This window comes from Nicotiana tabacum, chromosome 18 (assembly GCF_000715075.1).
Source record: "Nicotiana tabacum cultivar K326 chromosome 18, ASM71507v2, whole genome shotgun sequence".
NCBI lineage: Eukaryota > Viridiplantae > Streptophyta > Magnoliopsida > Solanales > Solanaceae > Nicotiana > Nicotiana tabacum.
The window spans coordinates 102100299-102172387 of NC_134097.1; the positions used below are offsets into that span (position 1 = coordinate 102100299).

General features: G+C 37.8%; 1 protein-coding gene across 1 annotated transcript; it reads right to left on the reverse strand.

The window, feature by feature from the left end:
- Positions 1-34372: 34372 nt before the first annotated feature.
- Positions 34373-38434, reverse strand: LOC107759914 (protein phosphatase inhibitor 2). Its single transcript, XM_016577918.2, has 5 exons — positions 38280-38434; positions 37567-37621; positions 36742-36857; positions 35297-35470; positions 34373-34858 (listed from the first exon to the last, which is right to left on the reverse strand). Coding segments are annotated over exons 2-5 (516 nt in total). The 5' UTR covers positions 37569-37621; positions 38280-38434; the 3' UTR covers positions 34373-34634.
- Between the last annotated feature and the right edge of the window lie 33655 nt (positions 38435-72089).

Genomic DNA, 72089 nt, shown 5'->3' on the forward strand with positions numbered 1-72089 from the left:
TATAGTTCGAGAGTGTCCGTAACAGCTGCTAAAGGTTAGATCTACCAAGAGAAACATGTGAAAAATGAGAGGAGAGAGTGTTTGATGGAGTCTGAAAAATAGGAAAACGGAGTTTATCAATTGGATTATGCATAACTACTATGTCAGCTGCCGTTCCTTGTATTATTTTGGATAGGAAATAATCTCAGCCGTGGAATGGAGGATTAAATGCTCGCCATGATTTACTTCAGCTAACTGTTTCAGTTAAATTTTACGTGTTTGTTACAAATGGCCGTGGATTAATTAAGAGGCTTATAGAGGCCATTTGTCCATTCCGTATCTAACTACCTAGCTAACTTTTTTCAAGCCACTACAGTTGGAGACGGCGGACCAGTTCACCGTGTAGATGGTAAGAAAACTATTACACCCTCTTACGTAGCACTATTACTATTAAGGGAGTCAGATTTTTCTTTGACCACAATTTTCATAAATATATTTTAAATATTTTGAATTATTAATTATTGTGCCTGTAATACTCTTCGTTTCAGTTTACGTGACACAACATTTCATTCTTAGTCAGCTTTCTAAATTTGAAGATAATATATGATGGTAGGATATAATTATGTATTTTAGCCGCTTACTGCGCTTTAATTTACTGCACTTTAATTGAGTTTGAGGTTTAATCACTAGTGTTTTGCACTAATTATATGTTTTATGCCTTGTAGGACTGATTCCGAGCTATGTCGATGTTACAGAATGAAATCGAGCTATTTGGAGCTTTGAAGTCTGAGTAAAAGCCCAAAGGATTAAGCCGGGATCGCGTTCGGGAGTCGAGAACCACGTCTGGACTTTAAAAACGAAGCAAAAAGGCAGACTTTGAGAATCCACCACAGTCGCGGCGCGTGGGGCACCACGACTACCCATTTTCTGCTGCTGTCAATTTTGCACGCTCTATGACAAACCCCACTACCACCCCGCGTGGCGCATCGCCTCATGCGGCGCGCCTGTGCAATTTTTACAAAGTCCCAATCCTATTTCGTATAGGAAAAGGTGTTTTCGTTTGGGCCCAACATGTAAAAATATTATTTTTGTGACTTTTGTTACACCTTAGAGACCTAAGGAGACTATTTTGGAAGGGAGAAGACGTTGGGAACATTCTTTGGAGGAGAAAATCATCGAGTTCTTCATTCCTTCATCTTTTCTTTGTAATTTGTTTATGCAAAATACTTGAAAAGTTGTTACTACGATCATGAGTGGCTAAAACCTATAGTTCTAAGGTTGTGATTTAGCCATGAATATTGTTGTTTAAAGTTGAGTTAACGTTGATTATAATTCACCAATATATGGTTGTTTCTTTAATTCTGTGATTAATTGCTTAATTATCTAGCCAGCAATTAGGTTCTATTTACTATCTATGCTACGCTTGGGAAAGCCATGTTTAGATTAGAGAAAAATTAAAGAGAGCACGATCGAAGGGGGGGGGGGGGGGCTTTGTGGTTATGATAGGAATATACCTAGTCACTGTAAGCACGTGATTTTTGCTTCACGGACAGTCACTCCAAAAGAAATAGTAACAAAGGACCTCGCTGTACAATTTTCAATTTTCCGTAACGTGTGCTGCTAGTCATGTGTGGGTCTGTCCATTTTGTCCATTTTTACATTATTAAACAAAATACAAAATGTGTATGTCCTGGTAATTAGACCATAATTCATTCAGTAAAAGAAAAATTCACAAAAATATTCTAGGGTGCGATTTAACCTATTTAAATATTTTGATAATTATGTTTGTTTGAATTTCATTTTATTTTTAGTTTTAAGATTAGAAAAAAAAGAAGAAAAGAAAAAGGAAAAAAGAAAGGGAGAAAAGAATGAAGAAAACGGTTTGGGCCAAGGAAATAAACCAAAAATAGGCCCAAACCAATTCGATCAGGTCCAGTCCAAAACTGGCTGCCCAGGCACCTCCTGAAACGACGTCGTTTCAGGCAAATCAATCTGAGCCGTCCGTCCCAGCCGATCCAACAGTTCAGGACCTCGTTCAGCGACCCATGTTCAAACCCGACCCAAATAACCAGCCTGACCCAACCCCTCACTTAAACCAAACAACCCCGTTTAACTACCAAACGACCCCGTCTCATGTCTCATCCTCAGATCCAAGCTGTTGAGATCATCTGATCTAACGGCTTAGATCCAATCAGACTCCCCATATAAACTCAACCCTTCACCCCACGCCCCCTATCCGAACTCCACCACTCACTCGTCTCCTTCCCCAAATCTGAAACCCCCCGAACCCTAACAGCCGCCCCAGTATCCCTCGCCATTAAATCCGGCGGCATGAACGCCGATGACCGCCTCCTGAACACCCTAGGACCACCTCACTGTCCTGAACACGAATCCACTAACCACGAGCCTCGAATCACTTTCGTTCGCCTCGAATCTTCATTTGAAGATTTGAGTCGAACCCGGATCTATGCCAAACCATCCCATCTTCATACCAGACACTCCCCTGACCTTCCTCGTGACCAAACCAAACTTGGTTTGGTCCGAATCTACCCACAACTCCCTAAAAATCAGATCTAGAAATCCAGACTTTAGAACACATGCACCTGGGGAATCCGGCCGGTTTGGACATGGGTTTGAGGTCTAATAGACCTTAATCAAGGTGTTCTCATGTGAGAACACCCTGATTAAAGTTTGTTCGGCCTCAAAAGTTCGAAGTTGAATCAGATTTGGGTCTGTTTGATTTAAACATTTTCGGTAAGTTTTCCTTTCTTTTGTGTTAGTTTTGATTAAGTGGTCAGCATGTTTCGTTGTGTTTGTTTGTTATTTTTTTTTTGTTATTTTTCATTCGGATTTCTTCATCTCTGTAAAGACCTTTTATTTGGTCGATTGGTTTCTGTGTATGATTTAAATGTATCCTATGATAAGCATGTCCGATTAGTATAGTCGTCGCATGAATAAACTTATATAGGTTCCTAGTGACTGACCAAGTTGTCCGAAGCCCTTTAGGTCCCTGTAGGTGTTGTTTATTTGAACGACTGATCATTACCTGTTATGATTAGTATAGTCGACTCGATAAATGTTGTCGATCAGTTTTTTTATAACTAATGAATCGAATGAGCTAATAATGTCGCATGACTAATTGAACCTTGCCATTGACTGAATGCCCCAGCATTGTTTGAAATGGTTTGTTTGCATTGTGAAACTGACTGAAAAGGTTCAGTCCAGGCAGTCTTGAATTTGAACTTTCATCAGTTCAAAAATGCCCTGATGCTGCAATAGGCAGGGCAGCAATAATCAAGGTCAAGCAGGGGTATTCTGGGGTTTGAAAAAGGCAGAAAAGGTTAGTTTAAATGAAGCTGGCAAGTAGGGTACTAATTAAGATTAAACTAATACTAATGGGGAGCAAGACATAAGAGTATGGGGCTTAAAATGAATAAATAAAATGAGCCCATAACTCTTGATTAAACAAAAGACCAGGCGTGGGGAACAAAGGGGCTGGCACCAAAGATGCTTAGGCATGGGCTTAAAGGGTATGGGCATTCTGCCAATTGGCAGGGCAGGAAGCTCAGCTGCACTAGTGCATTTGGCCTATAAAGAGGCCATTTGAGAACTTAAAGGAGGCTGGACTTTTAGTCTTAAGAAAAAAAAAAAAAAGAGAAAAGGCTGGAATTTTAGTCTTAAAGCTGAAACTTTTAGTCTAAAGAAAGGTTTACTGAGTTCAAAGAAAGCTGAAAAACATAAGTTAGTTTCCAAATAGATTGTAACCAAACACTGCCTGAAAGTTGTATAAGAGTGCATATTGGTCAAAGCTGTCTTGGCCAAGTTCTGTTGCTTGCATTGGCTGAGTTGTTTATGGTTGTTGAACTGGTAGTTTTACTGCATTCGAACCCTCAGTTACTGCTGTTATTTCCCTACTCTTTCCTGGGATTGTTGGCTTGGTACTCGACTATCTGCTAGTCCTTGTATTCTGGGAGACATTGTTGATTATTTGTGGCTGTGGAAAACACTCGGTTTAGTTGATTTGTTGCTGTGTTGTTGCTGTGTATCTGTTGTTGCTGTGTTTACTGCATACTGCCCAGCTGATCATTCTTTTCTTCTTTGTCTTCTATACCAGGTACACAACCAATGCACTGTCAAATGTAATTGGGAAATTTGAGCATGAATATAAATGAAAGTCCTGAAGAATGTCTTTATACATAGATGGTTACATTAAATATTCATGTAATATGTAATAGTTTGCATCCTTGTTTAGATACTGAAGGTAGCCTGTGTTCCCAATAGATGGCAATATGTGGTGATTGAATGCTAGTTTGTACATGTAGGTTGATAGATAAAAGGGTCTCAAATGCAGTAGGTTGTATCTTAGGTTTTTATGGTTAGCATGTCCTTAAAACATAGAACTATCCATGTTAGTTAATTTCATGTCCTTTTGATAAATTGTCTCCTTATAATTGACAAACCATTGCTTTAAAATAAACGGCGCAAGGCTGCACTTCTCAACCTCACGAAGGTCGAGCCCGAATCAAACGAACCCAGCAGCCTTTCATCAGAAAGGCATTGGCCCAGGTCCAGCCAATACCGTGTGGGCTGGGTTTGGGCCCACGGTGCTCGATTAGCTGCCCGTGGGCATGGTCATGTTTTCTTATTCTGCAAAGGCACTCGGGATTCCGTTATAATAACCTGCAAGCATGTAATTGAATAGGGTCATTTTTAACCTCAACTAGTAGAGACAAATGCGACAAGAAACGTAGTTGCTATAGGATATCCTGTTAAAATAAAGACGAGATGAGCTTCGACAAACAGAAACGCGCAAGATGTGGGGCCCTCGTTAAACGTATATTATCAAAGCATTTAGTTTCCAGGACGGGTTGTTTAGCAAATTTCACAACCCTCCTAAAATAACAACACGTTAGACTCTTTAGGACGCGCCTTAATAAATCTTACCTTCTTAAACCCGGGTGCACATTTATGTGACCCAAATCCAATTCTCAACGGAGTCGAAATGTGTTTCTAATCACGGGTACATTGATTGTGGCGTGGTTCGAGGTGCGTGTCCATGACGTTGCAAATTCATTTTAAAAAAATAATAATAAAATAATAAGAATGAGATGAGCCTCGCCAAATAAAATACAAATTGCGGGGCCCTCAGTAAATATTTGCTTTAAAAATTATTTGGACTTCGGGATGGACCGTTTAGTAAAATTCCACGGTCTTACCCAAAATAAATACGCTAGTCGCTTTAGGCGCGCCTTTAATAATTTAATTTCCTTAAACTCGGGTGCACATTGATGTGACCCAAATCCAAATCTCAACGGAGTCAAAGTGTGTCGACGACCACGGGTACATTGATTGTAACGCGGTTCGAGATACATTTTCACAACGTTGCAATTCTTGATAAAAACAGTAAATGATAAAAGCGGTTAAAAGTTAAATTTTGCACGTAAGTTCACACTTGTATAAAATCAGATAATCAAGCCGAATATAACAGTTGAGCGACCGTGCTAGAACCACGGAACTCGGGAATGCCTAACACCTTCTCCCGGGTTAACAGAATTCCTTATCCGGATTTTTGGTACGCAGACTGTAATATAGAGTCATTGTTTTCCTTGATTCGGGATTAAAATTGGTGACTTGGGACACCCTAAACCTCCCAAGTGGCGACTCTGAAATAAACAAATGAATCCCCTTTCGATTGCCCTTTAATTGGAAAAAACTCTCTTGTCCCCTCGCGGGTACGGAAAAAGGAGGTGTGACAGCTCTGGCGACTCTGCTGGGGAATTTGACCCATAACCACTGGTTCAGGGTTAGAAATTCGAGCTTAGATAAATTGTTATATTTGGTTATATCTGATGTTCACATGTTTGAGCCTAATGTGCTAAATGTTGCTTTTACCGCTTTGATATTATCTGAACTATATATAAACTGTGCCGAAACCCATCTCTTCTTTCCTCCGGGGAAAGGCTCGCTGGTCGAGACTCCCTATTCTGTTAGTGTCAATACCCGAAATAAGAAAGAGGACGGATAAGTTACGAAGCCGGACGGCCTTTTGGTTCCCGGTAAGTTGCCCCTCCTCGGCTCGAGTTGTCCGCTCGGGTACACTGTCTAGAACACTGACCCAGGTTTTGAACATAGAATAACGTGACTTCATGCCGGATCCCTAGTAGGAACGCTTATTTGCATCATATTGCATATGACTTAGGGGACTCAACACAGGGGTTGGGTCCGTCTAGGACTAGCAACCTGATATGAAAGGACCATCCTAATGCATCCCATTTGTTTTCCGTGCATTTATTTGTCTCGAGCCCGCATGCTGACCAGTGTTTGAATAATGTGAAATTGAAAAAAAAAGAAAAAAAGGAAGGAATAGCGGTTAAAGAGTTAATTGTTTATTTTTGAAAAAAAAAGGCCAATGCCAAAATACCGTCAAAACTCTGCCGAAATTTTGAGAAAATGAAAAGAAAATGTCTTATTAGTTTTGTTTTATTAATTGCAAAGGAAAAATAGAAAAGAAGAGAAAAAAAAAGGGTCGTCGTTCTGCTTTTATATACTTTTTATAAATATATATATATATATATATATATATATATATATATATATATATATATATATATATATATATATATATATAGTTTGTCCTGTCACAAAAATGAAGATGGAAAAGAGTCTTATTTTTGATATATATGTATCTCTACATATATATATATAAATATAAATATATGTCTTTATTTGTGGCAAAATTACTTGTTTTGCCAAAAGTCATGAAAGTTTTTAGACCCTTAATTTTCAAAAAAAAAGTAATAAATGTGCAGGGTTTTTCATAAAGTTTTATAAAAAGTATACGTCTAAATAAAGTTTTAATTTTTATTCACTTGGCATAATCACCCTAATAAATGTGCAGGATGAGCACGGTACAAAACGAACCTTTTTCAGTAATGACCAAGATCCCGTTTGAATTGCGGTTATGGTGGAACGACTTAGGCAAAGAAGGGCAAGACAAAGTAAGGAAATATCTGAAAGGTCTCCCGGACCTACTAAACGTTCAGCCTCGGGGTGATATCATCAGATCATTGGTCACTTGTTGGGATTCCGCACACAACGTGTTCCATTTTTCGGACTTCGAGCTCACCCCGACGTTGGAAGAAATAGCAGGGTATATCGGGATTGATGAAGCCCCTTTTAGGTTCAAATACTTGATTGCACCTAGAGCTGTCACGGTACACAGGTTTCTGGATTTCCTAAAAATACCTCGGACATTCCACCATCCAGATCTTGCCAAAGGATTCTGCAGTCTCCACCTCATATATGCTAGATACGGCCACGTGGGCGGGTTCAATAAGCCGGATTTCAAACTATGCAGTAGAGGCAACCGACAAAAGTGGGACGAACACAGGCTAGTGGCTTTTATGACAGCCTTTCTGGGTCTTATAGTGTTCCCTAGGAAAGATGGAAACATTGATCTAAAGATAACCGGGGTCGTCAATACTTTGCTTACCCAAGATAAAAGTACTCTGGCGCCTATGATTATGGCTGACATTTTCCGGGCTCTCACTGCTTGTCGAGCCAGGGGCGAATTTTTCGAAGGATGTAACCTACTGTTGCAAATGTGGATGACCGATCATTTATGCCATCGCTCCTCACTTTTGGGTTATGGTTCGCCAGAGAAAACTTGTATTGGAGAATTCTACACGAGAATCAAAGGGTTCAATTTACCTGAGGGAGTCACATCATGGACCGCATTTCTCCGAACTCTCACTGCCAGCCAAATCCAGTGGACACTCGGATGGTCACCTATCGAGGAAATCATATACATGCCGGCAACCCGGCCTCACTTTCTGTTGATGGGACTGAAAAGTATCCAACCCTATGCACCGTATCGGGTTTTGAGGCAACTTGGGAGGTACCAAGTGGTACCGAAAGATGAAGATTTGAGTACCCAAGTGATTGAAATCAGTCCGAACGGTCATTTCCCTGAAGAAGAAGTTCGCCAAATCTGGAGTGAATGCCAACATCTGACAGCAAACACTTGTGTGATTGATACGGCAAAAGGGGAAGTCGCCCCAGAATATCACGCTTGGTTTAGAGGTAGACTGTCCTACGAAAGACCGGCTAAGAGGCCGCATCTCAAAGATTTCGTAGAATCATCCCAAGGGCAATGGAACTGGTTAGCAAAAGAGAAGGGTTATCGGGCAGAGATTGGCGATTTGAAGCTACAAATGGACAGTCTGAAATTCGATAACAGCGTACAAATTGCGGCGGATCGAAGCGAAAAGAATAGATTGATCCAAGAGAATGAAGAGCTTAAGGCCCAAGTCCAAAAATTGAGATTGTCTCTCGATGAGCAGCCCAGAAGTCGATCAGACCAGCGGTTGATAAAGGGTTTGAAAAGAGAGATCACGGAATGGCGAGACAGGTTAGAAGAATCCGAAAAGGTCATGACAGAGTTCAAGGCACGGTGGGGAACAAGAGTAGATAAGCATCGCCGATGTTTGAACCAATTGAAACGTGACCACGAGAAGACTGTGGCCAAAATAAAGAGGGAGATGGCTACACTTGAGTTTAAAGCAGTGAAGCAAGACGGGGATTTCCAATCGGAGAGTAGATACTGTTACGACTTGTTGGCCCAGATGAAGGAAGAAGTGCGGCAGCTGAGGGATCAGCATATACAGGACTCACAGGTATTCAAGACGTGTAGTGATCAGATAAGACACCTACTCATAGAGAAGAAAAAACCAGAGACAAGATCAGGGCCATTGCCCATGCCATCATCAGAAGGTGTCGACGGTGTGAAAACATGACCTGCGTTACCGTTCTCCCAGTAGTGATGGGTTATGTCAAACAGACCATGCACGAGTTGGAGCAGCTCGAAAGGGATCTCGCACCTAGAACCGCGAAAAGGCCGAACGATGCCTCGCGGGTCCCTAAGTTGGAAAATTAACCTCTGGTCGAGTCTTGTTTTAGTTGAGCTTTGATGTTTTCCCATATGTTGTTTTCCATTTTTCCTTCAATCAAATAGGGTCAAAGAACCGTGGAGTCTGTACTGTTGCTATTTTGTTTGAAGCAATGTGTAATAGCAAATTTTGACAATGAAATTAAGTGACTCCGGAAGAATTTCTATGTGTCTTTACTTTGGGGCAGAACTACGCCTGGTTTGATTCACGCGGGGACGTGATACGTAGGCAATCCCCATAAGATTCGACCGCTTTTAATAAATAAAGAAAAGAAAATGTAAAAAAATAAAACGCAGAGTTTCGCAAAATACTTTAAAAGAGACGAATGAACAAGCCGGGATGACGCATGTGGTTTGAAGCAAAGCATGTAGAAACGGTTAACTGCCTATGTGCATTGCATCCCCTATGTGTTATGATCAAATCTGTTAAGCTCTAACACTAACAAAGTTTGTTGTTGTCTGATACCAGACAGTTAGTTGTTAAAGAATTCTGGCAACACATTCATACCAAACCAGATCCAAAGGACCGGTAGCAACAAGCATGACTACTTCTGAGAATAGTAATGAGGAAGAAAGGCCGATGAGCCAGTTTCTAAAAGAGGCAATGGAAAAGATTGAAAGGATGGGACTAGAGATGCATGCAATGCAGCTAGCCCTGGCCAAAACGCAAAAGAGCCCTGAGACACTGGGACACATGCCGGAGTACCCTCACTCTGGCCCTTCCACAAGCCGCCCAAATCCCCTCTATCATCAAGAAAGAAGCCCTCATGATTCCCAAGCTCCACCACCCCATCAACCTCTCCCAACACCCAATATTCCCATTTTTGTGGGACCTGCATCAGCCCCTTTGCAGCGAACGACCAGTGAGCCATTGTTTCAGGCTCACGATACACAATACTATCCCCCTGAGCCTACATTCCATGCACCCGAACCACAGGCTTACAATCCCCATCTGGAAGTACCAGCAGAGGTTGAGAAACCGGTTAAGGCCCCTAAACAGGATGAAGTGTTAAGGAAGTTCAAAAGCCTGGAGCAATCCTTCAGGAACTTGCACGGGCTGGGCAATCAAGTCAGCGTGGCATACAAAGATCTGTGCCCTTTCCCAGATGTCCAACTCCCGGCAGGGTTCAAGATGCCCAAGTTTGATTTATATGAAGGGCACGGTGATCCCATGGCACATTTGCGGGGATTCTGTAGCAAAATGAGAGGGGCAGGAGGCAAGGATGAGCTTTTGATAGCTTATTTCGGCCAAAGTCTGAGCGGATCTGCACTGGAATGGTATACCAGGCAGGATTTCAGCAGGTGGTACACGTGGGATGATCTGGCACAGGCTTTTGCAGGTCATTTCCAGTACAATCTAGAGATAGTCCCTGACCGTCTCACGTTATTGAGAACTGGGAAGAAACCCGGGGAAAGTTTTCGCGAGTTCGGATTCCGCTGGAGAGAACAAGCAGCTAGAGTCGATCCTCCCATGAGAGAGGGAGAAATGGTAGACTACTTTTTGCAGACGTTGGATCCAACCTACTTCGGTCACTTGGTGACAACGGTTGGAAAATCTTTCAACGAGGTGGTCAAAATAGGGGTCATGATAGAAGAAGGTTTGAGGTCAGACAAGATCTTGAACTATTCGGCACTTAAGGCCACAACCCAAGCTATTCAAAGCGGCACGGGAGGTGCGCTGAGAAGAAAGAAAGAAGAGGTTGCCACGATCGAGGCAGGCAGTTGGTCCAGGGCTGGCAGGCCGCACTACAACCAACCCAGGCCTCACAGGTCAAATTACCCATACAACCCACCACAAAATTTCTATCCACCTCGAGAACCACATTGTTCCGTACACCAAGCCCAGGTATACACTCAGCCTCCGGTTCGCCCACAATGGCGCGCACCGGCTCCCCAGAACATATATGCACCACCACAAAACACTTACCCTCCACCAAGGACATATAGAAATCCTTCAGGGGCAGGTTTCCGGGGAAATCCAGATGCCAGAAATGACAGGTTGCGGAAGCAAAGAACCTTCACCGAACTGGGAGAAACCTACACCGATGTGTTCCACAAGCTGCGGCAATTGGGTTTGGTTAGTCCTGTCCATACTCGGGAACCAAATCCCCCGCCTCAGAATTTGGATCGTTCAATCAGTTGTGAATACTGTTCAGGGATGCTCGGGCACGATACCGAGAAGTGCTGGAAGTTAAGGCATGCCATACAGGATCTTATTGACACCAATAAGATCGAGGTCCAGACACCGGAGGCTCCTAACATCAACCAAAACCCACTGCCAGCGCACCACGAAACTCACATGATTGAGTTGGTGTGTGAGGGAGGAGAATTAAGAAAACCCTCACAAACAGTGATGATGATCCAAGCTGCCCCAAAAGAAGTCTTAACCAGTGGAGGAACAAATGTACAGTCGCAGGGAGAAGGCGTCAAGCCGGTAGTAATATGGGGGAAGAGCCCGTCCGTCATAGCAAGCAAACCCGAGCCAAGCAAGTTGGTAATACCAGGGATCCTGCCCACACCGGCAGTCATGTTGAAAGGGGTATGTGGAGAACGGGTGACCATAAAGCCGGTGGTCCAACTGCCAATGCTTGACAGCAGGGCTATGCCCTGGAAATATGAAAAAGCAGTGGTGACGTACCAAGGAAAACAGGTGGAAGAAGTCAGTTGTGAAGCGCAAGGGCTGACTCGATCAGGTCGATGTTTTGCTCCGGTGGAGTTAAGAAAAACCAACCCAGTGGCAACCAAGAAGCCAGTGTCAGAAGAAGAGGCTGAAGACTTCCTGAGGAAGATGAAAGTACAAGACTATTCTGTGGTTGAGCAGCTGAGAAAAACACCTGCCCAGATCTCACTATTGTCATTACTCCTCCATTCCGAGGAACATCGTCGGGCCCTGTTAAAGATATTGAATGAGGCCCATGTACCCAGTGAGATTTCTGTAAACCACCTGGAAACCATCGCCAGCAAGATTTTCGAGGTGAACAGGGTAACATTCTCAGATGATGACCTGCCGGTGGAAGGTACGGAGCATAACAAAGCTCTATACCTAGCTGTCAAATGTGAAGACTCGGTGGTAACTCGAGTATTGGTGGATAACGGCTCAAGCGCCAATATTTGTCCGTTATCCACCCTGGACCAGTTAAAGATTGACCGTGGAAGAATCCGGGAGAATAGTATCTGTGTCCGGGGGTTTGACGGAAACGAAACCGCCACTGTGGGGGATGTTGTACTTGAATTAACCATTGGTCCGGTCCTATTTACCATGGAATTCCAGGTGTTGGACGCCACGGTATCTTACAACTTGCTGTTAGGACGACCTTGGATTCATGCAACTAAAGCGGTGCCTTCCACCCTACATCAGACAGTGAAGTTCGAGTGGGAAAGACAAGAGGTCGTGTTGCACGGCGAGGATACAACATGCACCATGGGTGGAACCATTGTGCCTTTCATAGAGACCACTGATGACAAGGGTCCCTGGGTCTACCAGATTCTCGATACAGGGTCGGCCGACAAAATTTCTGAAGGAGAAATCATCCCGCACCCTAGGGTGGCTGCCGCAACAGTCATGATGGTATCAGAAATGCTGGGTAATGGGTTTGTGCCGGGAAAAGGCCTGGGAGTTGAACTTCAAGGGATAGTCCAACATGTCTCCCTTCCTAAGAATCTGGAAACTTTCGGGTTGGGGTTCAAACCAACCGCAGCAGACAGGAAGCAAGCGCAAAAAATGAAGAAGAGGGTCTGGTCTCTGCCTAAACCAGTGCCACGCCTCTCAAGGTCTTTTGTTAAAGCTAGTGCCAAGGGGTCAGCGATCCCAAAGATTCGAGGACCTTTGATCGGCCTAAGTGAAGACCTAAATCAGAGTTTTGAGAGACTATTCGCGGATGTCAGTATGGTGGAAGCTGGAGAGGGTTCCAGCAGAGCAGAGATACAATTCGTGGGGCCTGAGGCCAAGACCAACAATTGGACGGTTACTCCTCTTCCTGTCCGAGGGGAGTCTTGGTAGTAGGCTTTGATTAATATTTTGTTTGTTTGTTTGTTTGATCGGATTATTCAAGGGTGTAATCCCAATTTTACTTTCGTTTTGTAAAAGTGTGAACCCTTTTTATCCTGCAAATTTAATAAAGCTCTTTTCTTTTGTCCCATTTTAATTTCTTGTTTTGATCTTTGTCTTTCTGAACAGTTCTCTTTTTACTGGTCCTAATGACATGGCATGCACAGTGGATCTTCGACCTGGTCTAATAAATCAATCTGAATCTGACTCAATGATGCAAGAGGTCGTTTGTGATAATGAATCCGAATGTGACGAAGGGGAAGCCTTCGAAGAAATAAACCGAGAACTGTGCCAATTTGAAGAGAAACCCAAGCCTAACCTAAATGACACTGAGGCTGTGAACCTAGGAGATGCTGATAACATCCAAGAGACCAATATTAGCATCCACATTGAGCCGAATGTCAAAGCAGAATTGATCGAAACTCTCAGGGAATTCAAAGATGTTTTTGCATGGTCATATGATGATATGCCTGGATTGAGCACCAATTTAGTGGTTCACAAACTACCCACTGACCCGGCATACCCTCCGGTCAAGCAAAAACTAAGGAAATTTAAAACAGAAATGAGTGTGAAAATCAAAGAAGAAGTGATCAAGCAGTTGCAATCGAAGGTCATTCGGGTCACTCGATATCCCGAGTGGCTGGCCAATGTGGTACCAGTCCCAAAGAAGGATGGAAAAATCAGGGTGTGCGTCGACTACCGCAACCTCAACAAAGCAAGTCCCAAGGACAATTTCCCGTTACCCAACATTCATATCCTGATCGATAATTGCGCTGGGCGCGAGATCGGATCCTTTGTGGATTGCTATGCGGGTTATCATCAAATCCTAATGGACGAAGAGGATGCTGAGAAGACAGCGTTTATTACGCCATGGGGAACCTACTGCTATCGGGTAATGTCGTTCGGGTTAAAGAACACCGGGGCAACGTACATGCGAGCAATGACTGCTGTGTTTCATGACATGATACACAAAGAGATTGAGGTGTACGTCGACGACGTGATCATCAAATCTTGGCGTCATGAGGACCATGTAGCAGACCTAAGGAGATTTTTCCAAAGACTCCGGAGGTATGATATCAAGCTTAACCCGGCCAAATGCGCATTCGGGGTCCCATCAGGAAAGTTGCTGGGATTCATCGTCAGTCGACGGGGGATTGAGTTAGACCCATCCAAAATTGAATCCATCCGAGATTTGCCACCGCCAAGGAACAAAACAGAGGTAATGAGTTTGCTGGGTAGACTCAATTACATCAGCAGGTTCATCGCTCAACTCACAGCAACTTGTGAACCCATATTTCGACTGCTGAAAAAGGATGCTGCGGTAGGTTGGACGGCAGAGTGTCAGGAGGCTTTCGACCAAATCAAAGGGTATCTGTCTAATCCACCCGTATTGGTCCCGCCTAAGCCCGGGAAACCTCTAATCCTTTACCTGACGGTTTTAGAAAATTCATTTGGTTGTGTACTGGGGCAGCATGATGACACAGGAAGGAAGGAGCAGGCCATCTACTATCTTAGCAAGAAATTCACAGTACATGAGGTCAAGTACACTCAACTCGAGAAAACATGCTGCGCCCTAACTTGGGTAGCTCAGAAGTTGAAGCACTACCTGTCTTCATATACTACTTATCTCATATCCCGTTTGGACCCATTAAAGTATATCTTTCAGAAACCTATGCCCACGGGAAGGTTGGCAAAATGGCAAATTCTGCTCACAGAATTTGATATCGTCTACGTAACAAGGACGGCCATGAAAGCCCAGGCACTGACAGACCATTTGGCAGAGAATCCCGTTGATGAAAAATACGAGCCCTTAAGAACGTATTTTCCTGACGAAGAGGTGATGCATACGAATGAGTTGGAATTACCTGAGGAACCGGGTTGGAAGCTTTTCTTCGATGGAGCTGCGAACGCAAAAGAGGTTGGAATAGGAGCAGTACTCATTTCTGAAACAGGACGGCATTATCCTGTTACGGCTCAACTACGCTTCTATTGCACCAACAATATGGCCGAATATGAGGCTTGCATTCTGGGTCTGCGCCTGGCCGCTGACATGGATGTCCGGGACGTCTTGGTCTTGGGAGACTTGGACCTCTTGGTACATCAAATTCAGGGTGAATGGGAAACACGAGATCTAAAGCTCATACCATACCGACAATGCTTGCATGATCTGAGCAAGCAATTTCGATCGGTAAAGTTCAAACACATCCCGAGAGTTCACAATGAGGTTGCGGATGCCTTGGCCACCTTGGCATCAATGCTGCACCACCCTGACAAAATGTATGTTGATCCTCTACACATCCAGGTCCGTGATCAGCACGCCTACTGCAATGCCATAGAAGAAGAAGCAGATGGCGAACCCTGGTTTCATGATATCAAGGAATACCTCAGGATGGGGATATATCCAGAACATACCTCTGGAGACCAAAAAAGAGCCCTCCGGCGTTTGTCGAATGGTTTCTTCCTCAGTGGGGGAATATTGTACAAAAGAACCCCGGATCTGGGATTGTTGAGATGCATAGATGCCAGGCAGGCAACAACGGTTATGGCAGAAGTACATGCTGGAGTTTGTGGGCCACACATGAGTGGATATGTATTGGCAAGAAAAATCCTTCGAACAGGGTGTTATTGGCTCACCATGGAACACGACTGTATCACTTTCGTGAGGAAATGCCATCAGTGCCAGATACATGGAGACTTGATTCACTCTCCGCCAACAGAGTTACATACGATGTCAGCACCCTGGCCGTTTGTAGCATGGGGCATGGATGTCATTGGGCCCATCGAGCCAGCAGCGTCCAACGGTCATAGGTTCATTCTAGTGACCATTGATTACTTCACCAAATGGGTTGAGGCTAAAACCTTCAAATCAGTAACTAAGAAGGCAGTGGTGGACTTTGTTCACTCCCATATCATCTGTAGATTTGGGATCCCAAATGTGATCATCACGGATAACGGTGCGAATCTTAATAGCAGCTTGATGAGAGAGGTATGCCAACAATTCAAGATTACACACCGCAATTCCACCCCATATCGTCCTAAGGCAAATGGAGCAGTCGAAGCAGCCAATAAGAATATCAAGAAGATACTGCGAAAAATGGTGGAAGGGTCCAGACAATGGCACGAGAAATTGCCCTTTGCTTTGTTGGGTTACCGCACTACCGTCCGGACTTCCATAGGCACAACTCCTTATTTGTTGGTGTATGGAACTGAGGCCGTGATACCAGCGGAGGTCGAAATTCCGTCTCTCCGAATTGTCGCTGAAGCCGGAATTGATGATGATGAATGGATCAAAGCTCGCTTGGAACAGTTGAGCCTGATAGATGAGAAAAGATTGGCAGCAGTGTGCCATGGTCAGCTGTACCAGAAGAGAATGGCAAGAGCGTATAATAAGAAGGTGCGCTCTAGGAAATTTGAAGTAGGGCAGCAGGTATTAAAGAAGATCCTCCCACATCAGGTCGAGGCAAAAGGCAAATTCGCCCCAAATTGGCAAGGGCCTTATATCGTGACCAGAATATTGTCCAACGGCGCTTTGTGTTTGACAGATGTCGAAGGTAGATGCGTCGACATGGCTATCAATTCAGATGCAGTCAAGAGATATTATGCGTAATTTCTTTAAATTATGGCAATTTTGGTTTATTTGTTTGTATTTGGCATTTATTGAATAATGAGATGACGGAGGCAATTCTTTCTTCTATCCAAACACTTTTAACCCTCGCTTCCCCCTTTGGCCTTAAGCAAATTCTTTCAATACCCCTCTTTTGGAATCATTAATGGGAAATATACGGAAAAAAAAAAGAAGAAAATAAAAGAAAAGAAAAGAAAAAGAAAGAAAAGGAAAAGAAAATGAAAAGAAAGAAAAGAAAAATCAAGGAATATAAAACCGTGGGAACTACGTTTGACCTGATTCCTCAAAGAGGATACGTAGGCGCCTCACGGCTCGGTCATAGTATGCATCATAGCAAATATAGGATGCATAATGTACATAGTATGCATCATAGCAAATATAGGATGCATAATGTACATAGTATGCATCATAGCAAATATAGGATGCATAATGTACATAGTATGCATCATAGCAAATATAGGATGCATAATGTACATAGTATGCATCATAGCAAATATAGGATGCATAATGTACATAGTGTGCACAATATAGCACAATGTGCGTAACGCACGTAACTCAACATAAGCGTAAAAAATAAATTCCCCAAGCAAGAAAACTGGGGTAGAGGTTATGTTTTAAGTTCCAACAAAGGTTTGATTCCAAAAGTTGTAGCACATCACCCTTCAAGTTGTTTTCATTTTTATAGCCTTTCTTCAATCCCACACCAAAACCAACATCGACATCCAAAAGACCTCCCGATCAATGTTCGAGAGATGCCAAATCCGGCAAATAAGGCCTAGAATAATACACTGATCCCCAGCAAAGAAGAGGATCGTAAGACTGGGAATGAGTTGATAGTCAAAAGAATCCCCGGAAGAGAGGGTCGTATCTACAACACCCCGGATTCTCGAAAGAAATAAAATGAGAGAGTCTTATCGGTGAAAACCTTCACAGGAACCGAAAGGCGATGTAAGATGAGGGATATGAAATGAGAGAGTTTTATCGGTGAAAACCTTCACAGGCACCATAAGGCGCCGGGAGATGAGAGAAAAGAGAGAGTCTCATTAGTGAAAACCCCTCGAAGGGCACTATGAGGCGACAAGACAGATCAGCAAAGCTACCACATTCGAAACGAAATGAACACTCCTTTATCATCCCCAGCAAGTCAAACCATCGAGCAGATCAATTGATACAAATAGACTGGGTCGGAATCTATGGTGCACGCCATGATCACGGGGACCAGTTGTATCCTCCAGATAAGTTCTTTGGATTGTCTCCTCCCACAAAATATTGGTTCAGAAAGTTTTTCTCTTTTCCATATCTTTATTTCTTTTCCTAAAATGTGTCTTGAAAGGATTTTTCAAAGCTTACTACCAGAAACCGAAGGGGAATTCATCCCAATGCAGGATAATACAAACAGTCTTAGGGGCCGGTCCCAGGCAATGCAGTGATTGTGCCCGGAAATTTTGGAAGAAGTAAGCTCCAAAAGGGAGTGGTTCCGGGAGTTAGAAGCAGACTCCCACATCATGTGTTTAAAGAAAAAGCAGAAAAGGGGATAAATTGAAAACCAAGCCCCAGCAGGCTAGAGACCCCCAACAGGCAACTTTGCCCGCCAACCAATTATGGGGACAAAGATCAAGAAAGGGGGAAGAGAGAAAGACGGCTCGCCAGAAGGGCACCCTCTACCACCACGATTAAAACTGATTAAATCCTTTTGTCTGCTGCAGGAAAACAAAGGATTGATGATGGCAGCAAGATGCACCGCCATGGAAGTCACCAAAAACCGGGGCAGAAAATTTTCTGCCGATTGTCGAAAATTTTCTCGGAAGAACGGGGAAACAATTTCAATACATTTAAGTTCTAGGTCGCCCACCAGTATAATGCGGGAATACTTTTAAGTTCTAGGTCGCCCACCAGTATAATGCGGGAATACATTTAAGTTCTAGGTCGCCCACCAGTATAATGCGGGAATACTTTTAAGTTCTAGGTCGCCCACCAGTATAATGCGGGAATACATTTAAGTTCTAGGTCGCCCACCAGTATAATGCGGGAATACTTTTAAGTTCTAGGTCGCCCACCAGTATAATGCGGGAATACTTTTAAGTTCTAGGTCGCCCACCAGTATAATGCGGGAATACTTTTAAGTTCTAGGTCGCCCACCAGTATAATGCGGGAATACTTTTAAGTTCTAGGTCGCCCACCAGTATAATGCGGGAATACATTTTAAGTTCTAGGTCGCCCACCAGTATAATGCGGGAATACATTTAAGTTCTAGGTCGCCCACCAGTATAATGCGGGAATACATTTAAGTTCTAGGTCGCCCACCAGTATAATGCGGGAATACTTTTAAGTCCTAGGTCGCCCACAAGTATAATGCGGGAATACATTTAAGTTCTAGGTCGCCCACCAGTATAATGCGGGAATACTTTTAAGTTCTAGGTCGCCCGCCAGTATAATGCGGGAATACTTTTAAGTTCTAGGTCGCCCACCAGTATAATGCGGGAATACATTTAAGTTCTAGGTCGCCCACCAGTATAATGCGGGAATACTTTTAAGTTCTAGGTCGCCCACCAGTATAATGCGGGAATACTTTTAAGTTCTAGGTCGCCCACCAGTATAATGCGGGAATACTTTTAAGTTCTAGGTCGCCCACCAGTATAATGCAGGAATACATTTTAAGTTCTAGGTCGCCCACCAGTATAATGCGGGAATACATTTAAGTTCTAGGTCGCCCACCAGTATAATGCGGGAATACTTTTAAGTTCTAGGTCGCCCACCAGTATAATGCGGGAATACATTTTAAGTTCTAGGTCGCCCACCAGTATAATGCGGGAATACATTTAAGTTCTAGGTCGCCCACCAGTATAATGCGGGAATACATTTAAGTTCTAGGTCGCCCACCAGTATAATGCGGGAATACTTTTAAGTTCTAGGTCGCCCACCAGTATAATGCGGGAATACTTTTAAGTTCTAGGTCGCCCACCAGTATAATGCGGGAATACATTCAGCTCTAGATTGTGGAATCAGTCACCCCACCTGAAGACGGAAGGGTACAACAGAGATCCCCAAACGGGAAACAATGAAATCCCAGCACCAAGAAGCAGACAACTGCAGAGGCAAGCGCACAATTCAAAAGGAAAAAGGAACGCGTCTCAAAAGAAGCAGTTTGGGAACGTTGTAGCATGCCCAGTATAACGATGCTGATGAAGAAACATACCACTGAAGAAACCATTGGAAGATTTAAAGAAGAAAGCCGTATCCCCAGCGGATCAAGCAAAGTGATGAAAACTGGCATTCAAACGTCAGCAAAGGACCAACATCATCTCCCAAAGTCACAAGATAAAGGCATCGGAGGAAAGCGTTAGCCGACAAGAAAGCAAGGCAACAAGAACAAGTTTGGATGAGATTTCAGGATCCTCAGTTTAGCTTAGCTTCTTATTTTCCTTTTAGAGCAATGTAACAGGGAGATCGGTTGAGCAGTAGCATACTACAGTAGCATACAACAGCGCACAACAACAGCAAGCAATACAGTCACACGGTAGTCCCAGCTACCAAAATTTCCCGAACTACATTGACCTGATTCCTGTTCAGCCCAGGATATGTAGGAAACCTCTGAAGCAAAGGTTCGGTCAAATCTCTTTCAAAAAATGCTTCACACGGAGTATTCGGACGGGCAAAAATCGCTCGTTTTATCTTTGCGCGAAAACCCTTCGTGTCTTCGTGCAAATAGGGGCAGCTGTAAGCACGTGATTTTTGCTTCACGGACAGTCACTCCAAAAGAAATAGTAACAAAGGACCTCGCTGTACAATTTTCAATTTTCCGTAACGTGTGCTGCTAGTCATGTGTGGGTCTGTCCATTTTGTCCATTTTTACATTATTAAACAAAATACAAAATGTGTATGTCCTGGTAATTAGACCATAATTCATTCAGTAAAAGAAAAATTCACAAAAATATTCTAGGGTGCGATTTAACCTATTTAAATATTTTGATAATTATGTTTGTTTGAATTTCATTTTATTTTTAGTTTTAAGATTAGAAAAAAAAAGAAGAAAAGAAAAAGGAAAAAAGAAAGGGAGAAAAGAATGAAGAAAACGGTTTGGGCCAAGGAAATAAACCAAAAATAGGCCCAAACCAATTCGATCAGGTCCAGTCCAAAACCGGCTGCCCAGGCACCTCCTGAAACGACGTCGTTTCAGGCAAATCAATCTGAGCCGTCCGTCCCAGACGATCCAACGGTTCAGGACCTCGTTCAGCGACCCATGTTCAAACCCGACCCAAATAACCAGCCTGACCCAACCCCTCACTTAAACCAAACGACCCCGTTTAACTACCAAACGACCCCGTCTCATGTCTCATCCTCAGATCCAAGCCGTTGAGATCATCTGATCTAACGGCTCAGATCCAATCAGACTCCCCATATATAAACTCAACCCTTCACCCCACGCCCCCTATCCGAACCCCACCCCTCACTCGTCTCCTTCCCCAAGCTGAAACCCCAAACCCTAGCAAGCCGCCCTAGCTTCCCCTCCACCAAAACCCGGCGGCATGAACGCCGATGACCGCCTCCTGAACACCCTAGGACCACCTCACTGTCCTGAACACGAATCCACTAACCACGAGCCTCGAATCACTTTCGTTCGCCTCGAATCTTCATTTGAAGATTTGAGTCGAACCCGGATCTATGCCAAACCATCCCATCTTCATACCAGACACTCCCCTGACCTTCCTCGTGACCAAACCAAACTTGGTTTGGTCCGAATCTACCCACAACTCCCTAAAAATCAGATCTGGAAATCCAGACTTTAGAACACATGCACCTGGGGAATCCGGCCGGTTTGGACATGGGTTTGAGGTCTAATAGACCTTAATCAAGGTGTTCTCATGTGAGAACACCCTGATTAAAGTTTGTTCGGCCTCAAAAGTTCGAAGTTGAATCAGATTTGGGTCTGTTTGATTTAAACATTTTCGGTAAGTTTTCCTTTCTTTTGTGTTAGTTTTGATTAAGTGGTCAGCATGTTTCGTTGTGTTTGTTTGTTATTATTTTTTTTTTTTGTTATTTTTCATTCGGATTTCTTCATCTCTGTAAAGACCTTTTATTTGGTCGATTGGTTTCTGTGTATGATTTAAATGTATCCTATGATAAGCATGTCCGATTAGTATAGTCGTCGCATGAATAAACTTATATAGGTTCCTAGTGACTGACCAAGTTGTCCGAAGCCCTTTAGGTCCCTGTAGGTGTTGTTTATTTGAACGACTGATCATTACCTGTTATGATTAGTATAGTCGACTCGATAAATGTTGTCGATCAGTTTTTTTATAACTAATGAATCGAATGAGCTAATAATGTCGCATGACTAATTGAACCTTGCCATTGACTGAATGCCCCAGCATTGTTTGAAATGGTTTGTTTGCATTGTGAAACTGACTGAAAAGGTTCAGTCCAGGCAGTCTTGAATTTGAACTTTCATCAGTTCAAAAATGCCCTGATGCTGCAATAGGCAGGGCAGTAATAATCAAGGTCAAGCAGGGGTATTCTGGGGTTTGAAAAAGGCAGAAAAGGTTAGTTTAAATGAAGCTGGCAAGTAGGGTACTAATTAAGATTAAACTAATACTAATGGGGAGCAAGACATAAGAGTATAGGGCTTAAAATGAATAAATAAAATGAGCCCATAACTCTTGATTAAACAAAAGACCAGGCGTGGGGAACAAAGGGGCTGGCACCAAAGATGCTTAGGCATGGGCTTAAAGGGTCTGGGCATTCTGCCAATTGGGAGGGCAGGCAGCTCAGCTGCACTAGTGCATTTGGCCTATAAAGAGGCCATTTGAGAACTTAAAGGAGGCTGGACTTTTAGTCTTCAGAAAAAAAAAAAGAGAAAAGGCTGGAATTTTAGTCTTAAAGCTGAAACTTTTAGTCTAAAGAAAGGTTTACTGAGTTCAAAGAAAGCTGAAAAACATAAGTTAGTTTCCAAATAGATTGTAACCAAACACTGCCTGAAAGTTGTATAAGAGTGCATATTGGTCAAAGCTGTCTTGGCCAAGTTCTGTTGCTTGCATTGGCTGAGTTGTTTATGGTTGTTGAACTGGTAGTTTTACTGCATTCGAACCCTCAGTTACTGCTGTTATTTCCCTACTCTTTCCAGGGATTGTTGGCTTGGTACTCGACTATCTGCTAGTCCTTGTATTCTGGGAGACATTGTTGATTATTTGTGGCTATGGAAAACACTCGGTTTAGTTGATTTGTTGCTGTGTTGTTGCTGTGTATCTGCTGTTGCTGTGTTTACTGCATACTGCCCAGCTGATCATTCCTTTCTTCTTTGTCTTCTATACCAGGTACACAACCAATGCACTGTCAAATGTAATTGGGAAATTTGAGCATGAATATAAATGAAAGTCCTGAAGAATGTCTTTATACATAGATGGTTACATTAAATATTCATGTAATATGTAATAGTTTGCATCCTTGTTTAGATACTGAAGGTAGCCTGTGTGCCCAATAGATGGCAATATGTGGTGATTGAATGCTAGTTTGTACATGTAGGTTGATAGATAAAAGGGTCTCAAATGCAGTAGGTTGTATCTTAGGTTTTTATGGTTAGCATGTCCTTAAAACATAGAACTATCCATGTTAGTTAATTTCATGTCCTTTTGATAAATTGTCTTCTTATAATTGACAAACCATTGCTTTAAAATAAACGGCGCAAGGCTGCACTTCTCAACCTCACGAAGGTCGAGCCCGAATCAAACGAACCCAGCAGCCTTTCATCAGAAAGGCATTGGCCCAGGTCCAGCCAATACCGTGTGGGCTGGGTTTGGGCCCACGGTGCTCGATTAGCTGCCCGTGGGCATGGTCATGTTTTCTTATTCTGCAAAGGCACTCGGGATTCCGTTATAATAACCTGCAAGCATGTAATTGAATAGGGTCATTTTTAACCTCAACTAGTAGAGACAAATGCGACAAGAAACGTAGTTGCTATAGGATATCCTGTTAAAATAAAGACGAGATGAGCTTCGACAAACAGAAACGCACAAGATGCGGGGCCCTCGTTAAACGTATATTATCAAAGCATTTAGTTTCCAGGACGGGTTGTTTAGCAAATTTCACAACCCTCCTAAAATAACAACACGTTAGACTCTTTAGGACGCGCCTTAATAAATCTTACCTTCTTAAACCCGGGTGCACATTTATGTGACCCAAATCCAATTCTCAACGGAGTCGAAATGTGTTTCTAATCACGGGTACATTGATTGTGGCGTGGTTCGAGGTGCGTGTCCATGTCGTTGCAAATTCATTTTAAAAAAAAAATAATAAAATAATAAGAATGAGATGAGCCTCGCCAAATAAAATACAAATTGCGGGGCCCTCAGTAAATATTTGCTTTAAAAATTATTTGGACTTCGGGATGGACCGTTTAGTAAAATTCCACAGTCTTACCCAAAATAAATACGCTAGTCGCTTTAGGCGCGCCTTTAATAATTTAATTTCCTTAAACTCGGGTGCACATTGATGTGACCCAAATCCAAATCTCAACGGAGTCAAAGTGTGTCGACGACCACGGGTACATTGATTGTAACGCGGTTCGAGATACATTTTCACAACGTTGCAATTCTTGATAAAAACAGTAAATGATAAAAGCGGTTAAAAGTTAAATTTTGCACGTAAGTTCACACTTGTATAAAATCAGATAATCAAGCCGAATATAACAGTTGAGCGACCGTGCTAGAACCACAGAACTCGGGAATGCCTAACACCTTCTCCCGGGTTAACAGAATTCCTTATCCGGATTTTTGGTACGCAGACTGTAATATAGAGTCATTGTTTTCCTCGATTTGGGATTAAAATTGGTGACTTGGGACACCCTAAACCTCCCAAGTGGCGACTCTGAAATAAACAAATGAATCCCCTTTCGATTGCCCTTTAATTGGAAAAAACTCCCTTGTCCCCTCGCGGGTACGGAAAAAGGAGGTGTGACAGTCACCATGCTTAATTAAATATCGTAATTTTAATGCGTTCTTAATAGATTGATTTCAAAGGAATATAGGCATTAATCTATTTTGAATAGGCGAGTAGTACTTCGGGAGAAAGCTATGAGAGCAATTGTTCGATTAATTAGCAACCATGAGTGAAGTGTATGAAAGGGAGAGTTAAATAGGACACAATAGGATTGGTGAATCGATCACAACCCTGAAATATTTATCTCTACTAAATACACAACAACCGTTGTGCTGCTTGATAATTTAGTTACTACTTAGAATTATAGTTTAGTATAATTAAACTCTTGAACTCGAATTGGCTCGAATGAATAACAATCTTGGTGAATTTAGTGGGTAGTTGATACAAGTCTCTGTGGGTTCGACACTCGACATATCATTTTATTACTTGTACGACCACGTATACTTGCGTGTGCGTTAGGGAGCAACAAGTTTTTGGCGTCGTTGCCGGGGACTTGAATATTGACTACTTTCTAGTTTTTGCTTTCATTGTTTATTTCATCAAGTCTAACGTTACTTGATTGTTGCTCTGATCTCAAGAACCTTGATTGAATGCGCAGGGTCAGAAGCCAAGACAGACTTCAAAGCTTTGGCGTCAAACCTGAGAGAACATTTCATAGGAGGTTGAGGGAAGCAAGGGACACAAATAATCTTCAGGCACTTGTTCAATTTCCTGCGAACATGGTAGAGGAGGAACATGCCACTGTTCCGGAAGTGTCCATGCCCAGCATTGCTAATATCACCTTCATTGGGCACTTTGAGCTAAAATAGAGCATGATCCAGCTATTACATGCGAATGGGCAGTTTATGGGTCTTCCACATGAGGATCCACAACAGCATATCCTAAACTTCTTGGAGATTAGTGATACTTATATCACTAACGGAGTCACTCTAAACTATGTGAGGCTCCCACTTTTCGCGTTCTCTCTGTTGGTTGAAGCAAAGCGATGGCTGAAGGCAGAACCAGCTAATTCTATTACATTATGGAATGATCTGGCAAGGAAATTTTTGGCATGGTTCTTCCCTTCAGGCAAAACTGCAAAGATCATAAGTGAAATAGTCTCCTTCAAACAGAAAGCGGGGAAGTCTTTATACTCAGCTTGGGAGAGGTTCAAAGGGTTGCTCAGAGATTGTCCTCATCACAATCAGATAAACGAAGTGTTAGCTCGCACCATAGAAGGGCTATATCCTGAGACAAAGATTGTGGTAGATGTTGCAGTTGTAGGTCAAGTGTTGGAGAAAAGCTTTGATGAGATATATGCGTTATTGAACAAGTTCTCCAAAACCAATCCTGATCGGAAAGGAGAGATGGGCAGACACACAGTGCAAAAATTTGTAGGGGTTCTCGAGTTAGATGTCGTCTCGGCATTATTAGCTCAAATTTCCACATTGACATCAGATGACCTTGGTTATTAACAAGCAACAAGCCCAGCTAGTGCAACAGGTTCAATTGTTTTGTGAAGTATGTGGAGAGGGTCATACGAGCGACTTATGCCCAGTTAATCCAGAGTCTGTTTGTTTTGTGGGTAATGCAAATAGGGGCCAAACAAATTAGTATGGGAACACTTACAATCCTAACTGGAGGAACCACCCAAACTTCTCTTAGGGTGGAAACTAAGGTGCTCAGAATCAATACAGGACACAAGCACCTCAACAACAATATAGACCACCTCAGGCTGAACAACATGCAAACTCAACGAGTCACCTTTAGAAAATGATTAAGAAATTTATGGCTGACCAGCAAGCCCAAACAACAGAGATAATGAAGAAATTAATGGCTGGTCAGTAGGCCCAAGCCGCATCAATGAGAAATTTAGAGCGACAAATGGGATAACTTGCTAGTGCCCAAAACACTCGACCAGTTGGAGCTCTTCCCAGTGACACTGAGGCTAATCCTAAGGCATCTATTAATGTTGTGTCATTGTCGAATAAGAGATAGTTAGAATAAGTCCAATTAAAAAAGAGAATTCAAGTGACCTTTAATGAGAAGTTGGCCACTATAGAGTCAGAATCAGAAAGATCAAAGGAGTCAGAGAAGTCATCTGAAGAGGTGGTGGCTAAGCAACCCCCACCATTAGTTGCGAGGTCACTACCTCCGTTCCCTCAAAGATGTAGAAAGTGAAGGATAATGCCGCGTATAAAAGTTTTCTTAATATTTTGAAGCAGGTGCAAATCAATACTCCACTGGTAGACATCCTACAAGAAGTGCCCAAATATGCAAAACACATCAAAGACATAGTGGCAAATAAAAGGAGGTTGACCGAATTCGAGACTGTGGCACTCACTGAGGAATGTAGCTCTAGAATCCAAAGCAAGCTACCTTAGAAATTGAAGGATTCGGGTAGTTCACTATCCAAATCTCGATTGGTAAGCATGCAGCCAAGAGAGCTTTATGTGATCTTGGAGCGAGTATCAATTTGATGTTGCTATCTGTGTTCAAACAGTTGGGTTTGGATGAGCCGCACCCAACAACGGTAATCTTACAGTTGGTTGATTGCTTCCTTGCTCATCTTGAAGGAGTTATTAAAGATGTGTTAGTTCAAGTGGGTTCTTTCATATTCCTTGTTGATTTCATTATCTTGGACCACTAGCCTGATCAGGAAGTCTCATTTATTTTGGGGCGTCCATTCCTAGCCACGATCCAAGATATTATTGATGTATGCAAAGGAAATATGACGATAAGAGTCAGTGATCGAGTGGAGGTATTCAATGTGTATAAATCACTCAGATTGCTAGCCTATGAAGAGTTATCCATGATTTATATGGTGGAAAGTGATGCTACATCATTGGTGCCTTATATGAGCCCATAGATCCTTTTGAACGAGCTTTGATTGGGGATGAAGAAGACAGTGAAGATGAGATGATGGGAGAAATTGAGCAAGTACTAGACATGTCTTGTAGTTATGTCCATGGGTTTGGGAGATTTGAGGAGTTGGGCAGGCCTGTCACTCTGACCCCTCCTAAGCCATCCTTTGAAGAAGCTCCAAAGCTAGAACTAAAGCCCCTTCCATCGCATTTGCACTATTCTTATTTGGGGAACTCTGAGACATTGCCAGTGATTATCTTATCCATCTTAACTAATGTACAAGAAGAAAAATTGCTCAGAGTACTTCACGAGCATAAAAAGGCTATTGGGTGGACAATTGCTGATATCAAGGGAATCAATCCATCATTTTGCATGCATAAAATCTTTCTGAAAGATGAATACTGCCACAGTGTTAAGAAACAAAGGAGATTAAATCCCATTATGAAAGAGGTCGTTAAGAAGGAAGTAATTAAGTGGCTCGATGCAGGTATCATCTTTCTTATCTCTGACAGCAACAGGGTAAGCCCAGTGCAATATGTGCCCAAAAGAGGGGGATGGTTGTGGTAGAGAATGAGAAAAATGAGCTAATTCCTACTCGCACCATGAAGGGGTGGAGAGTTTGCATTGATTACAGAAGGCTCAACAAAGCAACCTAGACCACTTCCCACTTCCCACTTCCATTCATTGACCAAATGTTGGACATGTTGGAGGGGCATGAATATTATTTCTTCCTTGATGGCTATTCGGAGTACAACCAGATTATCGTATGCCTAGAGGATCAGGAGAAGACCACTTTTACTTGTCTTTATGGTACTTTTACCTTCAAGGGCATGCCATTTGGTCTTTGTAATGCACCAGCCATTTTCCAGAGATGCATGATGGCTATTTTCACCGATATGATGGAAGTCTTTATGGATAATTTTTCAATCTTTGGGTCTTCTTTTGATGATTGTTTGAAGAATTTGAGCAAAGTGTTAGCCCATTGTGAAGAAACAAATCTAGTGTTGAATTGGGAAAAATGTCATTTTATGGTGCAGGAAGGCATTGTGTTGGGTCACAGAGTATCTAGGAGTGGCATTGAAGTTGATAAGGTGAAGGTGGAAGCGGTTGAAAAATTAGCTCCACCTATTTCTGTGAAAGGTGTTCGGAGTTTCTTGGGACACGCGGGGTTTTATCGGCGCTTTATTAAGGATTTTTCAAAAATTGCTAATCTTTTGTGTATGTTGTTTGAAAAAGATGTAACTTTCAATTTTGATGATGCTTGCCTGAAGGCATTTGAAGAGCTCAAAAAGAAGTTGGTGGCTGCCCTCATTATTGCAGCACTATATTGGTCCTTACCATTTAAACTTATGTGTGATGCAAATGACCATGCTATTGGGGCAGTTCTAGGCCAGAGGAAGGATAAGCTATTTTATTCCATCTACTATGTGAGTAAGACTCTTGATGATGCATAGCTGAATTACACCACCACTGAAAAGGAGTTGTTAGCCGTTGTGTAAGCTTTTGAGAAATTTCGAGCATACTTGGTGGGAACAAAAGTCATAGTCCATACGGATCATGCAACAATCAAGTATCTATTTATAAAAAAGGAATCTAAGGCTAGATTGATTTATTGGGTTTTGTTATTGTAGAAATTTGATGTAGAAATACGAGATCGAAAGGGCACAGAGAACCAAGTAGCTGACCATCTACCAAGGCTGGAAAATAATGACCACGCGGAGGAGGTGGAAAAACTAAAGAGGCATTTCCTGATGAGCAACTTTTTGCTATCACCCAAGACCCTCCCCCATGGTACGCGGATTATGTGAACTATCTTGTGAGTGGGGTACTTACTCCTGAAATTGAATCTGAAGCTAGAAAATGGTTTCTACTTGATGTGAACTTCTACTATTAAGATGAGCCATACTTGTATAAGCAGTGTACTGATCAGTTGATGAGGAGATGCATTCCAGAAAAAGAGGTGGAATTAGTGTTGTATGATTGCCATGCATCACCTTATGGGGGCCATCATGGAGGCAATAGAACAGCTGCGAAGGTATTACAATCTGGGTTCTTTTGGCCAACATTATTCAAGGATGCCCATGTATTTGTTAAAAAGTGTGACCAGTGTCAAAGAACAGGAACAATCACAAAGAGGCATGAGATGCCCTTGAATAACATCATGGAGGTCAAGAATTTTTATATGTGGGGGATAGATTTTATGGGACCATTCCATTGTCCATAGGAAACAAATACATCTTGCTAGCAGTTGACTACGTGTCAAAATGGGTAGAGGCGATCGCATTGCCAACAAATGATGCCATAGTGGTAGCTGTGTTTGTAAAAAAGAACATATTCTCGAGGTTTGGGACTCCACGTGCCTTGATTAATGATGAAGGGACATATTTTTGCAATCGGTTGTGGGATAACCTTCTAGCTAAATATAGAGTCTGCCATAAAGTTGCTACAACATATCATCCGCAAACAAGTGGACAAGCTGAGGTGTCTAACAGAGAAATAAAGCAAATCTTAGAGAAAACGGTGAGTGTGAATAGGAAGGATTGGGCTGCAAAGTTAGATGATGCCTTGTGGGCATATAGAACTGTATATAAAACGTCAATTAGGGTGTCGTCGTATAAGCTTGTTTATGGGAAGGCATGTCACTTGCATGTTGAACTTGAACACAAAGCGTACTGGGCCATTAAAAAGTTGAATATGGACCTTGAAGCAGCAAGCAAGAAGAGACTCTTGTAGTTAAATGAGTTAGATGAGTTCAAGCTGCACCCTTATGAGAATGATAATCTATACAAAGAGAAAACGAAAAGATGGCATGACAAGCATATCAAGCCATGTCACTTTGATCCAGGACAATAAGTATTATTGTTCAATTTTAGGCTCAAGCTATTTCCTGGGAAGTTAAAATCGAGATGGTCATACCCGTTTGAGGTGGTGAGAGTCACTCCTTATGGTGCAATTGAGTTGTGTGCTTTAAATGGAGAAAGGAAATTTTTAGTAAATGGTCACATAGTCAAGCACTATTGGGGAGGAATAATTGATTGTGAGAAGACCAAAGTTTTGCTCGCTGATGATTAAGCAAGGTCATGCGTCGTGTCACGATGTTAAATCAGGCGCTTGTTGGGAGGTAACCCAGCTTTACTGCTTTCTTTTATTTTATTTTTATTTTTATTATATTATTTTTGTAGTGTTTATTTTTCTTTTGTAGGATTATAAGCATAAGAAGAAAAGTCATTGGAAGAGTACAAAAGCGAGCTAGATGGTGAGAACTAAGTGTGGGTTGCCCACACAAAGGATAACAATCGGGGGAAGTCTGAGTATCTCGTGAGCTGCTAATTCTTGGCTTACTAAGGAGTCTCTTTTACCCTCTTGTTATTAATAGTGTGCATTGAGGACATTGCATAATTTTAAGTGTGGGGTGAGGAGACCGTCTGGGTGATTTTCTGTACTATCTTAGCTTAGTTGTAGTATTCGTTCTTAGTGTAGTAGTTTTTGTTAAAAATAAAAAAATGAAAAAAGAAAAAAAAATCAGAAAATTGGGACTTTTCCTGATGATGGATCTCCTAGACAGTTTTCTTGAGGAATTTAAGTAGAAAGAAAAAGGACAAAAGATTTTCTTTGTAGGTAGTGTAGCAATTACCTCTTGGTTTTTTTTTTGTGTCGCGGTTCTTTTCCAAGGGTTTTGTTTGAACCGGGTGTAGTTAGTTTTATTTTTTAGGAGTAGGAGCCATTGTGCAATGAATTGAATTGAAGAAATATCTCTTAACTTGGTTATGCTTTAATAATAGTGAGTGCTTTAGTTGTGACGCTTAGGCTCAGTTTTTGACTCTTGTATAAGTACCTTAAATTGTATAATCTTAACTTAGCTTAACTGCTTTGACTAGAGTGTCTTGATGAGTCCAATCTGAGTGAGTATGTGCCATGTGTGTGTGAGGTTTGTGTGTTATTTTGTGCATTCCATTTGATGTCTAGAACTTTTCCCGTATGTTTGCAAAGCGAAATAGTAGTTTTGTTCAGTCTTGAAAGTGATATAGGCATTTTTTTGTTGAGCCAGATATATATATAGTTTACCCACCTAATTGTTATGTATCATAGTTAACCCTTTGAGCATGTAATCTTGTTTCTTTGTCAACCACATTACAAGTCTTACCCATTTGTTTGAATTAACCATCTATTTGAACTTTTTCACCTCTCATGAGCACTTGAATTGTTATGAACTTTGTAAAAGTTAAAGTGTGGGGTGGTTGGTTTGGATTTTGAGTAGAACTAATAAAATAAGAATAAAGGTGCACTGTTTTGAAAAAGTAAGAGTCACTAGAATTGAAAAAGAAAGAAAAAAAATACTTGTATTATTGTGGAAAATATTCCTTGATAGTGGTAACTCTTGATGTAATTGTGCTTAATGAAGTATGGAGTTAATGTATATTAATGTGAAGGTGGAGTTATGGTTTGACATAAGTATGGGGTTTTAAAAGGTAAAGTGTATGTATTAAAATGCTTAGGGAGGTATAGTCACTCTTATATCCAAATGTATCATACCCGTCCTATAACATACATACAACCAATTAAAGTCTTAATTGATTCTAGACTGAATGAGCACGATTAATAGAGTAGTATACTACGGGCAAGCCTATGGTGTATCTTTTGTGGCATATGAATGTTATTTCTGAGAATGAGTGAATTCTTTCTATCTTGAGTTCCTAATTGTTCTTAAATTTTATTGTGTATGGAACTACTCTCTTTTGTTGTGTAAGGGCACTTGATTCATGAAGGAAAGGTAATGTCATTGACCTCTATGTTAGAGTAAGTGAGTGAGTTGTGAATAATGTGTGGTACTTGTGAGTCAAATCTTGAGGTGAAGATGTTACACTCTTGTGCTTAGTCTATTTTAAATATTCTTGGTATGATGAGTTAAGAGAATTATTTAAATAGGTTGTGTCTATATAAAGTGTAGTTTGATTGTACGAGGACGAACAATGGTTTAAGTGTGGGGTGTTGATGGTAGGCTATAATTACATATTTTAGTCGTTTATCGCAGTTTGAGCTTTAATCGCTAGTGTTTTGCACTAATATGTATTTTATGCCTTGTAGGAGTGATTCCAAGCTATGTAGTTGTTACGGAATGAAATCGAGCTATTTGGAGCTATGAAGTCTGATTAAAAGCTCAAGGGATTAAGTCAGGATTGCATTCGGGGGTCGAGAACCACGTCTGGACTTCAAAAACGAAGCAAAAAGGCAGACTCTGAGAATCTACCACAGTTGCGGCATGTGGGGAACTGCGCTGCGCATTTTCTGTTGCTGTCAATTTTGCACGCTCTCTGTCAATTTTTACAGAGTCACAATTCTATTTCTCATAGGAAAAGGTGTTTTCGTCTGGGCCCGATCCTGCTTGGTATAAATACATGTAAAAATATTGTTTTTGAGACTTTTGATACACCTTAGACCTAAGGAGACTATTTTGGAAGGGAGAAGACGTTGGGAACATTCTTTAAAGGAGAAAATCATCGAGTTCTTTATTCCTTCATCTTTTCTTTGTAATTTGTTTATGCAAAATACTTGGAAAGTTGTTACTGCGATTATGAGTGGCTAAAACCTATAATTCTGGGGTTGTGATTTAGCCATGAATATTGTTATTTAAAGTTGACTTAACCTTGATTATAATTCACCAATATATGGTTGTTTCTTCAATTCTGTGATTAATTGCTTAATTGTCTGGCCAGCAGTTAGGTTCTATTTACTATTTATTCTATGATTAGGAAAGCCATGTTTAGATTAGAGAAGAATTGAAGAGAGCACGATCTTAACTCTGAAGGGGTGGAGCTGTGGTTAGGATAGGAATATACCTAGTCATCGTGCTTAATTAAATATCGTAATTTTAATGTGTTCTTAATAGATTGATTTATAGGAATATATGCGTTAATCTATATTGAATAGGCGAGTAGTACTTCGGGAGAAGGCTATAAGAACAATTGTTCGATTAATTAGCAAGCATGAGTGAATTATTCGAAAGGGAGAGCTAACTAGGACACAATAGGATTGGTAAATCGATCACAACCATGGAATATTTGTCTCTACTGAATACAAAACAACTGTTTTGCTGCTTGATAATTTAGTTACTACTAGAATTATAGTTTAGTATAATTAAACTCTTGAACTCGAATTGGCTCGACTGAATAACAATCTTGGTGAGTTTAGTGGGTAGTTGATACAAGTCTCTGTGAGTTCGACACTCGACATATTATTTTATTACTTGTATGACCACGTATACTTGCATGTGCGTTAGGGAGTAACAATATATTCTCTTCGTTCACTTTTACTTGTCCACTATTCTAAAAATAATTTTTTACTTTTACTTGTCCACTTTCGCATATCAAGAGAAAAATAACTTATTTTTCCTGTTTTGCTCTTAGCATTAATTACTCATTTCAAATCATTTTTCAAATCCATTAAGACTATACACCAATTAATATGGGTGTCATGGTAAATTATGCACTTTATTTATTATTTTTTAAGGGGTGTGCAAAGTCAATAGTGGACAAATAAAAGTAAACGGAGGGAATAACTTAAATTTCTCATTTAACCCTTAATTATTATGGCAAACTTTATGACAACCTTAAACTATATGAACTAAGCAATGAATCAACTTCCACAAAGCTAGCCAAATATTACATGTTATGTACCAATAATGTAACAACGAGGAGCAGTAATCTGCAAGCTAGGCAAGAATGAAAAATGGCTCCGATATGTTGTATTTCAACAATTATATAGTTTACAAAAGTATACAAACTTGTATACATTCAAGAACTCTGCTTGTGGCTTCGAAGTATTCTGTTTCAAAACAATTTTATGGTTTACAAAATTTTACTACCTTGTCAAATTTCAGGAAACTCAGCACAAGTAGAAAAGAAAAGGCCCAAAGCCGTCGCAAACTTAATACTCTCATGACTCATGATTCCCAGAAAACTGAGCAGATTCAGCAATCAAACATGTCAACAATGATAACTACGAAACAACAGTAACGAAGTCGATATTAGTAGTTTGTGATTTCACAATATTTTCCAGTGAAAAGTTATGGCAGTCACGGAATGGAAGATGTTCCTCCCATATGTGAAATGTACTGAAACCACCTATATACAACTTACAAGTAAAAGTGAACATATCAAAGACAAAACGATGGGTTGTAATAACGGCCTTCTTGGAAATAAGATCATATCAATAATGTACTTTTTCGGGACAATCCATGTTCAATTGGCAGGGACAGAGGACTATTTAGAAGTGTCTCCTTCCGCAATGTCAATGCCCTTAACAGCAGCTGTCAATGACGATGATGTATTACACCTCCCATCCCTTTCCTCAAGAACTCCAATCTCATCATCAGATGCTTCTTCAAGAGAGGAGCCTGTTCGACGCAGTTCTTTGATTTTCCTATATTCGTCATAGTGTGCTCGCCTGTGCTCCCTAAAGCACTTGCTCCTTTCTGAACCAGAATCTATTCGTAGCAACAACAAAAAAAATATAGACCAGAAAACAGTTGGTTGTGAGTAGAGTCTACAAACATGCTAGCATAATAGAAGTCATTGCTGCAACCCAACCCATCCCCTCTTTAGATCCAAATAAAATAAGAGAAAAAATACCAAAAGTCGCTGATCTAAAAGAACTGAAAAGTGCAAGCAGTTGATAACAAAAAATAACTAGGCAAGAAAGCAGCAGCACCGATTACAGAGCATTATAGCATAATGTCTTGCCGCCGAAACCCATAGGCAATGAGAAAACACACAAAAAGAGTGTCAAAAAGATGGCTTTTGACGATTTTATTTTTACATGAACATACTATAGTTGCAGAAGAGTATCTATTAGAAAGTTCTGTGTAATGAGAAAAGAAATCTGAACCACATTATTGAAACATAAAGGACAGATAAAACTAGACCTTCATCATCTTGGTCCATGATATCAGCCTCATCCTCAGAAGATGTCCAGCCAGACTGTCTGGAATTATTTCCACTGGAAGAAGCCATGTCACTCAATCCACTGGATACGACTTCTGAGTGTATTGTATCACCATTGGCCTCCTCAAAGCTATCCCACGGAGAAGAGAGAGATCCTACAGTATCATTGTAGTCAGAATAAAAGTGGAAAAGCAATAAAAGAAAAAGTTATAGTTCTAGTACTTGCATATTAACATGATTTTCACATTTAACATGTTCTTTCCACGCATTATAATATAACCCTATTTGACATTAAAATACCAACTTTCAAATCAACCCAATATCAAAGAATGCCAGGCTGATTTGAGAAAATAGTAAAAACTTACAATAATTTATTTGTACGTGAAATAAAATAGACTCCGGTAAAAACCTCATGCTCACATAGTTACCTTTATGATATCCTTTAAAAAGAAAATCCATACGAGTAGAGAGAAAAAAAAGCACATAATGTCCCATAAAATGCCGAATTCAGTTAATAACATGAGGAGAAAAGCAAGGCATAATGTGGATTGGGCTTATAAAGACCACGTCTAGAGGGATCATTTTAAAGCTTATGAAGAGGCGCACATCTCAACACTAACATGCGGTCAAGACCACAACATCCATATATATATATTTATGTGTTTATGTATAAGGTCACGTGCTTATCAAATTTTCCCTTCAATCAAGTGTCATTAATGTAATTTGAGAATTCAAAGGTAAAAAAACACTTCCTAGAAGATAACTGCTTAAGTCGAATACAGCTTGTTTCTAATTGTTCAAATACCCTTTTAGAAATTTTGAACATCTCAGTTTACATAATATAATTGGATGTCTTAGACCAATAACATAATATATCATCAAGCATTTAATGCTCATACTTTAAAGAAAATCCCAAAGGTTCCAAGTGCCTATAACATAAGTAGTGATAAGTTCCAACTACCACAATTTAAAAAAGTGTAGTAAGGTTGAGCATCAAATGAGAAGCTTCTAATGCTATAGAAATATTAAAAAAAAATAACAAATCAACTTCAGCATTTGGAGTTAAAGAAATACTTACAAACTAACTTTAATCAGACTATCTACAAAAATCAAATCCAAAACCAAGTCAAATTCCAGATCATCAATATGAATGAGACTCATTCAAAAGGGTTAAGCCACGAAGCACAGAAGCTCTTATGATGTCTGTAATAATACTTCAAGATCATCCCTCGGTAGAAGCTAATAATTGAGGGCAAGTAAGAAAGGTTAGTAACTACAAATTAACTACATCTCATCTATTTAATTGTCATGTAAAAAATCAGAATTTGCAACACATCACCATCAAATTTGTATGTTGATGCATAACAAGAAGGTTCTATTCTAAAGACTAGGCATGAGGAAACTAATAGAAATTGCATGAGCATACCATCATCATCATCGGTCATGCGGTGATATGGTGTCTTTGGTTCAGTTATTTTCTGCCTCACTGGTTTATTTGCCTCAATTTCTCCCAAATTTGCCTCATCCCATTGTACACGTGCCCTGCACACCAATGAAAAAAATGTCTGAAGCACTTAAATAACATCAGTAACAATACTAATTGCACGAGCAAAACTCAGATAGGTTCAGCTTCTTCTAAAAAGAGTAGGTCAAACAATTAGACCCCATTTTCCTTACCTTTTTACGAGGATTTCTTTAACTATTTTTATAGGGAGAATATAATTAAATTCTTCGAGCTAGAGAGAAGTTTATAGAAAAACCTACTTCAAGTTCCAGATATAAAGGTAGGTCAAGGCAATTAACTTTTTCTTTGGAAGTTTCTATTACTAAGGGAGCGGGGGAACGGGCCAGCGAAAAGGGAACAGTGAGAATTGAACCATCACCTATTGTGTTGGAAACTCCCATCGGAACCAGTAAGTTATAAAGCTTGTTGGTGGATAAATAAATTTGAACTTAGGGGGCCTAATAGTGCCTTCAGCAAAGAAATAATGATCCGCCTTGACTTAAGTCGTCCTTTTAAGGACCGCAGCATTTCCAGGTGAAACTTGCTAAGAAAATATATTCTACCCTCCTAATAAAACATACATTTTGGTATTTGAGTGCTGAAAAGCACATTAAGTCAACAGCAGGCTACTTATAAAAACATCATATTCCAACAGAATTTCCTTTCTTAATCTTAGTCCATGAAACAAACATTAGCAACTGAATTTGATCTAACTAAAATATAATTTACAGAGAATGAAGGCAGTACATTTGCCCTAGTATGATCAAATCTCGTTCAGTTGTTGTAGTCTAAACCGATTATCCTGAAAAAGAAACATACAGATAATATAAGCAAACCAAAACAGAAAAAAAGACTGATTAGATTTAATGAGTATATAAAGGATGTGTTAGGTATCCAGAGATTCTCAATGAAATCATTTTCATCGCGGAAATATTTTTACCCACCAAATGAGGAAGTCAATGGTTACTTACACCACTAGTTTTAACCAACACTTAGATATTATCTTCAACTATCAGAATATCAAAAAAAAAACAATATTCTTAAACTCTAGCATTCAACTTGTACAATTACTTTCAGACCTAAGTCCTAACCAAACCATAGAAAAATGATCCAGATTTCTCAATGAAAAACATTTTCCACCAAAAAAGAACACTTTTCTTCATATCAAACACACCTAAGCATATGAATATCCCATCTTTGCCCTTATTCAGAAAAATGATTAGTAATCTTAAAAGGCAGATTTATAGACCAGAACTTTCCAGTTATTACAAACTGAGAACAGTGGTGGATCTGGAACAATTCAGAAGGTTCAACTATGCCCATTAGTATCAGCTCAACACATGTATAATAATAATCTGTTACAATTATTTTGAACCAATTGACTTTAAACCCTGGATTCTCCTAGAATGCATATAAGCCACAAAATTAAATCAAGAAATCTTAGAGTAAAAGAGATGAACCGAGAACTAGGAATTGGGAGATCGCAATGTCGGGAGAAAGTTGACTGGTCTTCTGGTCGTCGTTCAATCCGCTTTTGACAAAATGAACTCCGCCGTCATATATTGAAAAATTGGCGGTGTTTGGGTCTGAATTTGGAAACCTTCAGCTTGTTGTCAACCGAACATGTAAAGGGACTGGACTAGAAAAGATTTGGGCTTGTTTGAAATCCATAGACCAAATGCCGAAAAATGACAAAATGGTCCCTTATTCTTAGAGTAGTTTTCAAATCAGTCCTTTAAATATATTCTTAAGCAATTTCAGTCCTTTAAGTTTATCAAAAGTAACACTTTTGATTTTCATCAAATAACAACATTTCCAGTATAATACCACAAGCGGGGTCTGAGGTAGGTGAATGTATGCCGACCTTATCCATACCTTGTGTAAGGTAGAGAGACTAATTCTGATAAACCCTCAGCTCAAGAAAAATATTTTTAAAATAGGTTTGAAAAATACAAGAGTAAATAAAGCTAAGACAAAAATACTGAAGAAAAAAAGTATTGATAAAAAATATAGTAAAGATAACAACAGTAGTAAAATTAAAGACTAAGATAATAATAATAATAATAATAATATTTAATAATAATAATAATAATAATAATAATAATAATAATAATATTGTTGCAGCGTAAGGGGAGCAGATTAGGTGTTCCCAACTAGAATCGCGTTCTCCCGCAGAAAAAAGAGAAATTGCTCGACTACCTACTAGCCTTATATCCTAATTTTTGGCTTCGCCCTCTTATATTGCATCATGTCCTCGGTGAGCTGAAGATATGTCATATCCTGTCTAATTATCTCTCCCCATTCTTCCTCGGTCTACCTCTACCTTTCTTTATACCTATCACTGTCAATCTTTCCCACTTTTTCAGTGTGGCATCTGTGCTCCTCATCTTCACATGCCCTCCACATCTTAGCCTCGCTTCCCGCATTTTGTCCACCATGGGGCCACTCCACCTTACCCAGTATATTTTCATTCCTAATCTTATCTTTCCTAGTATGACATGCATCTGTCTAAGCATCATCATTTCCACTACTTTCATCTTCTGAGCGTGTGAATTTTTGACAGCCAACACTCTGCCATATGCAACATATTAGTTTAACAACCATTCTATAGAACTTACCTTTAAGTCTTTAAGGCACATTCTTATCACATAAAACATTAGATGTGAGACTTCACTTTACTTACTCTGCTCCAATACGATGTGTGATATAATCATCGATCTCTCCATTTCCTTAGATTATTTTCATCAAAGTATGTTAAATATATATTAAATTGTTAAACTATTACTTATGTATTACGAAAAAATGGTGTTACTTATCTTATTCAATTACGGAAAAATGATGCACCGGTGAGAAGGTATGAGCGACTAGATGCGGTGGGCACGAGGAGAGGTAGAGGGAGACTTAAGAAGTGTTGAGGAGAGGTGATCAGGCAGGACATGCCGCATCTTAGGATTATTGAGGACATGGCCCTTGATAGGGAATTGTGGAGGTCGACCATTAAAGTTATAGGATAGGGGGAAGTTGTGGATATTTTTATAGCGCACTAGAGTGAGACTAGCCAGTTAGGAGTTAATCTTAGGATGCTTCTTGTCACACCTCCTTTTTCCGCCCCCGCGGGGGTGCGTAGGGAGTTTTCTCCAATTGAAGGACAGTCGAAACGGGATTTGTTTGTTTGTTTCAGAGTCGCCACTTGGGAATTTTAAGGCGTCCCAAGTCACCAATTTTAATCCCTGAATCGAGGAGAATCTGACTCTGTTTATTATTCTGCGAACTAGAAATCCTGAGTAAGGAATTCTGTTAATCCGGAAGAAGGTGTTAGGCATTTCCGAATTCCGTGGTTCTAGCACGGTCGCTTAACTGTTTTTATTCTTGGCTTAATTATCTCGATTTTACATTTTTATTGCATGATTTTGTTACCGCTTATGTTTAGATTGTTTAAAATTAAAGACCCTTCTTCGAATCGAATCACGCGTACGTGTATTCGTTTTATATATTATATATTTTTTAACGTGGGAAATCGTGTCACGCGTACGTATACACAATGATATTGATAATATAATTATTATTTTTTCGAAATTTTTTTTTATTATAAAAATAGACTTAAGTTCGAAATTGTGCTTAAATAAAATTAAGAACGTCTGTCGCTCTTGTATGATTAAATAGTGAACTGCACATCTCGGGTTATATGAAATTAATATGGATAATCTCCGAAAAACCCCTTTTTGTTAAATGTTCGCTCGAAGTTGCGCGAACGCATAATCCGAATTGCTTTTAGAAATATAATCAGGCCACGCGAACGTATCCCTAATTTCACAAAATATTCTTGATAAAATTCTCTACAAATTATTTATTGCATCCACTTATTTTTATATGAAAGCCATAGAGAAATATTGATTTAGCCGTCTCTATATTTCTTGAAAAGCATTCAAAAATTATTATGTGTTCACCGCAAATCTTATTTTACGCGTATGAATTATATTCCTCCAAGCCATTCAAATTTTAAAGAATTAATGATATGAAAAAGAAACAAACAACATGTAACTAAAAATACTATCATTTTTTATCGTGGATACAACATTAATATATCCAAAAATCGAATCGCATATAAAAATGGAAAAAGAATTAATTTGATAAACAAATTAATAGTTTCTGAAGAATTTTCATTGTTTCATTTAAGGCGAACTCTTTTTCTATATATCTTTTACATAAAATGCCACGATTCGTTTATAAATCCTATGTCCTTCTCATGTATTTGTTTTAGTCCAAAGTTGCAATGGTTTGGTTAATGTTTGCAATGGAAGATAAGAGTCAAGTTGATAAGAAAGAGAACTATTATACAAATTGATTCAATAAAATTACATCACATGCAATATAGTTATACGTTTGAACCATTCCTAATATTGTATCAACTCACCTTCCACATATGATTATATATATACTCATCATCATGCCATATATGAACATACAACTTATATCAATCTAAACAAAAATCAGATTTTTTACAAGATATACTAATAATGTAATTTATTGATACTTCCATTCTACTTTACATTTAGCTAACAATATTACGAGATGTAATTAATGGTCCATTTTATGCCATGTTCCCTACCTTGATATTTTAATCATGACTTCACTTAATGAAAATTCCGAAATAGATGATATTATTACAACACTTAAACGAATTTTAAGAGGTAACAATTATCTTATATTCATTACGCCAAACGTACTACTATATTAATCAACTGAAACAAAAACCAAATTTTTAACTATTGAACTTGAATGAATGGAAAACAGAATTATAATTCCCGAACTTCATTAATTTGTCATGTTGAAGCTTTTCGTGACATGAATTTACAGATATGTACCTGATATTGGAAGCAAAAGAAAATGATGATGAGAATCAGCAGCAATAATAACAGTACAATAGCAACAACTGCCCAGCAACAGTAACAACCCAGTAACAGACCGGTGGAGTAGTAATCCCAAAAACAAAAGCTTTAAGCTTTAAATGTAACAACAACCATTAATACTAATTTCAAACAAAGAAAGAAAGCAATATATTTTTTAGCTTTTATTTTTATTTTGAAAGCTTAAATATTTTTTCAGAATTTTTCTCTCTTCTATTCTCTGTCCGTTTTTTTTTTCTCTCTATCTGTATTCTTGTTGTTATGTCTTGTGTTCAAGACTTCACATATATATAATCTCATCCCATAAACCTTTTAATCAATTAAATCAATACTTTTTCTCTACCCAACCCATTATCTTTCCACTCATCCATATTACATTAAATAAACATATCACACCACCCCATTATATTTTGTCCCCCATGCTTTATTTAAAATAATGCAAGATTCCCCTTTAATTTAAATCTTGTCCCCCCTTTATATTAAATAATCATATCACAACCCACCCCATTTTATTTTGTCCCCCATGCTTCAAATAAATAATTTCAAAATGTACAATTCCTAAACTACCCCTTCCGACCTTACTGAAATTACCAAACTACCCCTGAACGTATTACAAATTTACCAAACTAACCATCAGCTATAACACATCAATTAATCAAACTTAACCAAAATATAGACAATATGATCAATTTCTAACAATGTTCAAACAACAATATGAACATGGATGAACATCATAACAACAATATCACATGAACATGATTTTAACAACATTTCAACAACAAATCACATGAACACGAATTGAACAACAAAGAACAACTAAAATTTGATTGAACAATATTTTAGCAACAAACAATCCTATTTTCGGATTCAACAACAACAACAAACAAAGTATGAAGATTTCTAAATTCAATCATATTGAACTTAAAATCAACTCTAACAACATTACAACAAACAATTCTTATATTAAACTTTAAACAAGATTATGAGAACAATTCAAGCAATAATCATAAATGGTAAACAAGAAATCAAACTATACAAAAATTCGGATTCAAGATCATCAAAACAAAGTATGAACATGAATGAATCTATTTTAAGACAACAAAACATGACGGATTAAACGATTAAAACAATATATTCCTTTAATACAACTAAATTCTTTAAACAAATAACAAGATCGACGAAGAAACAATTATGAACTTAAACTTGAACTTAACAATATTAACAATTTCTAACAATACATAAACACATGAAACAAATTGAAGAAATAGTTGATTAAATTTCAATTTGAATCTAACAAACATCAAACTAACAAATACTTACTTAAACAATAATACAAACATGAAATAAACATGAAAACAACTAATTAAACTTCTATTTTGAAATCTGAAAATTAATTTAACAAACAACATGAACATGAACAAAACCAAAAATCAAATATCTAACCATAGACATGAATAAAACAAACATTCGCCGATTTTTAGATTCGAAAAATATCAAAACAAAATACGGACAAAAATAAAAATTCAAAAACTACTAACCGGATTGAAACAACGAATGACTAACCAACGACGAACGACATCGACCAAAACTCATCCGTGTATGCGAGGCCGAAGTGAAGAGGACGAAGGTGAGGCGGCGTCGGGGCAGCTGAAGCCACTGCCGCGACAAAGCAGCAGCGGCGACGACCTAGCAGCGGCGTCCAGAAAATCAACTCGGAGACGACTTCCATGGCGACGCTCACCGAAGAAGACGAAGAAGAGCAGCAGCGGCTGAGGCTTGTTTTGGCCTCAAACTACTCGACAGAAGCAGCTGGCCTCAAGCTCATCCATGGAGGAATGAGCTGGACGACGAAGGCAGCGACGGGCTTGGCCATGACGAGCATCGGCGATGGGAACTTCGAACAACAGCTGACTCGTCGAGGGTTGTGTTCGTTTGGTTGTTTGGTTGAGATACAGAAGCAGCATGGTCAGCCATGAGCGTCGAGCTCAACCTTGAACTCGACGAGCTTCGTCAATGGCGGATAGGGCTAGGAATTTCGGACGAAGAAGAAGAAGATGAAGACGATGTAGCCATGGGTGGTCGGAGAGCAGCTTTGTTGCTGCGTCAACTGTTGGACGGTGGTCGACGGGCGGACATGGGAGGGTAACTTGGAACTTGAGGAAGAAGAAGAAGATAAGGGGAGGGGGGCGGATGGCTTTCCTTAGTTTTTAGGGTTTTTTCTTCCTTTTTTGTTTTGTTTTGTGTTGTAAAATGTAAGACAAGGGGTTTGGGTCTTTTGGGTTATGGACTGGGTTGACCCAGTTCGAAATGGACTGGGTCGTAGGGAAGATTGGGCCATTTTTTGAGCCTATGGCTTGAAATCGAAGACGAGGCTCAATTCCGACTTTCTTTATATTTTCGCTCTCTTTTATTCTTTTATTTTTTCTAAAACTAAATTATAAAAATACTTAAACTAAATTAAGTTATAAAAGCGCAAATTAACTCACAATAACAATTAACACACAATTAAGTATTAATTAAGCATAAAATTGTATATTTGGACATTAAATGCTAAAAATGCAAACGATGCCTATTTTTGTAATTTTTAATTTTTGTAAAACAAATTTAATTACTAACAATTGTAGAATTAAATCCTATATGCAAAATGCGACATATTTTTGTATTTTTTATTAATTTAGCAAATAAACATGCACAGATAAATACAAATAATTATTCAAAATATCACAAAACATCACAAAATTGTACACCAAGAAAAATTACTTTATTTTTTTGAATTTTTTGGGAGTAATTCTCATATAGGGCAAAAATCACGTGCTTACAGCTGCCCCTCTTTGCCCGAAGACATGAAGGGTTTTCGTGCAAAGATAAAGCGAGCGATTTTTTCCCATTCGAGTACTCCGTTGAAGCATTTTTTGAAAAAGATTTGACCGAACCTTTGCTTCAAAGGTTTCCTACATATCCTGGGCTAAACAGGAATCAGGTCAATGTAGTTCGGGAAACTTTGGTAGCTGGGACTACCGTTGGACTGCACTGTTACTGTTGTTGCATGCTATTACTACTGCTTACCGATCTCCTTGTTACAACGTGCTTAAAAGAAAACAAGAAGCTAGGCTAGAGTACAATTTGTTTTTGTTGCCTTGCTTCCTTGTCTGCTTGCATTTCTTCCGGTACTTTTCTTCTTTTGACACATGCACTTGAGTTTGTGTTGTGACCTCTTGTTGCAACCTTCTGCTTCCCGGTGCCGGGGAATTTTATTGTTTCCTGCTGGGGATTCCTATTGTAACCCTCTGTTTTATTGTCCTCTGACTTGATCTTGAAATGTATGCCTCTGTTCTATGGGCGGGCTCCCAACTTCAATACTTGAAATTAAAGACTGAATGTATGCCTCTGTTATCTGGGCGGGCTCCCAACTTCAATGCTTGAAATGTAAAGACTGAATGTATGCCTCTGTTATCTGGGCGGGCTCCCAACTTCAACGCTTGAAAATTAAAGACTGAATGTATTCCTCTGTTATTATGGGCGGGCTCCCAACTTCAACACTTGAAATATAAAGACTGAATGTATGCCTCTGTTATTATGGGCGGGCTCCCAACTTCAACACTTGAAAAGTAAAGACTGAATGTATTCCTCTGTTATTATGGGCGGGCTCCCAACTTCAACACTTGAAATGTAATCGCCATTCCTCTCTTCAGGCGGGCTCCTGACTTCAAACCATACATCGCCATTCCTTTCTTTAGGTTGGCAAGATTTCAACAACTTTTTTTAAAAAATGCCTTTCCTCTCTTCAGGCGGGCTCCTGACTTCAACAACAACCGATAAATCGCCATTCTATTCTTCAGGGGGGCTCCTGACTTCAACCATTTTTTTTTCAATTCGAACTTCTTCTTTTTTTTTCAAATTATCCTAGGAGAAAATTCATCAGACTAGGATTTGATATCTTATCTTAGGAGAAAGATTCATCGGACTAAGATTTGATATCTTATCTTGGGAGAAAAATTTCATCAGACCAAGATTTTGACTCTAGGAGATAAATCGTCAGACTAGGTCCATTTTGTTGTGATCTTAGGAGAAAGATTCATCCGACTAAGATTTTATCTTGGGAGAAAAATTTCATCAGACCAAGATTTAGACTCTAGGAGATAAATCGTCAGACTAGGTCCATTTTTTGTGATCTTAGGAGAAAGATTCATCCGACTAAGATTTTATCTTGGGAGAACAATTTCATCAGACCAAGATTTTGACTCTAGGAGATAAATCGTCAGACTAGGTCCATTTGTTGTGATCTTAGGAGAAAGATTCATCCGACTAAGATTTTATCTTGGGAGAACAATTTCATCAAACCAAGATTTTGACTCTAGGAGATAAATCGTCAGACTAGGTCCATTTGTTGTGATCTTAGGAGAAAGATTCATCCGACTAAGATTTTATCTTGGGAGAACAATTTCATCAGACCAAGATTTTGACTCTAGGAGATAAATCGTCAGACTAGGTCCATTTGTTGTGATCTTAGGAGAAAGATTCATCCGACTAAGATTTTATCTTGGGAGAACAATTTCATCAGACCAAGATTGTATCGGGAGGTAAATTCATCAGACTAGGACTTTTTATCCTAGGAGAAAAATGTAGTAAAGATCAATGATTTGAGAAACTTACCTTCGTAATTTCTTCTTTTCTTTTCTCCTTCCTTTGCGCTGCTTTGTTCTTGCTTGCTGGGGATAATACCACTGTGGGAGTCTCCTTTCTTCCCCTCCTTCAATTTTTTTTTTTTTATTCTCTCAACACAGCCGGGGATAAAAGTGTTATCTTTTGGGATAACGTTGTTGAGGATAATGCTGCTGGGGAATTTTATCCCTTTAAATCGATGCTTCATTCTTCTGGAAGCTGCTGGGGATGATAATGGCTTTTTGCTTTTCTGAGCACAAGCGTCATCCCTTTATTCTGTCTGCTGGGGATAACTTCCTCCATTAAAACTTATTTTGTTGGGGCAACACTGGTTCAAAGACCACTTCCTTGGTGTTATATTTATTCTTCCCCAGATGGGTACCTGATTTTCCAGAAAATTTTCTAACTGAAAAGAAAATTTTCTGCCCCAGTTTGACAATCTTTCTTGTGGCATGCATTTCCGACATCAATGCCATTTCCTTTACCTGTTTTAACTCAAACAAAATTTGTTAGTTTAAAGCGTGGTAGTTGGTTGTGATACTCCACTGGGATGACTTTTCCCTTTCTCCTTCCCTGCTCTGCGTTCCAAAACTTGTTGGGGATGATATTATTTGCTGGGTATAATCCTTTTCTGCTGGGGATATCCCTCTTCTTTCGTGACATGGCTCGGAAACTTGCATTTTCCCGACCTTTTAGTCTCGCATGAATTTCTCAAATCATGCTTATTGCTCTCCTTGTTTGTCCATGGGCCTTGGCCTTGAGGTTTAATAACCTTTGATTTCGGCAAGGATATCCCTCTTGACACTCGTCGATCCTTTTGTCAATTCCCTTTTGCTGGAGATATCTTTCTTGACATTGGCCTCGCGCTTGTTCCTTCCTGACTATATCACTTGGATGTATTAGTCAGATCTTATCTTGGAAAGCTGATGGCCTATTTTGAAGTCATTTCCCACTGGTTCTGGCCAAACAGACTCTACTGGGGAAATTTCTATGAAAGGAAAAGATAAAGGGAACAGAATAAAAGACAACAGAAAAAGATGACTCTTTAACAAAAGAAACTATAAATAAAAACCTATCAAATGCAAATACCGACTCTAATGGTCATGACATGCACATGTGGCCTATCCTCTGCCGTCAATCGTCTTTCAAGACCTTCAATTGGCAATTCCCCATCTGATTCCCAATCTTATTCGACCTGTAGTGCCCAAAAGGTTTTCACTATCAAGCCTCTCTCATTTTGGTTTTTCTCTCAGCTTGCGTCGCCTTATGGTGTCCGTAAAGATTTTCACCGATAAGACTCTCTCATTTGTATCACTTTCCCGCTGGGGATTTGGAGTGTTGCCGGTATGACTCTGGAGATTAGAGTCCTTTCTGCTGTGGAACGGAATGTTATGTTCGCCGGTAAGATTCTCATTTGTCTGACTTGGCATCTTTTGCAGACTGATCAGAAGGTCTTTCTTTGGACCGTAATGTGGGTTTTTTGGATAGACTTAGAAAGAAAAGGTATTAAAGGTTCAAAAACAAATCAATTTGGGGTTCAAAATTACAACCTTCGAAATCATATTTGTTTATAACAAGTGCAACCCTTGCCCCAGTTTCTTGCTTGGGGATTATTTATTTATTATATATATATTTTAAATTTTTTGTTACACTATGCACACCATGCACACTATGCACACTATGCACCCTATGACCGAGCCGTGAGGCGCCTACGTATCCTCTTTGAGGAATCAGGTCAAACGTAGTTCCCAATTCCTCTTTTTTCATTTGACTTTCTTTTGTTTTTTTTTTCATTTTTCTTTTTCTTTTTCGTTTTTTTTTTGATTTTTTTCTTTACCTTCCAGGCTCGTATTTCCTAGTCGTTGCTATTGATTCCGAACGAGGGGTATGAAAGAAAATAAATAAGGCTCAAAAGGGGTAACGAAGGATAAAGTGTTTAGGTAGCAGAATAAAATGCCTTCGTCATTCCAGTCTTCAAAACATGCCAAGTGCAAATAACACAATTGAACATAGATTTATAGTCTCTTCCGATGGTGCTGGACTTGACAATTATGTTAAACACTTACTTTTTCATTTGTCATTTCTAAAGCACTGTTGGGCGACACTCTCACTCTCATGCACGACCCTCATGCCAATTTGGCGAATCTTGCATTTAACGGTTTTCTTTATGTTTTACTTGCCCCAGTTCCACATGACTCGGGCTTCAAATAATCTCAAACCGTTCTTTTTTCCTTTAAATGCTTTGATCACCTTCCCAGGGTTTTATGATTAACTTTATAGACTAGGACCAAACTGTGTGCGCATGTCATGTCACTAGAATCGGCGCTTGAATAAAAATGATAAAAGGACTAATCAAAAGAAAACTGGAAATAATAAAAGACCGGCTTTTGTATTAGACTACTGGCGAAATGGTTTGAATAATAAAACAAACAAAACAAGCAGAATAAAATCCTAACACAGCCTTGACAAAACTTAAACAAACTGATATGACAAAATGGAAAGATAAGAAGGTTTGACACAAGACAATATTCGGATTACAACCCTAAGAATAATCCGGACAACAGAAATGACAACAAAATAAGCCACCACAAGCTTCTCTCTTGCTAACCAAGGAACGGAGCGTCCTCCCATTTTATCAAAGTTGGCATCTTTAGCCACTGAGCTTTGCAGTATTGTCCAGACCATTTCCAACTTCGATATCATTATCATCAGTTAGTGGCTTTCCGGGATGACTCTAAAATCCCATGTTACCAGGCATCCTCCCCATAAAGTGTGCATCATGATGTGCAGGTAAAGGATTCTGCGCGATATTCTGGGTGTCATTACCTTGGATCACAATCAGATTTTCCTGGATCAGCCTTTCTATTTCTTTTTTCAAATCCCGACAACTTTCAACATTGTGCCCCTGGGCATCGGAATGGTATTCACACCTTTTAGAAGGGTCAAAGCTTCTTGCACGTGTATCCAGATGATTTGGAGGAATAGATGCAATCATGTCGTGATGCTTTAACCTCTCAAATAAGCTTTCATAGGACTCTCCTATTGGTGTAAAATTATCTTTCAACCTTCGTTCCCCTTTATACTTCTGGCTTGGATGTGGGTTATAGGGCACCTGAAAGTTATGTGGAGGCTTCTGGAGATTTTGTGACGCTCGTGCTCGCCTTCTGGGGCGTTTTGGTGGTCGGGCAACATACTGAGGTGGAACAATAGAGTGGTGTGGGTTCTGAGGGGGATAATATTGCTCAGGGGATTCATAGATAACTTTAGGAGGTTGCTCATACCTTCGAGATGTTCTCCTAGGACCTCTTCTTGACCCTGATGTCATCATGATTTCTTCAATCTTCTCATTTGTGTCGCAAAAATTATCAGACTCAACCCGGACAGCGTGAGTTGCAGCTTTAAAAACTGCTTGACTCATAATTTTTCCTGTCTTAAGACCATTCTCTATTATTTCTCCCATTTTGATTGCTTCCGAGAAGGATTTGCCAAATGCGGACATCATGTTCTGAAAGAAATCTGGCTCTTGCGCTTGAAGGAAGACATTTATTAGCTCGTGGTCATCCATGGGTGGCTTAACTCGAGCCGCTTGCTCTCTCCATTTAATGGCATATTCCCTGAAACTTTCACTTGGTTTCTTTTTCAGGTTTGAAAGGGAAATGCGGTCTGGGGCCATGTCGACGCTGTATTGGAACTGTTTGACAAATGATTGTGCCATGTCGTCCCAGACATACCAGCGAGACGTGTATTGATCCATAAACCATTCGGAAGCTACTCCCGTAAGGCTTTCCACAAAATAAGCCATCAACAAGTCTTCATTTCTTCCCGCACCTCTCAGTTGATTGCAATACCTTTTCAGGTGGGCAATGAGATCTCCATGTCCATCGTACTTTTCAAATTTGGGAGTTTTGAAACCAGGCGGCAAGTGGACATCGGGGAACATACATAGATCTTTGAAGGCAACACTCTTTTGGCCAGACAACCCTTGCCTGTTTTTCAACCATTGTTCTAAGTTTTTCACCCTTTGGGTCATTTCTTCTTGTACCATCTTTCGGGCAGGCTCTTCAATCTTTGCAGGAAGATCAAACGAGTACGGGTGGTACTTAGGAGAGTGGTACTGCTCTTGTTGTGTCGCAAATTGTGACTCATGACGAGGCTGTCCTTTCCCACTGGCCCATGCTTGACACACTCCAGTCATTTGCTGTTTCAGTAGTCTATTTTTCCGGCACAGTAGACTCTTGTTGAACCCTCTGAGCAAACCGACCAACTCAACTTTCTTCACAATTCAAAACAAAACATGTTAGAATGGACTCAGTCGGTTCTTATTACTAGCAACATCTTTTTCCCTTTTTTTCATTTTCTTTTTCATTTTTTGTTGTGGTCGAATCTTATGGAGATTGCCTACGTATCATGACCCCGCATGAATCAGACCTTGCGTAGTTCGGACCAATAAAAGATGAACAATACTAATCATTTTTTTTTCAATTTTCATATTAAAATAAACTGGGTTTCAATGGTTTGAAGATGACCTACAAACTCGAAAATCAAACAACCCACATATTTTAATCAAAAGATTTACAAACTCAAAAACAAACGGCCAGCTTCCTTTCCCCGTTTGACAAATGCAACCAAACGGCTATTTTTGCAAATGTGGCCCCTTCCAAATTTTGAGGCCGGAGAGGATTATTTTATGACACTTTAAAAACTTGTCCATTCTTTTACGAAATTTTACCTTTAATAAAAGAAACGCTTTCTAAAAAAAATATTTTTTTGAATTTTGAATTTTCTTTTCAATTTTTAAAGAAGAAGGAAAATATTTTCGAATTTGTTTTATTTTATTATATATATATATATATATATATATATATATATATAATAATTAAAAAGACTTTCTAAAGAAGTCAATAACGGAAATTTTTTTTTTTGGATTTTTTTTTAAAAGATGTCAGAAGTGGGATTTGAACCCGTGTTGCCCCAACAAAATAAGTTTCAATGGAGGAAGTTATCCCCAGCAGACAGAATAAAGGGATGACGCTTGTGCTCAGAAAAGCAAAAAGCCATTATCATCCCCAGCAGCTTCCAGAAGAATGAAGCATCGATTTAAAGGGATAAAATTCCCCAGCAACATTTTTTTTCAATTTTCATATTAAAATAAACTGGGTTTCAATGGTTTGAAGATGACCTACAAACTCGAAAATCAAACAACCCACATATTTTAATCAAAAGATTTACAAACTCAAAAACAAACGGCCAGCTTCCTTTCTCCGTTTGACAAATGCAATCAAACGGCTATTTTTGCAAATGTGGCCCCTTCCAAATTTTGAGGCCGGAGAGGATTATTTTATGACACTTTAAAAACTTGTCCGTTCTTTTACGAAAATAGCCTTTCGACAACTGAAAGATACTCTAAGGCTATTTCGGCAAGAACGGTTTAAGACACTGTCGAAGCTAGCTCGGCTTATTTTTTACTAAAAAAAAATTCACCTGACCGTTGACTCTTTGTTTTTTTTTTCAAATTACAATAAAAACCAGGTGGTGCAACACGGCCCTTCAGCGCCTCGGGGACGAAGATTTTTTAAGGCTGTGTGGGTCAACTGAACCAAATTTTAAAAAATGACCCAAAGGTGGCTGTTTATGCAAAGTCAGCCTTCCAGCGTCCCTTTCGGGAACATTCGGCTATGTCTTGAAAAAACAGCGTCACCCGACTTCTTTATGACAAAGCTAAAATTTGACATATTTTTTTTTGGCTATTTTCTTTTAGCAAAAAGTGGAGGCTGGACACTGCCCGACTTATTTATGAAAAAAAATTAAAATTTTGACATGTTTTTTATTTATTTATTGGTTTTTGGCTATTTTAGCAAAAATGGGGGTTGGACCCGATGAGGGTTGCCTACGTATCTCACATCCGGTGAGAATCAAACCCGCGTAGTTCGGGCCTTGTGAATAAGTAAATGAACTAATATTTTTTTTTATTGGAACTGTGAAAGAACTGCTCAAAGGAAGTATATATATTTTTTTGATTGATTTCTTTTTGAAAGAAAAACTCGTAAAAATTCCTTTTCTTTTGATTTGAACTTTGAGAATTTCAAAAGTAAAAGGAAGTTTTTTTTTTTTCGAATTTCCATTTGTCTCTTTTTTTTATTCTAAAGAAAAAAATATTTTTGGAATTTTACTTTTGATAAAAGAAATGCTTCTAAAAAATATTTTTTGAATTTTGAATTTTCTTTTCAATTTTGAAAGAAGAATCAAAATATTTTCGGATTTTTTTTTCTTAAAAGAAAACATTTTTATTATTTTTGTTTTATCAACAATGGAAAAAAAAAAGATATTTATATTATTTTTTGCAAGACATATTTTTTGGAATTTTATTTTGAATTTTCTTGGCAAGAAAAATACTCTTTGCAACAAATAAAGATATATATATATCTTTTGGAAATAAAAAAACTTTTTGGATTTATATATATATATATATATATATATATATATATATATATATATATATATATATATATATATATATATATATATTGCGACAAATAATGAAAGACCTTTTTTTTTTATTTTTTTTTTGCATTTTCATAAGCAAATAAAATAAAAAAAAACATTTTAAAAATAAGACTCTTTTTTTTATTTTCATTTTCTATTTTTCCTTTGCTTTTAATAAAACGAACTAATAAAACATTTTTTTTTTCATTTTCTCAAAATTTCGGCAGAGTTTTAACAGTTATTTGGGCATTGGTTTTTTTTTCAAAAATAAACAGTCAATTCCCTAACCGCTATTTTTTTTTCAATTTTAAAATATTATTCATGATATTCAAAAGTTAGTCAACACACAAATCCGGATCAAATAAATGCGCAAGTAGCAGCAAGTAAGATGCATCAGGATGGTCATTTTTTTTGGTACACCTGTCCTAGACAGACCCAACCCCTGTGTTGAGTCTCCAAAGTCAAATGCACGTGATGCAAACAATCGCTCCTACTAGGGATCCGGCATGAAGCTGAGTTATTCTAAGTGAAAAAACCTGAGGCATATTGATCTAGCCCTGGCTTACCCAAACGGACAGTTTGAGCCGAAGCGGGGGCAACGTACCGGGAGCACGAAAGTCTACCCAGCCTAGTTACTTGTCCCAACTTCGTCTTATTTGGTATGACTTTAACAGAAAGGTGGGCCACGCGCACGTGTGCACCATAAATTTAGAAGACTCAGAAAGAAGGGGGTTTCGTAGCAGTTGTATATATTCATAATTCAAATAATATTAAAGCGGTAAAAGTGTCATTTAGCACATTGGGCATATATCATGTAAAAAAAATCAGATAATAAATAAAGCCAACTATAACAATTATTTTAAGCTCGAATTCTTGAACCCTGAACCAGTGGTTCTGGGTTTCTTCCCCAGCAGAGTCGCCAGAGCTGTCACACCTCCTTTTTCCGCACCCGCGAGGGTGCGTGGGAGTTTTTCCAATTAAAGGACAGTCGAAACGAGATTTGTTTGTTTGTTTCAGAGTCGCCACTTGGGAATTTTAAGGCGTCCCAAGTCACCAATTTTAATCCCTGAATCGAGGAGAATCTGACTCTGTTTATTATTCTGCGAACCAGAAATCCTGAGTAAGGAATTCTGTTAATCCGGAAGAAGGTGTTAGGCATTTCCGAATTCCGTGGTTCTAGCACGGTCGCTTAACTGTTTTTATTCTTGGCTTAATTATCTTGATTTTACATTTTTATTGCATGATTTTGTTACCGCTTCTGTTTAGATTGTTTAAAATTAAAGACCCTTCTTCGAATCGAATCACGCGTACGTGTATTCGTTTTATATATTATATATTTTTTAACGTGGGAAATCGTGTCACGCGTACGTATACACAATGATATTGATAATATAATTATTATTTTTTCGAATTTTTTTTTATTATAAAAATAGACTTAAGTTCGAAATTGTGCTTAAATAAAATTAAGAACGTCTGTCGCTCTTGTATGATTAAATAGTGAACTGCACATCTCGGGTTATATGAAATTAATATGGATAATCTCCGAAAACCCCCTTTTTGTTAAATGTTCGCTCGAAGTTGGGCGAACGCATAATCCGAATTGCTTTTAGAAATATAATCAGGCCACGCGAACGTATCCCTAATTTCACAAAATATTCTTGATAAAATTCTCTACAAATTGTTTATTGCATCCACTTATTTTTATATGAAAGCCATAGAGAAATATTGATTTAGCCGTCTCTATATTTCTTGAAAAGCATTCAAAAATTATTATGTGTTCACCGCAAATCTTATTTTACGCGTATGAATTATATTCCTCCAAGCCATTCAAATTTTAAAGAATTAATGATATGAAAAAGAAACAAACAACATGTAACTAAAAATACTATCATTTTTTATCGTGGATACAACATTAATATATCCAAAAATCGAATCGCATATAAAAATGGAAAAAGAATTAATTTGATAAACAAATTAATAGTTTCTGAAGAATTTTCATTGTTTCATTAAAGGCGAACTCTTCTTCTATATATCTTTTACATAAAATGCCACGATTCGTTTATAAATCCTATGTCCTTCTCATGTATTTGTTTTAGTCCAAAGTTGCAATGGTTTGGTTAATGTTTGCAATGGAAGATAAGAGTCAAGTTGATAAGAAAGAGAACTATTATACAAATTGATTCAATAAAATTACATCACATGCAATATAGTTATACGTTTGAACCATTCCTAATATTGTATCAACTCACCTTCCACATATGATTATATATATACTCATCATCATGCCATATATGAACATACAACTTATATCAATCTAAACAAAAATCAGATTTTTTACAAGATATACTAATAATGTAATTTATTGATACTTCCATTCTACTTTACATTTAGCTAACAATATTACGAGATGTAATTAATGGCCCATTTTATGCCATGTTCCCTACCTTGATATTTTAATCATGACTTCACTTAATGAAAATTCCGAAATAGATGATATTATTACAACACTTAAACGAATTTTAAGAGGTAACAATTATCTTATATTCATTACGCCAAACGTACTACTATATTAATCAGCTGAAACAAAAACCAAATTTTTAACTACTGAACTTGAATGAATGGAAAACAGAATTATAATTTTCGAACTTCATTAATTTGTCATGTTGAAGCTTTTCGTGACATGAATTTACAGATATGTACCTGATATTGGAAGCAAAAGAAAATGATGATGAGAATCAGCAGCAATAATAACAGTACAATAGCAACAACTGCCCAGCAACAGTAACAACCCAGTAACAGACCGGTGGAGTAGTAATCCCAAAAACAAAAGTTTTAAGCTTTAAATGTAACAACAACAATTAATACTAATTTCAAACAAAGAAAGAAAGCAATATATTTTTTAGCTTTTATTTTTATTTTGAAAGCTTAAATATTTTTTCGAAATTTTTCTCTCTTCTATTCTCTGTCCGTTTTTTTCTCTCTCTATATGTATTCTTGTTGTTATGTCTTGTGTTCAAGACTTCACATATATATAATCCCATCCCATAAACCTTTTAATCAATTAAATCAATACTTTTTCTCTACTCAACCCATTATCTTTCCACTCATCCCCATTACATTAAATAAACATATCACACCACCCCATTATATTTTGTCCCCCATGCTTTATTTAAAATAATGCAAGATTCCCCTTTAATTTAAATCTTGTCCCCCCTTTATATTAAATAATCATATCACAACCCACCCCATTTTATTTTGTCCCCCATGCTTCAAATAAACAATTTCAAAATGTACAATTCCTAAACTACCCCTTCCGACCTTACTGAAATTACCAAACTACCCCTGAACGTATTACAAATTTACCAAACTAACCATCAGCTATAACACATCAATTAATCAAACTTAACCAAAATATAGACAATATGATCAATTTCTAACAATGTTCAAACAACAATATGAACATGGATGAACATCATAACAACAATATCACATGAACATGATTTTAACAACATTTCAACAACAAATCACATGAACACGAATTGAACAACAAAGAACAACTAAAATTTGATTGAACAATATTTTAGCAACAAACAATCCTATTTTCGGATTCAACAACAACAACAAACAAAGTATGAAGATTTCTAAATTCAATCATATTGAACTTAAAATCAACTCTAACAACATTACAACAAACAATTCTTATATTAAACTTTAAACAAGATTATGAGAACAATTCAAGCAATAATCATAAATGGTAAACAAGAAATCAAACTATACAAAAATTCGGATTCAAGATCATCAAAACAAAGTATGAACATGAATGAATCTATTTTAAGACAACAAAACATGACGGATTAAACGATTAAAACAATATATTCCTTTAATACAACTAAATTCTTTAAACAAATAACAAGATCGACGAAGAAACAATTATGAACTTAAACTTGAACTTAACAATATTAACAATTTCTAACAATACATAAACACATGAAACAAATTGAAGAAATAGTTGATTAAATTTCAATTTGAATCTAACAAACATCAAACTAACAAATACTTACTTAAACAATAATACAAACATGAAAACAACTAATTAAACTTCTATTTTGAAATCTGAAAATTAATTTAACAAACAACATGAACATGAACAAAACCAAAAATCAAATATCTAACCATAGACATGAATAAAACAAACATTCGCCGATTTTAGATTCGAAAAATATCAAAACAAAATACGGACAAAAATAAAAATTCAAAAACTACTAACCGGATTGAAACAACGAATGACTAACCAACGACGAACGACATCGACCAAAACTCATCCGTGTATGCGAGGCCGAAGTGAAGAGGACGAAGGTGAGGCGGCGTCGGGGCAGCTGAAGCCACTGCCGCGACAAAGCAGCAGCGGCGACGACCTAGCAGCGGCGTCCAGAAAATCAACTCGGAGACGACTTCCATGGCGACGCTCACCGAAGAAGACGAAGAAGAGCAGCAGCGGCTGAGGCTTGTTTTGGCCTCAAACTACTCGACAGAAGCAGCTGGCCTCAAGCTCATCCATGGCGGAATGAGCTGGACGACGAAGGCAGCGACGGGCTTGGCCATGACGAGCATCGGCGATGGGAACTTCGAACAACAGCTGACTCGTCGAGGGTTGTGTTCGTTTGGTTGTTTGGTTGAGATACAGAAGCAGCATGGTCAGCCATGAGCGTCGAGCTCAACCTTGAACTCGACGAGCTTCGTCAATGGCGGATAGGGCTAGGAATTTCGGACGAAGAAGAAGAAGATGAAGACGATGTAGCCATGGGTGGTCGGAGAGCAGCTTTGTTGCTGCGTCAACTGTTGGACGGTGGTCGACGGGCGGACATGGGAGGGTAACTTGGAACTTGAGGAAGAAGAAGAAGATAAGGGGAGGGGGGGCGGATGGCTTTCCTTAGTTTTTAGGGTTTTTTCTTCCTTTTTTGTTTTGTTTTGTGTTGTAAAATGTAAGACAAGGGGTTTGGGTCTTTTGGGTTATGGACTGGGTTGACCCAGTTCGAAATGGACTGGGTCGTAGGGAAGATTGGGTCATTTTTTGAGCCTATGGCTTGAAATCGAAGACGAGGCTCAATTCCGACTTTCTTTATATTTTCGCTCTCTTTTATTCTTTTATTTTTTCTAAAACTAAATTATAAAAATACTTAAACTAAATTAAGTTATAAAAGCGCAAATTAACTCACAATAACAATTAACACACAATTAAGTATTAATTAAGCATAAAATTGTATATTTGGACATTAAATGCTAAAAATGCAAACGATGCCTATTTTTGTAATTTTTAATTTTTGTAAAACAAATTTAATTACTAACAATTGTAGAATTAAATCCTATATGCAAAATGCGACATATTTTTGTATTTTTTATTAATTTAGCAAATAAACATGCACAGATAAATACAAATAATTATTCAAAATATCACAAAACATCACAAAATTGTACACCAAGAAAAATTACTTTATTTTTTTGTATTTTTTGGGAGTAATTCTCATATAGGGCAAAAATCAGAGCTGTCACACCTCCTTTTTCCGCCCCCGCGGGGGTGCGTAGGGAGTTTTCTCCAATTGAAGGACAGTCGAAACGGGATTTGTTTGTTTGTTTCAGAGTCGCCACTTGGGAATTTTAAGGCGTCCCAAGTCACCAATTTTAATCCCTGAATCGAGGAGAATCTGACTCTGTTTATTATTCTGCGAACTAGAAATCCTGAGTAAGAAATTCTGTTAATCCGGAAGAAGGTGTTAGGCATTTCCGAATTCCGTGGTTCTAGCACGGTCGCTTAACTGTTTTTATTCTTGGCTTAATTATCTCGATTTTACATTTTTATTGCATGATTTTGTTACCGCTTCTGTTTAGATTGTTTAAAATTAAAGACCCTTCTTCGAATCGAATCACGCGTACGTGTATTCGTTTTATATATTATATATTTTTTAACGTGGGAAATCGTGTCACGCGTACGTATACACAATGATATTGATAATATAATTATTATTTTTTCGAAATTTTTTTTAATTATAAAAATAGACTTAAGTTCGAAATTGTGCTTAAATAAAATTAAGAACGTCTGTCGCTCTTGTATGATTAAATAGTGAACTGCACATCTCGGGTTATATGAAATTAATATGGATAATCTCCGAAAACCCCCTTTTTGTTAAATGTTCGCTCGAAGTTGCGCGAACGCATAATCCGAATTGCTTTTAGAAATATAATCAGGCCACGCGAATGTATCCCTAATTTCACAAACTATTCTTGATAAAATTCTCTACAAATTGTTTATTGCATCCACTTATTTTTATATGAAAGCCATAGAGAAATATTGATTTAGCCGTCTCTATATTTCTTGAAAAGCATTCAAAAATTATTATGTGTTCACCGCAAATCTTATTTTACGCGTATGAATTATATTCCTCCAAGCCATTCAAATTTTAAAGAATTAATGATATGAAAAAGAAACAAACAACATGTAATTAAAATACTATCATTTTTTATCGTGGATACAACATTAATATATCCAAAAATCGAATCGCATATAAAAATGGAAAAAGAATTAATTTGATAAACAAATTAATAGTTTCTGAAGAATTTTCATTGTTTCATTTAAGGCGAACTCTTCTTCTATATATCTTTTATATAAAATGCCACGATTCGTTTATAAATCCTATGTCTTTCTCATGTATTTGTTTTAGTCCAAAGTTGCAATGGTTTGGTTAATGTTTGCAACGGAAGATAAGAGTCAAGTTGATAAGAAAGAGAACTATTATACAAATTGATTCAATAAAATTACATCACATGCAATATAGTTATACGTTTGAACCATTCCTAATATTGTATCAACTCACCTTCCACATATGATTATATATATACTCATCATCATGCCATATATGAACATACAACTTATATCAATCTAAACAAAAATCAGATTTTTTACAAGATATACTAATAATGTAATTTATTGATACTTCCATTCTACTTTACATTTAGCTAACAATATTACGAGATGTAATTAATGGCCCATTTTATGCCATGTTCCCTACCTTGATATTTTAATCATGACTTCACTTAATGAAAATTCCGAAATAGATGATATTATTACAACACTTAAACGAATTTTAAGAGGTAACAATTATCTTATATTCATTACGCCAAACGTACTACTATATTAATCAACTGAAACAAAAACCAAATTTTTAACTATTGAACTTGAATGAATGGAAAACAGAATTATAATTCCCGAACTTCATTAATTTGTCATGTTGAAGCTTTTCGTGACATGAATTTACAGATATGTACCTGATATTGGAAGCAAAAGAAAATGATGATGAGAATCAGCAGCAATAATAACAGTACAATAGCAACAACTGCCCAGCAACAGTAACAACCCAGTAACAGACCGGTGGAAGTAGTAATCCCAAAAACAAAAGCTTTAAGCTTTAAATGTAACAACAACCATTAATACTAATTTCAAACAAAGAAAGAAAGCAATATATTTTTTAGCTTTTATTTTTATTTTGAAAGCTTAAATATTTTTTCAGAATTTTTCTCTCTTCTATTCTCTGTCCGTTTTTTTTTCTCTCTATCTGTATTCTTGTTGTTATGTCTTGTGTTCAAGACTTCACATATATATAATCTCATCCCATAAACCTTTTAATCAATTAAATCAATACTTTTTCTCTACCCAACCCATTATCTTTCCACTCATCCATATTACATTAAATAAACATATCACACCACCCCATTATATTTTGTCCCCCATGCTTTATTTAAAATAATGCAAGATTCCCCTTTAATTTAAATCTTGTCCCCCCTTTATATTAAATAATCATATCACAACCCACCCCATTTTATTTTGTCCCCCATGCTTCAAATAAACAATTTCAAAATGTACAATTCCTAAACTACCCCTTCCGACCTTACTGAAATTACCAAACTACCCCTGAACGTATTACAAATTTACCAAACTAACCATCAGCTATAACACATCAATTAATCAAACTTAACCAAAATATAGACAATATGATCAATTTCTAACAATGTTCAAACAACAATATGAACATGGATGAACATCATAACAACAATATCACATGAACACGATTTTAACAACATTTCAACAACAAATCACATGAACACGAATTGAACAACAAAGAACAACTAAAATTTGATTGAACAATATTTTAGCAACAAACAATCCTATTTTCGGATTCAACAACAACAACAAACAAAGTATGAAGATTTCTAAATTCAATCATATTGAACTTAAAATCAACTCTAACAACATTACAACAAACAATTCTTATATTAAACTTTAAACAAGATTATGAGAACAATTCAAGCAATAATCATAAATGGTAAACAAGAAATCAAACTATACAAAAATTCGGATTCAAGATCATCAAAACAAAGTATGAACATGAATGAATCTATTTTAAGACAACAAAACATGACGGATTAAACGATTAAAACAATATATTCCTTTAATACAACTAAATTCTTTAAACAAATAACAAGATCGACGAAGAAACAATTATGAACTTAAACTTGAACTTAACAATATTAACAATTTCTAACAATACATAAACACATGAAACAAATTGAAGAAATAGTTGATTAAATTTCAATTTGAATCTAACAAACATCAAACTAACAAATACTTACTTAAACAATAATACAAACATGAAATAAACATGAAAACAACTAATTAAACTTCTATTTCTTAATAACTAATGGCTTAGTTATTTTAGGAACGCGATCAACTCATTTCTTTTAATATATGAAATAATGTCAATGATTTTTTTACAAAATATAGAGTTAAGTTTGCAAATATTCGCATAGGCAGAGAATAAGAATTGGTTTATTTATCTCAAACTCAATCTTTGTAAACAAATTAACCAAACAATTATAACTTTGGACTAAAAACAAGTATATGAGAAGGATATGAGATTTACAAGCACGAATTGCAACATTTTATGTCAAGGATATGTAGAAATAGAATTCGCATTAAATGTAACAATAAAAGTTCTGCAGAAACTATTAATTTGTTTATCAAATTAATTCTTTTTCCAGTTTTATATGCGATTCAATTTTTGGATATGTTAATGTTGTATCCACGATAAAAATGGTAGTATTTTTAGTTACATGTTGTTTGTTTCTTTTTCATATCATTAATTCTTTAAAATTTGAATAGTTTTGAGGTATATAATTCATACGCGTAAAATAAAACTTGTAGCAATGCCTAATAAATTTTGAATTCTTTGTTAAGAAATTTGGTGGCATCCTAATCGGTAATTCTCCACGATTCTTACATTTAAAAATAGATAGATGCAATAAACATTTATGGAAAATCTATACTGCTATTAAGAATCTTTTGCGTGATTAGGGATGCGTTCGCGTAACCTGATTATATTTCTAAAAGCAATTCGGATTATGCGTTCGCGCAACTTCGAAAGAACATTTAATAAAAATGGGGCTCTTCGGAGAATATCAATATTAATTTCATATAACTCGAGATGTGCGGTTCAATATTTAATTATACAAGAGCGACGAACGTTCATAATTTTATTTTAGCACAATTTCGAACTTAATTTTTTTTTTTATATAATAAAAAATTTCGAAAAAATAAATAAATAAATAATAATTATTATATTGTGTATACGTACGCGTGACACGATTTTCACGTTAAAAAATATTAATATATAAAACGAATACACGTACGCGTGATTCGATTCGAAGAAGGGTCTTTAATTATAAACAATTTAAATAGAAGCGGTAACAATAAAATCATGCAATAAAAATGTATTTAATAAATCAAAATAATCAAGCCAAATATAACAGTTGAGCGACCGTGCTAGAACCACGGAACTCGGGAATGCCTAACACCTTCTCCCGGGTTAACAGAATTCCTTATCCGGATTTCTGGTTCGCAGAATAATAAACAGAGTCATATTCTCCTCGATTCAGGGATTAAAATTGGTGACTTGGGACGCCTTAAAATTCCCAGGTGGCGACTTTGAATCGAATCACGCGTACGTATATTCGTGTTATAAATTATATTTTTTAAAACATGCGGAGTTGTGTCACGCGCACGTGTACACAATAATATAGATAATATTTTTATTAAAATAATTATTTTCGAAATTATGCTTTAAATAAAATCAAGAATATTCGCCCTTTTTGTATAATTAAGTAGTGAACCTCACATCTCGGGTTTTTATGAAATTAATAATGATATTCTCCGAGAAATCCCTTTTATTAAATATTCGATCGAAGTTGCGCGAACGCATAATCCGAATTGCCTTTAGAAATATAATTAGGTTACGCGAACGTATCCCTAATCACAAAAATATTCTTGATGGTAGTATAAATTTGTTAACAAATTGTTTATTATATCCACGTATTTTTATGTGAACATCATGAGAAATAAATATTCTTTTAGTCTCTAAATTCCTTAAAAAGAATTTACAATTTATTGGACGTTGGTCGCAATTTATGTTTTTCGCGTATGAATTATATTCCTCAAACCATTCGAATTTGTGGAGTAAAAATAAATGTGTGATTAATACTACCATTTAGTGAATACAATATTTGCCTACCCAAATAAACAACATGCAAATTACGTATTAAAATTGGGAAAGAATGGATGTAAGGAAGTGATATTTTTGAAGAATTTTCATTGTTCTATTTGAAGCGAATGCTAAAAAAATGTTATAATCTATAAACCTAATCACCTTCTACATTAATTATTTTTAATCCAAAGTTATAATCGTTTGATTAATTTGTTTATGATGGTAGATAGGCATCAAGTTGATAAGAAAGGGAATTATTATACAAATCGATTGAATAAAATTGCCTTACATGCAACACAATTGTCCGTCTAAAACATTCATAACACTCTAACATCGTAACGAGCTATATCAAATCACCTTCCATATATGATTATATATATACTCATCATCATGCCATATATGAACATACAACTTATATCAATCTAAACCAAAATCAGATTTTTTACAAGATATACTAATAATGTAATTCCTTGATACTTCCATTCTACTTTACATTTAGCTAACAATATTACGGGATGTAATTAATGGCCCATTTTATGCCATGTTCCCTACCTTGATATTTTAATCATGACTTCACTTAATGAGAATTCGGAAATAGATGATATTATTACAACACTTAAACGAATTTTAAGAAGTAACAATTATCTTATATTCATTACGCCAAACGTACTACTATATTAATCAACTGAAAAAAAAACCAAATTTTTAACTAATGAACTTGAATGAATGGAAAACAGAATTATAATTCCCGAACTTCATTAATTTGTCATGTTGAAGCTTTTCGTGACATGAATTTACAGATATGTACCTGATATTGGAAGCAAAAGAAAATGAAGATGAGAATCAGCAGCAGTAATAACAGTACAACAGCAACAATTGCCCAGCAACAGTAACAACCCAGTACAGACCGGTGGAGTAGTAATCCCAAAAACAAAAGCTTTAAGCTTTAAATGAAACAACAACCATTAATACTAATTTCAAACAAAGAAAGAAAGCAGTAGATTTTTTAGCTTTTATTTTTATTTTGAAAGCTTAAATATTTTTTCGGAATTTTTCTCTCTTCTATTCTCTGTCCGTTTTTTCTCTCTATCTGTGTGTGTATTTTTTCTCGTCTGTATGTGTTCTCTCTCTGTATTTCTTGTTATGTCTTGTGTTCAAGACTTCACATATATATAATCCCATCCCATAAATCTTTTAATCAATTAAATCAATACTTTTTCTCTACCCAACCCATTATCTTTCCACTCATTCCCATTACATTAAATAAACATATCACACCACCCCATTATATTTTGTCCCCCATGCTTTATTTAAAATAATGCAAGATTCCCCTTTAATTTAAATCTTGTCCCCCCTTTATATTAAATAATCATATCACAACCTACCCCATTTCATTTTGTCCCCCATGCTTCAAATAAACAATTTCAAAATGTATAATTCCTAAACTACCCCTTCCGACCTTACTGAAATTACCAAACTACCCCTGAACGTATTACAAATTTACCAAACTACCCATCAGCTATAACACATCAATTAATCAAACTTAACCAAAATATAGACAATATGATCAATTTCTAACAATGTTCAAACAACAATATGAACATGGATGAACATCATAACAACAATATCACATGAACACGATTTTAACAACATTTCAACAACAAATCACATGAACACGAATTGAACAACAAAGAACAACTAAAATTTGATTGAACAATATTTTAGCAACAAACAATCCTATTTTCGGATTCAACAACAACAACAAACAAAGTATGAAGATTTCTAAATTCAATCATATTGAACTTAAAATCAACTCTAACAACATTACAACAAACAATTCTTATATTAAACTTAAAACAAGATTATAAGAACAATTCAAGCAATAATCATAAATGGTAAACAAGAAATCAAACTATACAAAATTCGGATTCAAGATCATCCAAACAAAGTATGAACATGAATGAATCTATTTTAAGACAACAAACATGACGGATTAAACGATTAAAACAATATATTCCTTTAATACAACTAAATTCTTTAAACAAATAACAAGATCGACGAAGAAACAATTATGAACTTAAACTTGAACTTAACAATATTAACAATTTCTAACAATGCATAAACACATGAAACAAATTGAAGAAATAGTTGATTAAATTTCAATTTGAATCTAACAAACATCAAACTAACAAATACTTACTTAAACAATAATACAAACATGAAAACAACTAATTAAACTTCCATTTTTAAATCTGAAAATTAATTTAACAATCAACATGAACATGAACAAAACCAAAAAATCAAATATCTAACCATAGACATGAATAAAACAAACATTCGCCGATTTTAGATTCGAAAAATATCAAAACAAAATACGGACAAAATAAAATTCAAAAACTACTAACCGGATCGAAACGAAATATGTACGGACTATTTCGACGAGCCTCGACCTATGTAGGGACTGTTTTGACGACCCCAACCAAAACTCGACGTACTGGGCCTCGACTCAACCAAAGACCCTTGAACTTTGACGAAGAAGATGAACCAGTAGAAGCAGCACATGAAGCAGAAGCAACTGGGTTTCTTTGTTGCTGCTGTTCAACGCGAAGACGCAGCAGTAGGGCTCGAACTGGACGATGAAGCCGCAGCTTGGAGGAAGGAGGAAAAGCAGCAACGGCTGGCAGCATCGGCGGCGATAGGCGGCAGCAGTAGCGGCTTGTTTGGACGACGCAGCAGTAGGGGAAGCCATGGACGACGAAGCAGTGGCGACGGGGAAGATGAAAGCAGATATAGCAGCAACATGAAGTGAGGAAGAAGCAGCAACAACGTGGGTTACATCATAACGAAGACGATGAAGCAAAGGCAACGATGGTTAGAGCTCGACGAAGATGATGAAGCCAAAACAACGATGGTGTTATGGTGGAGCTGGGGACGACAGGCGAAGCTATGGGAGGCAGCCATGGATGGGGTGTGAGGAAAGCTTGGAGAAGAAGAAGCAAAGGGAGGGGGGCGGATGTGTTTCTTAGGTTTTTTAGGGTTTTTGGTTTTTTCTTTTGTTTTGTTTTGTTTTTGTTTTGTAAAAATGAAAAAATGAAAATGAAGAGGGGGAGTTGGGTTATGGACTAGGTCGACCCAGTTCGAAATGGACTGGGTCGTAGGGAAGATTGGGCCATTTTTTGGGCCTATAGCTTGAAATTGAAGAAGAGGCCCAATTCCGACTTTCTTTATATTTTCGCTCTCTTTTCTTCTTTTATTTTTCTAAAACTAAATTATAAAAATACTTAAACTATTATTAAGAACTAAATTAAGTTATAAAGGCGCAAATTAACTCCCAATAACAATTAACGCACAATTAAGTGTTAATTAAGCATACAATTGTATATTTGGACATTAAATGCTAAAAATGCAAACGATGCCTATTTTTGTAATTTTTATTTTTTATAAACAAATTTAATTACTAACAATTGTAGAATTAAATCCTGCATGCAAAATGCGACGTATTTTTGTATTTTTTTATTAATTTAACAAATAAACAAACACAGACAAATACAAATAATTATCCAAAAAATATCACAAAAACACTCAAAATTGCACATCAAGAAAAATCATTTTATTTTGCATTTTTTGGGAGTAATTCTCATATAGGGCAAAAATCACGTGCTTACAACTGCCCTTCCTTGCCCGAAGACACGAAGGGTTTTCGTGCAAAGATAAAGCGAGCGATTTTTGCCCATCTGAGTACTCCGTGTGAAGCATTTTTTTGAAAAAGATTTGACCGAACCTTTGCTTCAAAGGTTTCCTACATATCCTGGGCTAAACAGGAATCAGGTCAATGTAGTTCAGGAAGCTTTGGTAGCTGGGACTACCGTTGGACTGTAATGTTACTGTTGTTGCATGCTATTACCACTGCTTACCGATCTCCTTGTTACACCGTGCTTAAAAGAAAACAAGAAGCTAAGCTATACTGCAATTTTTCTTGTTGCCTTGCTTTCTTGTCTGCTTGCATTTTTTCCGGTGCTTTTCTTCTTTTTGACACATGCACTTAAGTTTGTACTGTGACCTCTTGTTGCAACCTTCTGTTTCCCGGTGCTGGGGATTTTTATTGTTTCCTGCTGGGGATTCCTATTGTAACCCTCTCTTTTATTGTCCTCTGACTTGATTTTGAAATGTATGCCTCTGTTATCTGGGCGGGCTCCCAACTTCAATACTTGAAAATTGAAGACTTGAAATGTATGCCTCTGTTATTTGGGCGGGCTCCCAACTTCAATGCTTGAAATGTAAAGACTGATATGTATGCCTCTGTTATCTGGGCGGGCTCCCAACATCAATAACAACTTTAGAAATAAACGCCATTCCTCTCTCCAGGCGGGCTCCTGACTTCAACCAATACATTGCCATTCCTTTCTTTAGGTTGGCAATATTTCAACAACGTTTTTTTTAAAAAAAAAACGCCTTTCCTCTCTTCAGGCGGGCTCCTGACTTCAACAACAACTTTGAAAATAATTGCCATTCCTCTCTTCAGGCGGGCTCCTGACTTTAACCAATACATCGCCATTCCTTTCTTTAGGTTGGCAAGATTTCAACAACTTTTAAAAACGCCTTTCCTCTCTTCAGGCGGGCTCCTGACTTCAACAACAACTTTGAAAATAATCGCCATTCCTCTCTTCAGGCGGGCTCCTGACTTCAACCAATACATCGCCATTCCTTTCTTTAGGTTGGCAAGATTTCAACAACTTTTAAAAATGCCTTTCCTCTCTTCAGGCGGGCTCCTGACAACAACTTTGAAAATAATCGCCATTCCTCTCTTCAGGCGGGCTCCTGACTTCAAACCATACATCGCCATTCCTTTCTTTAGGTTGGCAAGATTTCAACAACTTTTTTTTTTTAAAAATTGCCTTTCCTCTCTTCAGGCGGGCTCCTGACAATAACTTTGAAAATAATCGCCATTCCTCTCTTCAGGCGGGCTCCTGACTTCAAACCATACATCGCCATTCCTTTCTTTAGGTTGGCAAGATTTCAACAACTTTTTTAAAACGCCTTTCCTCTCTTCAGGCGGGCTCCTGACAACAACTTTGAAAATAATCGCCATTCCTCTCTTCAGGCGGGCTCCTGACTTCAAATCATACATCGCCATTCCTTTCTTTAGGTTGGCAAGATTTCAACAACTTTTTTTAAAAAAATGCCTTTCCTCTCTTCAGGCGGGCTCCTGACTTTAACCAATACATCGCCATTCCTTTCTTTAGGTTGGCAAGATTTCAACAACTTTTAAATATGCCTTTCCTCTCTTCAGGCGGGCTCCTGATAACAACTTTGAAAATAATCGCCATTCCTTTCTTTAGGTTGGCAAGATTTCAACAACTTTTTTTTTTAAAACTGCCTTTCCTCTCTTCAGGCGGGCTCCTGACTTTAACCAATACATCGCCATTCCTTTCTTTAGGTTGGCAAGATTTCAACAACTTTTAAATATGCCTTTCCTCTCTTCAGGCGGGCTCCTGACAACAACTTTGAAAATAATCGCCATTCCTCTCTTCAGGCGGGCTCCTGACTTCAAACAATACATCGCCATTCCTTTCTTTAGGTTGGCAAGATTTCAACAACTTTTAAAAATGCCTTTCATCTCTTCAGGCGGGCTCCTGACAACAACTTTGAAAATAATCGCCATTCCTCTCTTCAGGCGGGCTCCTGACTTCAAACAATACATCGCCATTCCTTTCTTTAGGTTGGCAAGATTTCAACAACTTTTAAAAATGCCTTTCCTCTCTTCAGGAGGGCTCCTGACTTCAAATCATACATCGCCATTCCTTTCTTTAGGTTGGCAAGATTTCAACAACTTTTAAAAATGCCTTTCCTCTCTTCAGGCGGGCTCCTGACAACAACTTTGAAAATAATCGCCATTCCTCTCTTCAGGCGGGCTCCTGACTTCAAACAATACATCGCCATTCCTTTCTTTAGGTTGGCAAGATTTCAACAACTTTTAAAAATGCCTTTCCTCTCTTCAGGCGGGCTCCTGACAACAACTTTGAAAATAATCCAAAACCAGTGGTTCGGAGTCACTTTTATCCCCAGCAGAGTCGCCAGAGCTGTCGCACCTCCTTTTTACATACCCGAGAGGGTACAAGGAAGTTTTCTCCAATTAAAGGATAGTCGAAACGGGATTTGTTTGTTTGTTTCAGAGTCGCCACCTAGGAATTTTAAGGCGTCCCAAGTCACCGGTTTTAATCCCTGAATCGAGGAGAATATGACTCTGTCTATTTAACAGTCTGCGCACCAGAAATTCGGATAAGGAATTCTGTTAACCCGGGAGAAGGTGTTAGGCATTCCCGAGTTCCGTGGTTCTAGCACGGTCGCTCTGGCGACTCTGCTGGGGACATAACGGACTCCGAACCACTGGTTCAGGGTTCAAGAATTCGAGCTTAAAATAACTGTTATAGTTGGCTTTATTTATTATCTGATTTTTACATGATATATGCCTAATGTGCTAAATGATGCTTTTACCGCTTTAATATTATCTGAATTGTGTATATAAAACTGCTACGAAACCCTTCTTCTTTCTGAGTCTTCTGAATTTATGGTGTACACGTGCGCGTGGCCCACCTTTCTGTTAGAAGTCATACCAAATAAGACGAAGTTGGGACAAGTAACTAGGCCGGGCAGACTTTCGTGCTCCCGGTACGTTGCCCCCATTTCGGCTCAAGCTGTCCACTTGGGTAAGCCAGGGCTAGAACAATATGCCTCAGGTTTTTTTACTTAGAATAACTCAGCTTCATGCCGGATCCCTAGTAGGAACGTTTGTTTGCATCACGTGCATTTGACTTTGGAGGCTCAACACAGGGGTTGGGTCTGTCTAGGACAGGTGTACCAAAAATGAAAATGACCATCCTGATGCATCTTACTTGCTGCTACTTGCGCATTTATTTGATCCGGATTTGTGTGTTGACTAACTTTTGAATTAGGGAATTGATTGTTTATTTTTGAAAAAAAAACAATGCCCAAATAACTGTCAAAACTCTGCAGAAATTTTAAGAAAATGAAAAAAAAATATTTTATTAGTTTGTTTTATTAAAAGCAAAGGAAAAAAAAGAGTCGTTGTTCTGTCTTGTTTTAAAAAAAAAATAGTTTGTCTTGCCATAAAAAATGAAAATGAAAAAGAGTCTTGTTTTTAAAATGGGTTTTTATTTATTTATTTGTTTAGATACCAAAATAAAAATAAAAATAATAAAATAAAAAGAGTCGCGTTGAAAGTGGTTTTATTATTTGTTGCAAATATATATATATATATATATATATATATATATATATATATATATATATAAATCCAAAAAGTTTTTCTTTATTTCCAAAAATGTATATATATCTTTATTTGTTGCAAAAATATTTGTCCTGCCAAAAAGTCTAGAAAAGTTTTTTTTTAGACTCCCAATTTTCAAAACAAAAAATCCAAAAATATTTTCCATTATTGACTTCTTTAGAAAGTCTTTTTAATTATTAAAATATATATCTTTTTAATTATTAATATATATATATATATATATATAATAAAATAAAACAAATTCGAAAATATTTTCCTTCTTCTTTAAAAATTGAAAAGAAAATTCAAAATTCAAAAAAATATTTTTTTAGAAAGCATTTCTTTTATTAAAGGTAAAATTCCAAAAAAAAAATATTTTCTTTCTTCTTAGAATAAGAAAAAAAGAAAAATCTTCCTTTTACTTTTGAAATTCTCAAAGTTCAAATCAAAAGAAAAGGAATTCTTAGAAGTCTTTCTTTCAAAAAGAAAATCAATCAAAAATCCAAAAAAAAATATATATATACTTCATTTCTTCTTTTAAAGCAGTTCTTTTACAAATTAAAAAAAATTTAAAATTAGTTTATTTACTTTATTCACGACCTGCCTGAACTACGCGGGTTTGATTCTCACCGGATGTGAGATACGTAGGCAACCCTCATCGGGTCCAACCCCCCTTTTTGCTAAAATAGCCAAAAACCAATAAATAAATAAATAAATAAAAAACGTGTCAAAATTTTAATCTTGTCATAAATAAGTCGGGTGGTGTCCAACCTCCCCTTTTGCTAAAATATAGCCAAAAATAATATGTCAAATTTTAATTTTGTCATAAAGAAGTCGGGTGACGCTGTTTTATCAAGACATAGCCGAATGTTCCCGAAAGGGACGCCGGAAGGTTGACTTTGCATAAATAACCACCTTTGGGTCATTTTTTAAGATTTGGTCCAATCGACCCACACAGCCTTAAAAATCTTCGTCCCCAAGGCGCTGAAGGGCCGTGTTTGCAACACCCGATTTTTATTGTAATGTGAAAAAAAGAGTTAGTGGTCAGGTGAATACCGTTTGGATTTTTGGTCAAAATAAGTCGAGCCAGCTTCGACCGCGTCTTAAACGGTTCTTGCCGAAATAGCCTTAGAGTATCTTTCAGTTGTCGAAAGGTTATTTTCGTAAAAGAACGGACAAGTTTGTAAAGTGTCAAAATAATCCTCCCCGGCCTCAAAATTCATGTGAGATTTGGAAGGGGCCACATTTGCAAAAATAGCCGTTTGGTTGCATTTGTCAAACGGGGAAAGGAAGCTGGCCTTTTTTGTTTTGAGAGTATAAATCTTTTGATTAAAATATGTG

Bases quoted from the DNA above. Each gene is read 5' to 3' on its own strand.
- LOC107759914 (XM_016577918.2), bottom strand. The intron at 35,471-36,741 runs GTATGCTCATGC...ATGATACTGTAG, and splicing joins CATGACCGATGATGATGATG to GATCTCTCTCTTCTCCGTGG. The intron at 34,859-35,296 runs GTCTAGTTTTAT...TGCTACGAATAG, and splicing joins CATGGACCAAGATGATGAAG to ATTCTGGTTCAGAAAGGAGC.